We start from the raw sequence: 70,370 nt of genomic DNA, 5'->3' as shown, positions 1-70,370 counted from the left end.
GTGGGACAGACACTGAGGAGCGATGCACTTTCTCCTCCCAAACACTCCACGTGCAGTGGGGAGCATCTGCCAGAAGTGCACTTGTTGCTCAGGTTTGGGAACATCGATGGGAATGCTGCTGGAGGCGGTACTCAGGGTCCCATAGGGTGCTCTGCTGTCATGGGTGTTAGCAGGGAGCAGTGGCTCTGTGCACTCACTGCATCTCCTCCTGACACTTCTCTCCCAGGCAGCACTGCAGGTATGCCGGGAGCTCTCCCAGTTCTCACCTTGCAGAAGTGGCTGCGTACAGAATCTCAGAATCACAGAATGGCCAGGATTGGAAGGGACCTCAAGGATCACGAAGCTCCAACCCCCCACCAACGCAGGGCCACCAACCTCCACATTTCATAGCAGCCCAGGCTGCCCAGGGCCCCATCCAACCTGGCCTTGAACACCTCCGGGGATGGACGGGGCATCACAGCCTCTCTGGGCAGCTGTTCCAGCACCTCACCACTCTCTCCATAAAGAACTTGTGTAGCTGTGTGTGCTCCCACGTGCTGTCACAGCTGCTGCCACTCAGCACACGGCTGGGGCCGAGGTGAGGATGATGAAGGTGAAGGGACTCACTGAAGCATGCAGCTCCCGGTGCTCCAACAGGGCAAGTCTGCGGGGACAGCTCTGCCCAGAGCACAGCACCAGAGCCCCGAGGCAGCTCTTGGCTGAGGACTGCAGGTGCCACGGAGGGATGGGTATCTCCAGCAGCACTGCGCTCAGACGGTTCGTCCCCCAGTCCCACTGCCGGCACGTTTGCATAAGAAGGCAACTGGGTGAGTAATACCTGCTCTGCTGGAAGGATTTTGCGGTAAACCTGTTGCTGGGAGGACGTGCTTTACTCAGAAAACATACGATGAAAGCCTGGGTGGCAACATCTGTCCTTTGAAAGTGACGGAGCCCAATCTCTTGTACAAGCAACTGTGTGATTATCAGAATAACTGATCTCACCGGTGCCTGCACGAAGCGGAGCGGGTGCAGCCTGCAGCCTTACTGCCTTCTGCTTGTGCTGCTCTGACAGCACACTGCTGCTAATTGCGGTGTGTTTCTTACGTGGAGATAACCAGGCCGGTCCTGAAAAGTGCTATTAAAGAGCCGTGCCGCGCTGAAGGTGGTTGTTGTGCAGGCTGAGCAGCATGCAGGGCTGGCGGTGCGTTTGCTGGACTTCCCTGAGGAAGGTGTGTGTCTGCACAAGGGAAAAACAAACTGCAGGAGGATTTTCTCATATGTAAGCTGAGGAAATAAGTCATCTGCAAAACAGCCAACAACTTTCAGTTACTGTGAAGATCGGAATCTCACTCCCAATTTCACATCACGGTAAAATCCAGGCATTTCGTTAACTTAATGCTCCCGAGGTTTAATTACCGCCGCTCTGTAATCAGAATCAAATGCAATCTGCAGCTCTGAGCTTCAAGAAGAAATGCAGGTCTGCACAAAGCAGTCAGTAAAAGAAAGGTGCATGCATGGCACCTGCTCAGGTTTTGTGCTCCCTTCACAGCTGGACTCGCAGCTCTGCTATTGCTGAGCATCCCGCCAGGCCCTGAGGTCACCCCAGCAGTCACTGAGCTCCAGAGCTCCTTGTTACTACATTTTCACTTTGTCTGAAATTTCTATCTATGTGTCTCTTCCTCTGGAGACCTCAGGGCTCCGACACCACACCTCAGCCCAGCCTAGGTCTCACCTGGTGCTGACCTCCCTCTACAAGTTATCTCCTCTTTTCCAGTGCACTTTCTGAGCCCAGAGCTCTGCCTTCATCCTCTGGTGAGAGCTGTGATGCTCTGTGTTTTACTCATCATTTTGCACATTGGGTTTTAGTGAGCAAAGCCGTTATCCCCAGCACACCCTTCCCACAAGAAGCACCTCGCTTTGCAGGCAGCCCCTCCCGGCTCAGGGAAGCAGAAGATGCCCTATTAACAGTCCTCACACAAACACAGTGCTGGCCTGGCCACTGCCAGCACTTTCCATCTAGGAGCAGTATTTGTTTTTCCATCCTCTTAATCTTACAAATTGAATGGAAGCTGATAAAAGGGACTTCCTGAATATTACGAAACGTTTGGTGTCTGTCGGGATGGAAGACAAACAAACCCGACCTTGAACTTGGAAGGTCTCCCCGTGGCAGGTAGCACTTCCAAAAGTCCCTGTGAGCAGCAGCTTCTCTCGGGAGCAGCCTCAGCCCCCCCCCAGCTCCACGCTGCAGCCGGAGCAGCACATCCCTGCTCCAGGGGAGGAATCCTGTCCATATCTGGCATCGTTTAGCCTCCGGGGATTAATTAAAGGCTTTTTCAGTTTTTCTTTCAACCCCCACAACATTCGTCTCTGCCTCACTGAATAGGGAAAAGGGAGAGACATTTTCTCTGGTGAATCACCAGGCTGTTTCAATTTTCGGTTTTACATTGCAGTAATATTTTGTTCCTAGGGGAATCCCACAGGAAGGCCCAGCTCCAGCCTCTCAGCATCACAGTGTTATGTCACTAACCCGAGCTGCAAATCTGCAAAGCAAACATTCCCTGCACTTGGCAGTAGTGGCCCTCCTTTCCTTCCTGCTCCTTTCCCCTCTCCTTGAGGTGGATTTGGGGCTGCCCTGTGGGCTGGGGTCTGGGGCCCTGTGTGCAGTGATGCTGCAGGAGCAGGAGGGTTTCCTGCATCCCAGAGCTGCTGGTACTGAGCCCTGAGAGCAGCAGAGCTCTGGGGCAGCAGGATCCTGCCCAGCTCAGGCTGCTGCTGCTGGATGCGATAGGGAGAGAAGAAGCAACCCAGCCCTGGAGGCTCCCTGGCTTGATGTGTGTTGTCCTCCACCCTGCCTTCTTCCTTTTAGGTCTTTCCAAGAGCAAGGCCCCAGGCAGGACATGTGGAGTCTTCCACGCAGGTTTCCAGTTGCCCAGTGCTGGAGGAGCGGGGTGCTGAGCTCCTGCCTCATGCTGTGCCCTGCCTGGTGCCCCACAGCTCCTCTGGCTGCACCGCTTGTCTTCTGACCCCATTACCTATTCCAATGTGGATTTCAGCTGCTTAGACATGATTATTTTAAACCCCTTCTATCTGATTACCACCAGCCCAGCCAGAGCAGAGATGCTGCTTCCTGGGGGATCCCCAGCAGCACTGCAGGAGGATTTGCCTCAGCTGTGCACCTGTGGTGCTTGGCCAGCGCTGCAGGGACTGTGTGAGCCTCGTGGGGACCCTGCTGTGCTCCTCGTGCTGCATCCTCACAAGGCAGAGGGTTTCCTCCTCGTTGCCATGGATGGCACTGCTTACCACGGTGTGCATCAGCACAGGGCTGCTTCTGGGAGCGGGGTGACGGCCAAGCGGGGCTGCAGTGGGTCAGTGAGGAAGCAATGCAGCCCCGTGCAGCCTTCCCAGCTCTGTGCCTCACTCCTGTTTTTAGGTTCCCTATTGTCATCCTAAAGCTGTCCTCCTCCTCCTCCCCCTTCAGCGGGCTGCGGGAGCCTCCAGCTGGCCCGGGAGCTTATCAGCTCTGTCTGGCTGAGTGTTAACAGCTATTTGCATAAGTACCTGTCCTCATCATATGCTGCTCTGTTTCGTGGCTCGCTGCATTTGTTTATTTTTGCTTGGTAGCGAGGCACTGTGCGCCTGGTGTGCCCAGCAGATGCCAACACCCCAAGGGCACACGCTGTTCCCCTGATCACCCTCTTCGTACGCCATGGGAATCTGCTTGAAAATGAACCATGAAACTTCCTGGGTCCTGTTTTCGCCTGGCTGTCCCCCTCTTTCACACCTTGACAGCTGTCCCTGGCTGGATGCTGCTCCCAGGAAGGTTTATTGCAGGAGAGGCATTGCAACCTGGCAGGTGGCTGCAGGATGGGCTCCTGGTTGCTTTTCTCCCTGAGATCCTTGAAGCCCTTTCCTGTACCCAGCTGCACCCAGCACAGCCATCACTCCAGCCCTGCTCCCAGCACCAGTGGTGACCATGGAGTCACCTCCCAGGTAGGAGCCAAGTGCTCCTGTTTCTGCTCATTAGCTCTGAAAGGTTTTTCCATCCATAATAAGAAAGTCATTAATGTTAAACTTCCATTGCCAGCTCCAACCGATTCAAAGATTATAACCACTGTAAAAGGGGAATGCACTGCAAATGCAATTGTTTGAAGTCCTGGCATGCAGTTGTTGCCTTGATGGTTGTCCGTCATCCCTGGATCTCACCAGAAAAGGGCTCAGCAGCCCAGCAGCGCTGGGTAAAGACTTATTTCCAAAGAGCAAAGGTAAATTTAAATCAATGGCTGCAAAGGGGCTGAAATCCTATCCTACAGGACAGCTGACTTAATGAGTTTTCCTGTCCTTGCTGTGCTATTTTACAGTCTGAAGTCCTCTATGCTTACAGGACAGCAGTGCTCGGGGTGAGATCCTTCCCAGCAGTACTGAGGGAGACATTTTTTCCCCAGCAGCAGTGAGGTGCTGGCACTGCTGCCCATCCCTGGTGTTTTCTGTGGCTGTGGAGAGGCTACGGCCCACGGTTCTGGTGGGGATATCCCTGCCCAAGGATTGGGCCTGGGGGGGCTATCAGGTCCCTTCCAACTCAACCATTCCACGATTCTACTATTCTGAGTGCAGCCATGGAAGCAGTCCTGCCTGTTTGTTCAGCCACCCAGCTGCTCCTTGTAGGTAGAAGTCGTTTATTTTTGACGCCGCACCTGCAGAACCGTGTGTTCCCAATGTGGCTCACATTCGTCATTTAAAAGGCTTTTGGCAAAAGCTCCCTTGAGCAGCACTTGGTGTGCATCGCTGCTCTGACAGCGGCAGCGGACAGAGAGAACTCTGAGGAGAAAAACGAATAATTCAGCTCAGCTCGGCAACATCCAGTGTGAGGTTCTGACGTGCTGCCTGGGATGTGATGTGACAGGGGCAGGCTGCAGTGTGCTTTTCAATGCAGGGAGGTGAGTGGAGGAAATAAACAGCAATTTGCTGTGAATGCGGCTGCTGCAGAGGACCAGCGGGTTAGATTGTCCAAAAGAAAATGCAGTGAGCAGCAGAGGGAGAAAACAGAGAAGGGAAAGAAGTGAGCAGACGATGCACCACAGACCATAGCTAGAACAGGAGCAGAGCCTCGGAAGGACGCGTTTATGAAGCCAGGAGAGCCATGCAGGAATCTCACTCCTTCCTTTGGAAGAGCAATGCCTGACAGCTCTGGGGTGGGCACAAGCTAAGCAGACAGGATCAGCAGCTTCATGCTTCAGAGGAGCCTGAGGTGGAGATCCCGCATCTGAAACCTTATTGACCAGCCCTCTCTGACAGCCCCTTGTGCCCTGTCCTCATAAACAGCACTGCACGTGCACGCCTGGATCCAGGCCCTGCAGAGATCACTGGGCTTCAAGAGCCAGCTGGCAGGAACGGTATGCCAGTACATCTTACCACATCCTGCCTATAGGCAGACCTGATCGGTTTTCTTCAAAATGAATACTGTATGAAGTTGTAAGTCCCAAGAACCATCTCGCTTCTCATCCCTTCCCTTCCTGCCCAGTACTGCCCCAGCACAGTGCTGAGCCATGCATGCACCACGTGCTCGCAGCCAGCCCCATGAGCAGCCCCTCTCCTCCTTATTTATGAACTTGGGATGAGATAATGGTTTTCCACTTTGAAAAGAAAGCTCTCTCCTTCAACATTTATTTTCTATAAGTGCCTTGGCATTTATATTGCAACAGGAGACTCTTTGGTGACATTACCTGATAAATATCACGTTATGCAGCTGCAATTTACAATGCATATATTTTTTACGGCGCTTCTAAGCTAAATTAAATGCTGCTAAAATACAGTACTTATGGAAAACAAATGTCAGTTGGAACGGTTCTGTTTTTCAGGGTACACTATTTTTTTAAGAACCAGATACCATCTTTATCCTGTCAGGCAGTAAATTATGCACTTGCACTTTCATAAACTCCCCCCTTGGGAACTCAGTCAATGAAATGGAAATGTCTTTTTCACACCCTCCAAGTGCAGAGGCACACAGTGAAACAGCTAACTTGGTTACAAGCCGAGCGTCTGGAGGGAATCCGCAGCACGCGTGGATTAATTGTGGCCTCGGTGTGTATTGTTCAGCACGTGCTCACGTGGTGCATTGAGCCGTGAATCAGACCTTTCATCTTTTCTGGTTTGTTGTTGTTTGTTTTTAACTGGGGGGTAACTGTGTGTTCTGCGAGGCGGTGAGACCTGCAGGTAGGGGCTGCCTGTTGCACTCAGAGTGGGATGGGATGGAGGAGGGATAACGTGGGGGGGGCTTTGGGCACTGCTGAGCAGCGTGGAGCAGGGGAAGGAAGGGCCAGGTGACAGGGGGTACAGCCTGGGATGGGAGGGAGAACTGCTGTGCTGTGAGGGCGGCAGAGCCCTGCCACAGCTGCCCATACAGGCAGGGAATCTCCTTCCATGGAGACGCCTCAAACCCACCTGGGTGCCTTCCAGCATAGAGCAGCTGCTTTGGGTACCCTGGGAGATCTTCAGAGGTCCCATCCAACCCAACCATTCTGTGTTGCTGTGCTGTCTCTCCACATACACTCTGCCCTCAAGGGCAATCTGTAAGCCACGCTTCTCTCAGCCTGGGGTCTGTGGGAAGAGCGTGCCATACTTCATGTCCTTCCAGACAGAACAGAACCCACAGAAAGCAGAGAAACCGACCGGAAGGGAATCCTGCTATCGGGCAGAAGAAGTTCAGCACACAAAAACATGAGCATCCTTACACAAAACCACTTACGGAGGCATTCCTTAAAGACAACCCCTCTGGGCAGAAGGAGCCTGCCATTTCCCTGGAAGATATTAAAGCAGCTGTTGCTAGAACATAGCGAATTTTGAGCTATCCATTAAGAGATGGACTTTGTAACGTTGTATCTGAGGCTTTTTGTTTGTTTGTTTGTTTACAGTTTATTTGGATGCCAAATTTCCAGCTAGTGGAGGTAATTGAGACTGCAAACCAAATCTCTCTATCCACTGATCTGCCAAATCAAATTCTCTTCTCCTGTAAGAACAGCATTTTTCCTTAGCTTCAGAGAGGAAAAGAATTACGCAGAATGACTGACAAAGCAAAAGGATTCGTTTGTGTAATGACCATAGCAGCCATCTCGCCCTTGATCTTTCTGTAGCAGTTCGTTCTCGAAGATGGGAGTGATAATTATTATAATTTAGAACAGAGCTTGCTCTTTTTCCTTCTACTGCATCTGCTTGCTGTTCTCCAAATTAACACGTTTTAATCAAAACTAGATATCCCAATTACAGCTGGGGTATTGGAGAGCCCCACTTGGGGTATGGATGCAGTGAGATACATGCACCTCTGTGCTCCCCCTGGAACAGCCACGTGCTGCCCTTACTCCTTGGCAGGAGCTGAAGTGGCCAAGGGGTCACTGCATTCTCCTGGCTACTGGGAGAGGATTTCTAGGGGAGTAAGTGAGCAGCCATGTGCTTCTGAGGGTCTCCGTGAGCTCTCTGTCACCAGAGCCGGTCCTCCAGTGTGCCAGGTGGATGCAGCAGGTGAGGAGCCAGGCTTTCCCAGCACTTTCTGACTAGCTAACATAGGGGTAAAGGGATTGTTAGCAGAGGTCTCCAAAATAACACTGAGTTTTTATTGTATCTGGGAACTTCTCACACTCCCTTGGACCTGGCTGCCATAGCAGATACTGCAGAAACCCAGTGTGGAGGCAGCAAGGCACTCCTCTCCTGACAGCACAGGAGTTTACAGGGCTCTCAGATCCTCCTGACAAGTTTTACCAAACACAAGTGCTCTGAGATGAACTCTAACATGAAATGCCCCATCCCTGGAGGTGCTCAAGACCATGGATGTGACGCTGGGCAGCCTGAGCTTTTTGGGTACCCAGCCCAGGGCAGCACGTTGGGGATCAGTAGGGTCTCTTTGTGCCTAGCCATTTTATGATTCCATTACACGCTCATTCTTCAGAAGTTTGAGCAGCTCTGTAATCACAGCTGTATGGTGAGCCCACTCACCCATGAAATCAATGTATTTCCTGCAGGTTGTGCCACACTCTGCTCTCTCCACATCCCAGCAGCAGCCCCGAGGCGATGGAAGCATCGTGGTGCTTCGGGGGACTCTTGTAGGTACGGCACTGAGCCCTGCGGGTTCCTTCACTTAAACAGCTCATAATTCAACATAGGTGCTCACTGTCGAAAGGCTGTCTGTATTTTTCTCTTAGGTATGCAAAAATAAGCACCGGTGAGTGAAGATGAAAGGAAAAGGTTGCTGGCTCCTTCCCCGGAGATCGTATTTCTTACTTGTTGCATAACTGCTTATTTTAGCATCCATCAGCTGAGCCTTTGTTGTGTAGACAATTCTGTCCTTTTAGAGGATTTGTGCAGTATTATTTCTCCCCAAATGCTTTTTTTGTTGCTTTTATTATTAGATTTATCTCTTCTCTGACAACACCGTGTCAGAGCTCTCTGTAATGCATGCCATACATGCTATGAAACAGAGCATCATATATATCATATGCTTGTGACTCTCCTGTAGTAGAACCACCCACAGGGCATAAGCTCTGTGTATACTCTATGTATGTGTTACATATATAGACTCGTATACAAATTTGGGATCAATGGACATATATGGTAAGCAAAATCTGGTCGGTGATCAAATGCTCAAAAATGAGAAGCGTGAGAGTTCTTGGTGCTGGTGCAGCTCCATGGATGCTCATTCGTTGAAGCAGAGAACTCTTTCACTGCAGGTTTCCTTCTGTGCCACTGGGTCATGTGCAGGATGGGCACTGAGGGGCTCAGCACTTTGGTTGCATTGTGATTGCTCTGCATGCAGTCCTAGGCCTTAGCTCAGCATGTGACAGAGCTCACAGCAGCAGAAAATGCAGTTCCAGCATCTCAGTGGGCAGTTTTAGAGCCAAAACAAGGCACTGTTGGACAGGGAGGTGGCTTAGTGGGCGTGGGGTCAGCAGTTGGACAAGGTGATCTCAGTGGTCTTTTCCAACCTTGATGATTCTGTGCTTCTGTGGTTTGCACTGAGGCTGTGTCTAGGGGCACTCCAGACCCAGGGTTCTCAACCAGTCTGCACCGCTTGGCAGCTCAGCATTTCCACATACTGGGACATCCTTTAGTGGTTTTGCCCCAGAACCCTGCAGAAATGGCCAGCAGGGGGCTATGGGGCTAGAGGTGTGCATGGGGAAGCCAGCAGGCAGCCCTGAAGACAGAATTATTAATTTTCCCATTGCTTCTCCAATGGTGCTTTCCACTACACTGCATCAGTGCTGCATCCTCCCCAGGCACGCACTGTGGAGATGGGTTGGGACAACACGTGGATGGATTAAGGTCAGTTTTGACTAATTCAGGGCACTCCTGAGCAGCAGTGTCTGCATTCCCAGAGCGCTGAGCGTGCTCTGGCACTTCAGACATGCAAGCACAGCACCCACTGCTTCCAGCTGCACCACAGCGGGTGTCAGCAGTTCAGTTTCAAGCTACACAACCCTCAGCACTTCCACGTTTGTTTCAATGACTTTGTTAGCACTGCCCCTGTGGCAAGGGCAAGGAGAGTCCTGTTCTTTGGGACAGTCCCTGTAGCTCTTGTTGCTGGGGCAGCTTTTGGCTCAGCAGATAAAATGGGACCTAGTGGCTGTAGGTCTCCTTCCTGATTTACCTACAGAGCAGGTCCAGCATGTGCAGGCATTGTATGGAAGAGTGCGACAACGTAACTCAGAACTGCATTAGGATTAATGAGAAGTAAATAAAACAACCAAAAAAACTCTGTACAGAATGCCTCCATTCTAATTTGGGCATTCCCAGCCTTCTGGCTGTGTGGCACAGTGAATTCACACTTCCCAAGGGCAGCAGTGGGATGCTGGGGGTGCTGGGAGCCTGCTGAGGTCCCACTGCTCCCTGCTGCTAGGAAAAGCTTTTCCTAACCAGTGCCTGATGGTCCCCATTCTTCTCTGGGGCCGCATCCCAGCAAGCAGGCTCCCCAGAGAAGATGACAACATCTTATTTCCAAACCAGAAATAAGCAGAGTGCTGCTCCATCTATGGGGAACTGGGAAATATCCCTCGTTCCCCCAGTCTCCCCACACCATGCCCCGTGGCCATCCCAGCACCTCCAGGCCCATCTGCTGCTCACTGACCCCCAGCCTCCTCCCAGGCCTCATTCTCCCCCCTTTTGCCATTTGCTCTCTCCTTTCCACCCACCTTCTGCTCCTCATCCCAATCTGGGGTGCCTGGGGCTGCAGGTGCCCCCAGAGCAGCTTTTAGGAGATCCCAGCAGCCAGGATCAGGCATGTTTATACCATGCATTGTGAGCTGCTTTTTTGAGAGACCTCCAACACCACCAGTTTGGGCACCTTTATCTAAAAGCTCATGTAAGGCTGCCTCACGGTCCAATTCAGGGCTGTATTTCCAGAGCTACAATACTTAAAAGCTGATAATTAAATGCAGCAATCCCAGCTGTGACCGAAGCAGTGCTCTTCTCCTCCTCATTCTTCATCCTCAGAAGAGCCACTGGACTTTAAACCATCAGGAAATGCCCAGCACAGGTTCCCGAGAGAAAAAAAACCGCAGCCCAATTCATGGAAGTTTGGGAAATTCGGGCACTCAGTGATGCTCGGCGCGGTGGTCCCAGCGGGCGGCTCGGGGTTGTGCAGCTGCCCGCTAAAGGTGCCCGTGGATGGAGAGCCCAATTTTCACCTCCTTCTGGAGAGCATTGCCGGACCCCTCCCGCACAGCGCAGGACCGTTCCATCCCGACTCCCCGTTTCCATCTCTAAACACCCCCCCCCCCCGCGCTATGGGGGCAGCCTAAACCCCCCGGGCTTCACCGCTCCGCACCTCCGGGGGCACCGCGCAACGCAGCGCTGCTCCCCCCAGGGGGGGCCGTGCCGCAGCTCCGCTGCCCCAGCCGTGCCCCGCTCCGCACCGCTCCGCACCCGCGGAACTCGGCCGCGCATTGCGAAGTGTTGCGTTGTGTTGATGAGGGGGGGGGGAAAACAGCTCCGCGCTGCCGCCCCCGCCCGCTCCGCGCTGGGCAAGAACCGTCTTTTTGACGCAGGAGAAATGGCAAATTTTAAGTACGTCATTAATATGGCGCCAAAAGGTTTTTTTTTTTTTTTTTTTTTTTTAAGTATAAGCCTTTTTTTTTTTTTTTTTTTTTTTTTTTTTTTTTTTTAAGGTTGCAGCAGCAGCCCCGTGTGTACGCCTGTGCGTAACCGGGAGAGGGGGAGTGGAGCGGGGAAGGAAGAGGGAGGGCGGGTGGAGGGGGGGGGGGAGAGGAGGTAAAGAGTGAAGCGGGGGGTGTGTGCGGGGCGGCCGCGAACGGGACGCGGGGCGGTGCGGGGCGGTGCGGGCAGCGCGGGGCTCCGGCCGCAGCCATGGGGCCCCCGCGGCCCGGCGGGGGCTGAGCGGGGAGCGGAGACACCTGGCCCCGCGCGGAGCCCCGGAGGGGGGGGGGGGGAGGGTGAAGAAATTAAGGGGGAAGATTTGGGGCGGGAGGGAGGGGAGGGTGGGGGGTTGGGGGGAGCGGCAGCACCATTATCCGGCCCCGCTCCGAAAGTGGCTTCTCCGCCTCCCTCCTCCCGGAGCCCGAGCGGCGGGGCGAGGAGATCCTGAGGAAGTGCGGGGTGAAAAAAAACCCAACAGAGAGCACCCGCGGCGGGCGGGCAGGGCTCGGCGGGCCGCGCTGCGAGCGGCCATCTCGGCTGGGAGCAGCCATGGAGTTCCCGGGCGGCCGCCCCTGAGCAGGGCCGGGACGGCGGCGATGACAGCGGCGTGAGGGGCTCTGCGCATCCCCATCCCATCCCGTCCCCGTCCCCATCCCACCCGCCCCGCCCCTCCCCGCCGCCCCCCGCTGCCAGGCGCAACTCTCCGCGGACGCTGCTCCGGCAAAGGTGAGGCTGCGCGGGGGGAGGCGGATGGGAAGGGATGGGGAGGGAGGGGGGGGGAGAGGTTGGTGCTGATGGGGGGGGGGGGGGGGGGGGGGGCATTTCGCAGCGCTTCGCTTTTTTTTTTTTTATTATTATTTTAATTATTTATTTTCCTATCTCCTCTATTTATTTATTTATTTACTCGTCTCTCTCTCCTCCCGGCTGGGGGATGTGCGGCATTTCCAGGGGGCGGATTGCGCATGTTGGTCCCTTCCCCGGTTTTAAAGTGCGCGAGGCGAGAAGCGGCGGGGATGTAAACACGAACTTTTCCAGGTTCGCCCCGCAGCTTTTTCTTCCTTTTTTTTTTTTTTTTTTTTTCCTTCCCCCCCCCCCCCGCAACCCCTCCCCTTGTATTCCCCCGAAATTAATGACTGCGGCAACGGTTGTGCGGACGGACCGCTCTCCGCGTTTCCAGGGGGCTCTGCGCGTTACCGGTGGCGGGGGGGTGGGGGGGGGGAAGCTCGGAGGGGGGGGGGGCCGTAGGGGCTGTGCCCGGCGGCGCGAGGATCGGAGGCGTGGCGGCCGCCTCCTGCCCCCCCCCTTCCCCCGTCCGCCCCAGCGCTCCGCCGCCCCCGGGGCCGCCCGGCCCCTTCCCCACCTGCCACCATCGGGGGGGTGGGAATAACCCTCATAGCTGTGAACCCCGAGCGCTTACGGAGCGAGGAAGGGGCTGAAGGCATCTGGAGGAAAAACCCTCAGCTCGTCCCCCCCTCTGCCCCCCGCACCGAGCGGTGTGGAGTTAGGGGCGCTGGGATGGTCGGGAGGGAGGGGGTTTGCTTGGGAAAAATCTGAGAGCTCCGGCTTTCCCCCGGGGGTGAGAGGAGATCGTAGGAACGGGGTTTGACCTTTAAGCGTTTATTGGCTACCGAGGTTAAAATAAGCTCAGATAGGAGCAAAAATAGCTTGCAGAAAGGTTACATCAAAGGTTACGTTTGTTTTCCTTAGGAAAATTGAGGCTGATCTCTAAAAATGAAGCCTTGGAGCACAGAGTGGGAAGGGGACGTGCGAGATTTCAAAGCGGGGAGATGAAATTCATGTGGCTGCTGATGGGGTTTGGGCACCAAGTTCGGAAAGTCGGGCAGGTGGCCCCGCACAGAGGCGGGCACAAGGCCGGCGCGGGGCACTGAGTGCTGGGTTTGGTGCGGGGGCTCCGGTGCGGCTCAGCCCCGTGCGGTGCGGAGAAGCGGGATGGGGATGGCCCCGGGATGGCCCGGCTGATTGCCGGTGCTGTGTCGGGACACGCTGCAGGCAGAATGAGTAATGAGAGGGTAACAAGTCAGGAAAGGAAAGTTAGAAATGTGAGTAATAAAGTTAGAAAAAAAAGAAAATCCCCTGCTAGATTTGGGGCAAAAAAATGGCAAAGCACAGGAAGTAAACGAAGGCTTGTTTTCATTTAAATTTAAATGAGATTAAATGGTGCCCCTAGGAACCGAGACAGCGGCGCAGCTGGAGCGAGAGGCGGCTCCACCTGGGCGCGGGGCTGCGCCGGCAGCCCTTAACCCGCACCCCTCCATCCGCCACTGCTGGCTTCGGGCTGCCCGGGGCTGCGCTGCGCTCCCCGGAGGGTTCGGGACGGAGCAGCGCTGCTCCCCCCGCCCCGGGCGCGGGGCTGCGAGCCCACACGTCCTGCTGGGCTGTGGGCACGCTGCGGGGGCATCCCCGCTCGGAAAGTACGTCGTGTCGTCGGGGAAGTGCGGCCGTCCGGAGCTCCCCGGTCGGTGATGAGAAAAGGCAGCGCCGCCAGGACAGCGGAGCGGGGCTGGAAGCTTCCCACCGCCCCCCCCCTCCCCTCCGTGAGCAGCTTTCTAACAACGTGCCGCTTTCCTAGACAGAGCCGGGAAACGGTTAACGCGGGGGGAGCGCCGGGGGCCGCCCCGTAGCTCCGTGCCCCCCCCCTCAGCCCCCACGCCGGGGCGCACCGGGATGCGCCGGGACGCGGCGGTCCGGAGCCGGGCGGGTGCGCGTGCCGCTGGGGGCACTATTTTCTGTTTGTGTTCCTATTTCTGTGCCGGAGGAACAAACAGGGAAGTGGTTTTCTGCAGTCTCATTGCAGCTCGCAAACACAGCGCATATCTCAGCCGCTGTTGTTGCTCAACTGTCACCGAGCGGAGGTCGCGGTGCGGGGAGCGCGGCGCATCCCCAGCGCTGCCACGAGCCGATGGTCGAGCTCTGCTTTTCCTGCGGATTGTGCGGATTTCTGTGCTGTGTTCCCTGTAGAAGCGAAAACCTGCGCGAATTTCTCTTATCCCAGTTCGGAACCGTTCCCTCGGTGACCCAAAGGGCCGCCGCACGCGGTGCCACCGGGAATCCCCGAACGCACGTGTGATGCACAGGGCGCGGAGCTCGCAGGGAGCTGGGAAACCTCCGCGGTTCCCCTGAGCGAAGGGGCTGAGAAGGGGCTGGCAGAGGGTGAGGAGATGGCCTGAACCCTTTCCTGGTTACTGGTGGGACCTGGGGAACGGCAGGACAGGAGCTCAGGGTTTGGGCAGGTGCTTCTGAGTCTGCCTCCGCTTCTCTGCTCCTCGACTTCTTCCCGTGGGCCGGGCAAAACCGCATCCCCGAGAACTCGCCCTCGTCCCATAGCGGCGATGGGGATGCTTCACACCGGCGCTTCCCTCGGCGGGAATGCTCGATGCAGCGGCACGAGGTATGGCAGCATCCCCATCCGCCGCTCACCCCCGTTCTGTTGCCCATCCCGCGGCTGTTTCGCCCCAGGTCCTGCCGATTTAAATTTGTTTAGGCTGATGGTTGGCCATCGCGTTCCTCGGTTTTGCATTTATTTGCCTTTTTCAGCTGGAACAAAGGCGATGCTGAGCATGTGTTAGTTCGCAATCAGTCCGGTTTTCGGGTTTGCAGGCATTGGCGCAGTCCAGTCGAGTTGCAGACACTTCAGGGGGATGTTCATTTGTTTATAAAAGAAACCCACATCTGTTTCTATTTGAATCTTTTAAGCGAGCATACATAGAAACCTTTCTCCTGGTTTCTGGCTCTGTAAAAGCCAGAGTTTGGGCCAAGTTTGACCTAAGAGCGACCTTTTCAAAGTATTACAAATTTTTTTGGTATTTGTTTATGACTTTAATAATGATGCCATGTGGAGAACGGGTCAGTTAAAGGTGAAATTAGCTCCTAATGTAAACGGAGGATTAATTTTGGAGCAATGCACTGCGTTTTGTGGAGACTTTGAATGGCTCTGTAACACAGAGTTGGAGGCTGGTGGGGGGAGGAACGGGCAGAGAGAGCTTCGGGGTGCGAGGGCTGGGATGCGAGCAGCAGGGGTGGAGGGATGCCAGCAGGGTGCCCAGCCACCATCAGACCTTATAGCCCTGAGCTCCAGGTGGGGAAATTGCCCAATTACCCTTTTTCTACAGTAAATTCCTCTGTTAAGTACGGCAGTTTACTACTGTTTGGTGGGCTCTGGAAGATGAGCTCTTCAGGAAACTGCGTCCTGGAAGTTACTTTCTGAAAGGTCTGCCCGAGCTTTGGGTTTCAGCTTTGGGTTTCGTCCCTTGTTTCCCTTCTTGCAGGCGGTTGGTGCTGCTGTGTGCTGTCCCCTGCCCAGGCTGGAGCTGCCTTTTGGTGCTGCTGTGTTCAGAGATGCCCATACGTGGCTCAGTCAGGGGTTTCGTTCAGTGCAATTGAAATGCAGTTTAGTTCAGAGGATGCTCTCTTGGTTCCTGTCCTATGGGGGCAAAAATGATTTGTTGAAATAGAGCCGCAATTTAACCTGTGGTGTTGAGCCGCTTCTGCATGTGAGTACAAACTCATCCCACAAATACCCCATGGCCACAGGCAGCCTCAGCCCTGACCCCTGTGCTGGGCTCTGAAGATGCAGGGCAGGGCAGTGATGCCAATGGTGCTGTCTTGCTATAAAGCCAAAGATGGGAGAACTGGAAATGTCTTTGGGCCTCAGTAGCATTCCTGTGCTCCAGCTCAGGCGGTTCTTTTACCTGTTGGTGTTGGTTTATAGGCTGTCAGTGTTGGGCAGCTCCATGGATCAGTAAGCACAGCTCCATCGCTGTGCTCCAAGAGCCAGCCAGTGGAGCCAAGCACTCAGGTAGCATTTCCACTGAAAGAAAGCAAGCTACGAATAAATCTGCCTTCAGTATCCTCTTTCCCCAAGTGAAACCTAATGGTTGCTTGGAACTCAGCTGGTTTAGTAACAGCTGCTAACCTGGGAATCACTGGAGGAATGCATCAGTATTGCCATATTCTCAAGGAACGTTTTTAATGGCGTTTTGACAGGGCAATGCCTTGCAACAGCCCCAGTAGTTAAAATGTTTATGGTGGTGCTTTGTGGTATTATCCCTTCTATTGGTGTGGTGAAGCACAGTGTACAGATCGTTGGGTACAGGTGCTGTGAGGGCCTCATGGGAGCAGTGGGGAACTGTGCCCAAGTGGAACTCCTCTGGTGTGTGTGGTGTGCTGCTGCTGAACCACACAGAGCAGTTGTGTCCTTCCCCTGGAGCACAGAATCTCTGTGCCTCATGTTCTTACAGTGTTCTTACAGAAGGCACCAGGGAGGATTCCATGGGGTTGGTGCCTGCAACCTGTGGCTCTCAGCAGGGTGGTCCATGCGTAGCACTCCATCAGAGCCCTGGAGGTGGGACCACGCTGATCACCACCTGCTGAACCCTGAGAAACCAAGCTCTTCACAAGTGAAAACCTATGCTTTCATTTTCTTTTTGTCCTCCGTTTTTGTTTTTTTTTTTTCCTCCTTTTTCCCAAGCACCTGCTAACACAGGTGCTCACACAGGTGCTTCCCCTTCAGCTCTGCCTGCTCAGCTCCCAAGTAGAGGGAGTGCTGCTCTCAGGCATGCCTGCCTTGTTCTGAGCCCCCTGCAGCGCTGCCCTGTGCCCATCTCATCCAGGAGGTGCAGTGGCAGCAGCTGGGAGCTGCCCAGCAGTGCTGGAGGAGGTCTGGGCTGCGGGAAGCATGCTTCAGGCAGTAGATACATCACAGCTCTTAAAAGAAGTCAGTGCAGCCCAAGTGGGAAGATGACTCAGAGGGTAAAACCCCAGGCTCGTTGCACAGGGATCCTCTTGAATTCAGTGCTGCATGGACTTCCCCTGCAGAAATATGAAGAATGCACAGAGTTTCCATTCCTGTAGCTGTGCACTTCCCACAAGCACAGCCTGGTAGTTCTGGGCACAGCCTCCGGGCCCTGCAGCCTCATGGGGCATCACTCAGTGTGGAGCTGCACGGGGCCCTGGGGCTGTGTGTGCTGCAGAGCACTGCTCTGAGCAGCCACTGTGTGTTCGCTGTACTGCCTGAGAGCAGGCAGAGCTGGGGAAGAAGTGCAGCCACGTGCTGATAAATAAAAACCTAGTGGGGATTTTGCATGTCCTTTTTGGAGCTCTGGGTGCCCTGTTGGGGGGTGGCACCCAGGGCAGGCAGGCAGGGGTGCAGAGAGGGGGTCTGGGCGTGGGGTGTAATGTCCTGTTCTTTTTTGTTGCAGATGGAAGAAAAACGACGGAAGTACTCGATCAGCAGTGATAACTCAGACACCACTGACAGTAAGACCTTTGATTTGAGACTTTGGGCGAGACAACTGAAGTGGTTCACCTCCAGGAGGGAAAGCGTTGGAATAATTACTTTGTAAAGAGCTGAGGAAGCTGTGTTTGCTCCATTTGCTGGAGATTTGCTTCACAATGAATTGCACGTGGGGTTGGGTTTGTCAGAAGTGCAGCACTGATGTACAGCAGAAGCTGATAGCAATGGAAATGTTGGGCTGTAGGCTCCTTGTTCTGCTGGAAGTCCCCCACTCATGCAGGGAGCTGTGCCTTGAGCCCGTCAGGCCTCAGCTGAGCTGTGCTGGGAGGCTTCTGTTGGGGTCAAGGTGAAGCCCAAGCCTTCCAGTTCCCTTCCTGTGAGCTGAGGAGGGATGTGGGAAAAGGGACAGGGCTCAAGCCAGCAAAGCTTGCAAGCCCACGCTTGCTGTCAAGCACATACCTCACTTCATCCTCATTCAGCAGAGCGCAGAAGCATGTGCTCAACAATAAACATGTGCAAATGTGCTGAATTTTGGCTATAAATAGAGTGCTTTCCTCTCCTACTTATTGCAGGGCTTTGCCCGCTGCAGCAGCACCGCTGAACCACGTTGGGGGTTGAGGCATCTTTAGCATGGCATAAAACATTGTGCCCTTATCTCTGTTGGACTTTGATACTTGTGCTGCAGGTGATAGTGAAGCTGTTGTCAAATGCACTCCTGCAGGATAACTGTAAACAGAAGGATGACCTCTTTGCTGTGCCTTTGCTCAGGAGGCGTGGTGGTAGTGGTGATCTAAGCCTGTGTAATTGCAGTGCCACGTGGCACTGGTTTGACATTGGCTTATAGGCACGGTGTGGTTTAGGCCTTCAGTGGTAAAAGCAATGGTCAGTAGATCTATTGACAGCCAATTTGGTGTGCTCCCAAAATACTGTTATGCATCTGGAGGGATCCAGTTGTACAAAAGATGCCACCATCAATTAGTTTATCATTTACTGTCACCAAATGAAAACAGCTTTTTTCTTGATGCTGGCAGTAGTAGTAGTAGTAACACAGGTGAGCTGGAAATAGTAATTAATAACAGAGCTCCCATTGCATTTCAGGCTTCAGCAGCCATTGCCTCATGGAGGTGGTAGCAGCAGTGGTAGTGCTGCACGAGTCAGGACAATGAGAGTCCATTCATAATAATCCTGGAGTAAAGCAATCCCAAATCCCACAGCAAATACTCTCCTACTACTGATGTGTGCTGTCGTGTGCAGAGGGGGCTGCTGAGCTGCATGCAGTATGGAAGTTACTGATCCTGCTGCTGGCAAGGAAGTTTTGTACTCGTGGTCACTATCTTTTCTGCCAGAGTCTGAAGTCCTTGAGTGATTCAGGGCCTTCACTTGGAGAATCCGTGCTGGAACAGTTCAATCTCCTCCCTGAGTGGTGATTCCAGGAGATCCCTGGCTTACTCCCTGATGGAAGCCATTTGTTCTTATGGCTTTGGGCAGTTCTGATGTCTTCTCTTGAGAACAGTTTTCTTAAGTTCAAGGGGCTCTGTTTCATCGTCTGTGGCATCAGGAAAGCGATGCTGATCTGTTCTGGTGAAGCACCCTGAGATGTGCACAGCTGTAATGCCACACTGGGGTTTATCACCTCCTAGCATTGTCCAGGTTTGGCTTGGGGCTGTAGGGGCAGCAGTGACACAGGCAGTGATGCAGACAGAACTTGGTCTCTTTGTTGGGTAACATCTCTTCTGCCTTCTTGCAGGTCACACCACATCCGCGTCCAGATGCTCCAAAATCCCCAGCACCAAATCCAGCTGGTCCCGGCAGAAGGAGAAGAAGCCCTCTGAGGTATACAGTGTGAAGTGCTGCCCAGGACCTGATCTCCTGGTTCTCAGAGGGGCCCTGTTCATGCAGATGGGGTTTGGAGGTGGCCCTAGGCTGATATCCCGGGCTTGGTGCCCACCTGGTGCCCTTTGGCTGTGCCTTGCTGCCCTTGCATGGCTCAACTCCGTTTCCAATAGACATAGAAACTATACTGAGCACAAGCTGTTATTGTAGCAACTGCTCTGCTTAGTGGCAGTCATCTTCATTCCCAGAGCGGTGTGAGCAAAGCCAGAGTGACATTGCTCACACGTTTCCATCCAGACCAGTGTCCAAACAGAGCTAAGTTTAGCTGAAGGTGGAGCTGGCAGGGCTGCAGCCTCCCTGAATGCAGGCTGTAAATCCTGCCTCTAGCTGCTGCGCTGTGCTGCTCCTGGGCTGTGGCCCGGTGAGCACAGACCTTTGTAACATCCCCCCTTTGCTTTGAGTTGAGATTTTGAGGTTTTCCTGTGGTCACTGCCTGAGTTACAGCTGCGCTTAGTTTTTATCGCTGTGACAGATTTACACTGATGTATCTAATGTGTTGGCAGTGGACAGGGGTTTAAAAAGCCCAGGTTGCTTGTGCCTTAAGGGCTAAGGAGCTGCTGTGACCGCTGAGGTACTTGGGAACTCTACAGCAAACAAAGAGCCCAGGTACAGGTGTCAGTGCCTGCTGACAGCTGGGAATGTTGCTTTGTGGTTATCAGTGTGTCTCTCAGAATGAGCGATGGGGGGTTCTGTGAGCTGAGGCCCGGGTACAGAGACGATGTCTGGGGTATCTCCCCCTGCTGAGACACCATCACCCCTCCATGAGATGGCACTAAGGATGGGGGTGAGCCAGGTGTGCACCCTGTGGACGTTACTGGGCTGTGTCTGCGGCACCCAGCGGGACATTAGGGCCTGTGAGGACCAGGTTCAGAGCATGCAGCCCTGGAGCAAGCAAACTGGAGCAGAGCTTGGCAGTGCAATGCTGGAGGACTGTTCTGGGTTCATGTAAGTGTTGAGGCAGAGTGATCCACAGCAGCACATTAGCATCGGAACTGCAGGGACCTGGGGAAGGCGACACGCAGTGCCGCACACTGGAGATGGGCCAGGACGCTCAAGCTGACAAACCAACTATAAAAGTTCAGTGGGAACCTGAGCAGATGTGAGCTGTCTGGATCTCAGCTGGAATTCCCCATCTTGCATCTTCCCTGCAGTTGCTGGGTGCAATGCCAGCCGGGTTCAGCTCTGGGTGGAAGCCAAGGGCTTGGCTGGGCATCATCGGCACGGCCCAGGGCACACAGCAGGGGTGTGGAGGTCTCCTCAGTGAGCATTGGTTTGTGGATTTCCGCTACAATAGCATCTTCCAAACCATCCCCAGCTGCCTCGTGTCCTGCTGTGGCCTTGGCACCCTGGGCATGCTGTGCCGGTGCTGAGCTGCAGCAGTGGCCCATTTCTGTCCATTGGACGTGCTGCAGGGCCTTGTGCAGGGAGATTTTTGGGCATAAAGCCAGGTGGGCATCCTGTGCTGGAATGGCAAATATGGAGAAGAGCAAAACCCTCAACACGCCGCTGTCAATCCTGCTTAACGTGAAATAGCCAGGTGCTATTGATCATCATACTGAGGATGGAGAAGTTAACAAGGAAAGCACAGTGAAGCTATTGGACATCACATGCTGCCATACAGCCAGCTTCAGTCATTTTGGGGTGATGCAGTTGTTTCAAACACCAGCCTAGACTCAGATTTGCACATGGCTGCTGGCTTTGCAAGGTTCCAAGCAGCACTCTGTGCACTGCCAGCTCCCCAGCACAGGCAGCTCAGGCACAGCTTGGGATGCAGGGACAGTGGTGTTGGGGGACAGCCTGAGGATCACCCCCGACTTCTGCTGTCCCTCCCAAAGTTGTGTCCCTGTTTCCCTGCAAGAGGGCTAGAGAAGGAACTGCCATCTGCATTCCCCTGGCAGCGTTCACAGGAGATAAAAAAAAAAATCAGAAGCATTAGTGTTACATAGTTATTAGCTGGGTCAGGGGGTGATGTTTATTATGAAAGGCTCTGTGAGAAGGGATTAACTACGCACATTAAAAACCACCCAATACGAGGCATCTGGAAAAACAAGCTTCTTTACATGGAAAAGTACTGAGCTGTTTGTAAACATCCGCGATGGTGGCCATTGCCAGGGAGGGTGATTATATTTATCTGTGCATGTCACAGGGCTCTGCCTGGGCTCTCTCCCGATGTGTCCCAGACTTTGGGCTCTGTGAAAGCTCACAAAGGTGGCAGCCATCCCCGTGCTCACCAGGCTGCTGGCAGGGAAGCCTCAGGGTTGAGGATGGAGTGAGGCAGCTCCTTGCATCAGCAGTGCCTGATTGCATTAATCTCCTGATTGCATTTATCTCATTAGGGCTCATTCATCCCTGGACATGGGCTGGAGAGAGCAGGGTTCCTGCAGTCCCAGGTGCTGCTGCCCCAAGCAGTTCTGTGGGGTGTAGGGATGCTGCTGGTGGCAGCAGGGTAGAGGATGTGCTCTCAGCTCCTCCTGGTTCTTGATGCTGAATCTGGAGCAGGGATGAGATGTGCCTGAAGTATGGATTTTTGCTTCTCGTGCGATCCTGCCCCAGCCATAGGGCTGTGGGGATGCAAGCATAAGCCTCGCTGGGTTTGATGGCAGTCGTCAGCCCTCTATCCTGTTTCTGACAGGGAACAGTTGTCAGTGTCTAAGCAGAGGATATAAGAACAAGGCAAGTGTGTAATGATGCTCGCCGGTTACATCCTGCAGCTCCCAGCCATCAGCGGCCTGGGGACTCTCTTGGATGCTACATCTGAGTCACTGCGTTAGCCAGGATGTTAGTCATTAGCTTCTGAACTATTCGGGATCCAGAGCGCTGCCACGAGCTGCACTGCTGGAATGCTTTGTGGGGGCAGAGGTACCTGCTGCCCTGGCTCGCCCTGCTGCCTGCCACAGCTCTGCTGTCAGCTCTCCCCGTGCAGCTGCTGCTCATCTCACCCAGTGTCAGCACTGCCCCTCTCGCTCAGACCCATCCTGTTGGGGATCTCAGGACTGCAGCTGCATGCTGTCTTCAGGATGAGGGGGAAGCTGTGGATTTATGCAGTTTACATTATTTTCTGCTTTTTTCCTTTAGATATGACTTCCGTGTTGGGAAAGATGTCTTTTTCCATCTCTTTACACGCACTTAACCCTTTTTAAACGCCCTCATTTTTATATCATTTACCTTCTAGGAAGCAATTATTGTTGCACCGCTTCTCTCTGTGTTGAAATCTTTTCCCATTGCAGTAGGTACGTGCTGCTACAGGGCGCTGTGAATTTAGACCCTGGGCTCTCCGTGCTTTAAGAAAGACATTTGTAAGAGGCCATATGGCCAGGCAGGGCTGGATATACTTCTACTGTGCTGAATTAAGAGAAAATATGCCACTGCTGAAAGGTTGGACTGCGGTGCCTTTGTCGCTTTTCCCAAGCCAGCGTGGTTCTAACAGATTAATGCCATTGTCTTTTGAATGCTGAGAAGGGCAGGATGAAAATGCTTCTAGTTCCTATTTTAAATTCTCTTGTTCGTTGGGTCTTTAACATTCAGCATTTCAAGAGGAAACAAGAATAGATTAAGAGATAGCGGCCTGGATCCCAAATGAACACGAGAGTAAGTATTTTTCTCCCCACAGGCAGATAATATCACGGCTTACAGACACGCATCAGGCACTGCCACGTTTTTGAGCCCTGCTACTGCACATTGCTGCTCTGCTCCTTTTGGAACGGGCCAGAAGAGTGTGACAGAATGCCTGGGAAATGAGATGGGGAGGGAGCCGGGTGGGCAGCCAAGGGCTGGACCCGCAGAGGTGCCAGCTCCAGCTGATACGAAGACAGTTTGTCCAACCAAAAGATATTCCCAGGGCTCCCATTGTTCTCATTGTTTTCTCTTTCTCTCAAAATCCTTGTGACTCATGAGCTACAGCAAACAATTTTCTGCTTGAAAGAATGAAGGGCTCATCGCATTGCTGAAGGGAGGAGAGACCTGTGGGATGGGTGAGACCTCGTGGAATGGGTGGTGATGGAGGAGTGGTGTCGAACCAGAACCCGAAGAAAACCTTTCGTCTGAGCTTCCAGAACTGCTTCATGCTGAGAACCATTGCTGCACAACCGCAGAAGAAATGGTGCCTAATGCTCCCAGTGCTGCTCTGGAGCTTACAGGGATGCTGCTGCACATGCTGGGTGTTGGAGGGGGCTGCGCTCTGCAGCGTGGAGCACTTGGGAGAGGTTCATTTTTGCAGAACCTTTTGGGGGTGCAAACACCAGTGTGCACAAACAAGAACCTGTACAAGGATTGCTACCACTGCGCAGAACCCGGCGTGGTCCCCGGGCTCGCTGCACTTCTCATAGCTAATTAAAAGCAGCGCTAGACGAGTGTTTCTTTAGTTTAGATTTAAAGACCAAGACAGATTCAGCTTCTTGGCTCTCGCCCAGCAGCTGATCTCATATAAGTGGAAAGCAGTTAGTAAAGGATGTGAATCTGATGTTCTCGGGTCAGCGTGTGGGGCTGGTGGGGTAAGTGGCAGCTTTGGCCCCGCTGTGTGCCGCCTCTAAAAGCACAGTCCTTGTGTTACGTGGAGCTGAGCAGTGGTGAGCTCGGCTCATTGCTGAATTGAGGAGGTTTGTAGGCGAGTGTAAAGACCTTGACATTGATATGGGGATCTCAGAGAGGCTGTGGAAAGGTACAAAGGCAGGGCTGATGGGCAGAGATGAAATGCAGAACTGGAGGAGGATGCTTTTTGTGCAGTGCAGACCCACATTGGGCTGAGCCCTGGCTACAGCCCCAGGTCACAGGAGGGGACATTTGGGTTGCTGGCGCAGTCACCCAAGAATACCCTTCTGGAGCCAGGCAAAGTGAGAAATTAGGATGTCAGAATCAGAAGTTATGTTGTTTCTCATTAATGTAGTCTTTGGTTTTAGTTGAGAGAGATCAATATGGCTTTCGCTTCACAACAGTGAACTACAGAAATAATAACAAAGATGGATATATCCTTGGGTAATGTGATGGCTCTTGAATTGCATTGATTTCTCATGTTTCTGGTCCTCTGGGATGGGCTGTCAGCCCAGCATTGTGCGTTGAAGGGATGAGGAAGTGGCAGCAGCGGGTGATAAGGGGCCAGTGGGCAGCAAGCGACATGATGGCCCCGTCACCCTTTGGGAAGTCACCACTGCCCTGTGTGCCAGCGGTGTGGGTTGATGCCCTGTAGGTCAGCTGGAACCCAGTGGTGAAGCTGAGGAACACGGCAGAGGACAGATGGAGGTCTCCATGATGGGATTCTTTCCTGGAGAAGCTGTTGTGCTGCTCGGGCGGCTCTTGGCAGCACGTGGAAGGAGGCAGGTGCAGGTGTGGCTTCTTCACATTGTTCAGCGGAGTATCATCCAGAGGTACCTGGTGCTCCCAAAGATCCATGGGACGTGTATGGCAGGACTTGACTTAGCTAACAAGAGCTACAGGAGCCTGTAACCCAACGGTCACGTTGACCGGGTGTTTCTGGATGTAAGAGCTCTGCTGGCCGTTGGAATCACACAGTACCATGAAAGCAAAGGGAAGTAATTCACATCTGTAATTTTTGACTGCTGGTTCCATACGGTGTATGACAGTTGGCTGCTCGGTCCCTCTTGGTGCTGCCATTGGCTCCAGGTGCCACCGAGGTGAGCACCCACGGGTCCCTGCAGCATGGCTGTGGCACAGGGCAGGTGGCAGCCGGGCTGCTGAGACAAATTGTGGCTTCCTACGGGAGGGAAGAAACAGTAAACAGTGCTATTGAGGGAAAATTGCTTGTTTTCTGGTACACAACTTTCTCTTCACCGCCAGGTCCTCAGTTCATCAGTGCCCAATTTGTCCTTTATTTAGTTTTCATAAATAATTCAGAAGAGTTTGAGTAGAATAATTGAGTCTTTTCCCAACTCTAATCCCAGACAATTCAAAACAAAAAGACATTTAGATTACAATTTGTGCGTATTAGCTGTTGGGAGATTTCCAGACAACTGATCTGCTTTCCTTTACAATTTCTCTGGCGTTCTATCATTTCTAAAGTGTTCTGCTTTGATAGTTAATAATTTGAGCGTTTCCAGTTCTTCATGAAGAGACAGAGGCATCGCTGTGATAAAGTGCTGGCGTGCTCACTGCCTTTGGAAGTGCGAGCTTATCTGTTTTCCAAGAAGGACTAAATAAATGAAGTGGTAAGATTGCACATCCAGCCCGCGATGCGCCTTATCATCTTTGGGGAAATAGATACAATCGTGCTTATTTGGCTTAAAATTAAAACTCTGCTTCTTTGGGGATGCGAGCTGAAGAGTCAGAAGGGGTGGATTTGGGGAAGAGCCTGTGCTGTGCGGGGGGCAGGAGCTGCAGGGAGGGCTGTGCAGTGGTGAGGTGTGCATGCAGTGTCCTGGCCGGAGCGTGGCCGCGTGCTGCCGTGTAGCAGGGAGCTGCAGCAGGCTGACCTTGTTTTCTTCTTGCTGCCTGGTACACCAACATGCAGCTCTGCAAGGATTATGACTTCTTGCAGACTCCTCGTGCTTAATTAGTGTTGATCTTAATCTTTTTTTTTTTTTTAAATGCACTGACAGCACAGCAAAGCGTTACTGTGGTGCTTGTAGCAAGGAATTTGTTGCAGTGAGAGGCTTAGAGGAATTTGATCTTTCTGACATGGAGCCCCTGTGTGACTGCAGTATGGAGGCTGTTGGTTGTGTTCACTGAGGGATGTGCTGGGGCTGTGCTTGGGCTGCTCAGATCTGCTTTGCAGGGTTTTGAGCATCAATGGGATGGAGGTACCTGCACAGTTCCAGGAGGTCCCAACATAGAAAAGGTTGTATATTGTGTTTAACTCTAATTGGGTTATCAGCTGAGGCTCTGGGGATTAAACAAACTGACCTAAATCCCAGTCTCAGTGGTCTTAGTTAATGTCTAGTTTCCTGCATCTTAGCTAATTTAGTTTCCAAAACACTCCAAAGAGTGTTATCATTGAATTGAAAATGTAAAACCATCCTCTGGCCTCTACTGTGGCTCTCACAAAGCAGCCCTCGATCTGAGGCTGACACTGGAAACGGGCAAAGCAGCACTGAAGGAAACACCTGGTCTGTCCCAGTTCTGCAGAAGGAGCAGTGCTTGGAGCTCGGTGGTGTCCCAGTCTGGCTGCTGGCATCATTGACATCATTGCAGCTAATAGCAGATGGTAGAAAGGAGAAACCATACATTTTCATTTACAATTTATTTTTACCCTGCAATAGACAGGATTGCTCGCGCCGTTGCTGTCAGGCAGTCCCCAGGAAGGAAAGCCTTATTTACCGCAGTGGGTTATTTTGGAATGCTTTTCTCATCGCAGTGCACTGGGGAAAGGCTCTGCAGGGCCAAATGAGAGATGGGAGAGAGCTCATTCCCTGCCCAGGAGTGGGGGTTGTCACACGGAGGGCTCTGTGTCTCCAAGCGGGTTTAGTGGGTCAGGAGCAACCTCTGCGTGTTTGGCTGTGGGCATGGACACAGGCATCTGTATCACCATTTAGCCAGAGATTTTCCTGTTCACTAAGCAAAGAATTTTTTTCCAAGACTGTAAACTCAGCTTTGCCCTCGGGTATGAGGGAGACAATGAGCAAGTGAAACGGCGTTACAGCTCAGCGATGCCTTTGTGTTTCCACCGACCCATCAGGCGGCGGGGAGCCCATCTTCACATACCAGCTCCAAACTCCTCACCCAACCCCACGCTGGTTTTCCGTAGCCATGGCTCCAACTGTGGCCGAAGCAGCAGAGCTGCTGTGGGGATGTTCTGATGCTGATGCTCCCCACTGCAGCAGTTCTGGAGATGGAGTTGCTGTCAGCTGTTGCCAAATAAATCTCTCCAAATGCCTTCTGTTGATTCCAGTAACATCTGGAGTTACCTGCAGGTGTGCAGTGCCAAAACTGGGGCAGGGTCACCCAGAGAGGTGGGCTGTGCTTGCATGCCTGTGGGTGTGCAAAAGCTGCTCATCTCCTTTCATGTCAAGAGTAAGAGGAGCATCTCTTGCCCCAGTTAAAGTGGTAGAAAGCCCATTGCTGTGAGCACCCGGAAAAATGCAGCCCATCACGGCGTCAGGCCAGCGTGGCACATCTGTCACACTGTTGCCCGTGGCCATGCCCCATTTCCTGCCCTCCACCCACTGTTGGTGTTTTCCCTTCGCAGGTTTTCCGCACGGACCTGATAACGGCCATGAAGATCCCCGACTCTTTCCAGCTCAGCCCTGAGGAGTACTACGTGCTGGCAGACCCCTGGCGCCAGGAGTGGGAGAAGGGCGTGCAGGTCCCAGCCAGTGCCGAGGCCATCCCTCAGCCCGTGGTCAGGTAAGCAGCATCCCTGCGCCTTGCGTGCTCGTGGCTGGGGGTTCTGAGCTGGGAAAACCAGAGGGAAGCTGTGAAGATAATATTAGGTTGGATATTAGGAATGATTTCTTCTCAGGAAGAGCGGTCTGGCATTGGAACTGGTGGGGGTGTTCCAGAAACATGGAGATGTGGCACCTGGGGATGTGGTCAGTGGGCATGGTGGGATGAGCTGTGTTGGATGTGGGGATCTTAGAGGTCTTTCCCAGACATAATGGTTCTGTGATTCAGTGCTCAGAGATGTGGAGATTCTCTCCTATGGAGAAGGGCTGAGGCTGTTTGGCCTAGAGAAGGGAGACCTCACTGCAGCCTTCAGAACTTGAGGGTTGCTTGTGGACAGAAGGAGGGTGACTTCTTGCATGGACAGTTAGCAGTAGGACAAGTGAGGATGGCTTTAAATTAAAAGAGAGGAGATTTAGATTGGATATTAGGAGGACATGCTTTACCCAGTGGTGGACAGTCACTGGCATTACTGTGCAGAGCTCTGGATGCCTCATCCCTGGGCGGTCTGGCCAGCACGTGCAGGGTGGGACTGGGGAGGCTGTGAGGTCCCTTCCAGTCCAGCCCCATTCTATGGCTATGATGGAGCTGTATGTCATGATGTGGGGGTGCAGGAGCTGGCCCCTAAATGAAAAACTTCTGTGAGCTGTTCTTACGTGTTGCGAATGTGATGGGGATGCAGAGATTAGAGGGCTGGGGAGCCCAGCATTAGTCAGGCATTTGCGGGACCTTGCATTGGCCTAGATCGGGACCTTGTTAGCTATTTTAAAATGGGGAAGTTTAAAGGAGGCACTAAAACAGCTGCTGAGGCACAAAAGAAATGTGGGCGAGCCACTGCCCCATCACAGCCACGGCTGAGGATGCCGTGGGGGGAGCATGGGGAGCCATGGCACAGGCACTGTGCTGCTGTGGGGTGGGCTGGGGCTGTGTGCTGCTCACAGTGAGGGGTTTGGGGCAGCACTGGTTCCATGGAAGCTCGATTCGTCCACAGCTGCTCTTGCAGCTGCCGGCCCCAGGTCTGATGCAAACTTTTGTGCATACCCCCCCCAACCCCCCAGCTCTCCCCAAGGGAAAACAGAGAAAGAAATGAAACTTTAATGAGTCTGAACACATCAAAAGGGAAGTTGTAAAGGGGGCTGTTGAGTTGATTTAATCCTTAAGAAAAGAGGAGGAGAAAAAAAAAAAAAAATGGAAAAACAACAAAAAAAAGCAGCAAGTAGAATATCTTTTTAAAGTTGTCTTTGATAGCTAACCGCAGCCTGTGCTCATGAGTGCTCTGCTCCCCAGCTGAGTATCATGCTGGGGCTATTTCCAGCTGAGAAGTGATAGCTTGGCAGTGCCCTGCTGGAGGTGCCCTTCTGCAGCTGACCCCAGCAGCATCTGCCTGGCAGTGCTGTGTCTGCTCCCGGGTAGCTGGCTGTGAGCTCTGTGGGCAGATCACACCTCTGTCTGCTCCCCTCCCCTTGTTTCCAGGGCTCCTGAGCACTGGCAGCTCTGTTCTGCTTCCTGTAGGGTTTCTTTGCAGACCAGAACCAAATCACAGAGGCCTTCTGCTCGTGTTGCTCTGTCTCTGTGTGGGTCTCTGCCCAGAGGACAGCTGCATATTTCCCACCGCAGCAAGATGAGCTCATGGCTGTGCAGGTGCCTTTTCTGATGCATCCGTCCCTTTTCTGGCAGGGCAGCACACATGGTGTGGGGTATTCTGTCCCTCTGATGGCATCACTGCCCTAAGTCCTACATCACTTTAGTGCTGTGGGCTGGTGATGCACTGAGCTTTTTGCAGGCTGGAAGCTCAGAGCCCAATGGCTGCTGCTCCTCCAGGGCAAGAGCTGGCACAGCTTCAGGTGCAGCACTGCCAGGGGCAGCATTTTGCTTTGTGCCACATCTCAAAGTGGTGTCACAGAGCATTGCCCATAGAAGTGGGGGGAAATGCACTGAAAGGTGCGTTGCACAGAGCTGCTGCTCTTCTAATCTCTTGCCTGGGTGCTCAGAAGTGCACTCTTCCTCCTTGCGCCTTGCCTCTAGGTTGTGCAAATCCAAAGCTGAAAATGAGATTTTGAAACGTTTTATTTTGCTGGAGCTCTAAAATGTCAAAGCTGTGGGTGAAGCAGAAGGGGAAAGCGCTTTCTTTTAAGGCGTGCTTTCCTCAGAAAGCAGCTGCCTGGAAATGCCTTCACTGAGAACCACCTTAACACGGGGTCCGTTGCAGACTGATGTGAGCCACAGAGGAAGAGCATCCTTTAGCCCCTGTGTCACTGTGCCCTGGTGCCTGGGGCTGGATGCCACCAGCCATGTGTGTGCTGCCTGCACAGCAGAGCCGCTGGGCAGCGTGGAACATTGCATGCTTCCTCACCACAAACCTGACTCATCAGTGCTTAAAAGGAGGTTCATTTTATGCAGCAGCTTGCTTGGGAATTGCCCACAGCCTCAAGGGCAAAGCTTGGCTCTAAAAGCCATTGAAAGGCAAATGAGAGCAGGGAAAATGAGGAGTTAGTTTCTCCCAAGAGTGGTGTTTCCCATTCGTCTGGGTCCCATAGCCAGGAGGTGCCCTGGGCAGCCCAGTAGCAGGGCTGAGCCATGTAGCCCCAGGATGGGTTCACAGATGGGGGAACCCCAGCACAGACATTACCAGGGTGCTGGATGCAGAGTGGGACCATCACAGCTTGAGGTTAAGGGCAAGCAAGTAAGGTGATAAGTAAGCAAGCACCGAATGCAGTTATCCTGGTGGTCTGGGAGTGTCGAAGTGTGGGGACCATTCAGTCACCAGCTGGGAACAAGAACCTTTGGGGCAACCAAAGTTGTCCCAGGGAAGGTTCAGGTTGGGTATTAGGAAAAATTTCTTCTCTAAGCAGTCAGGCACGGACACAGACTGCCCAGGGAGTGGGGGAGTAACTGTTCCTGGAGGTGTTCCAGAGCTGTGGAGATGGTGGCACTTGGGTACGTGGTCATTGACCATGTGGTGGGGGTGATCTGGGTTTGATTTGGGGATTTGAGAGGTTTATTCTAACCTCAGTGATTCTATGGTTTTATGAGCTCTACCTTTCCACAGTTATGCCATGATGAGCTCTGGAGGAAGATGCTCTTTGCTTTCTGCATGGTTTCTTATATGGGGCCACAGAGCCCTTCCCTCACATTGGGTACAGAGCCTGACTCCAGCTCATCCTGGTGCACCGGGAGCATTGTTCCATGTGGCACTGGCCCCTATCTCTGGTGCTGTGCACCTGTAAGTCTTTAGTTCCTTATTTACTGAATCGTTTAACATCTCCCTTCCCTGAGCTGACAGGGATGTGGGCAGGACCTCGAGGCAGCTCTGGGAGCTCACATTAAGCTCCATCAGTATGTGCTGTATACTCTGCTTCCTGTGAATGTGCGCACAGCGGGAGGACGAGCAGGAAGGCTGCTTCTTGCTGGCAGGGTTCCCAGATATTCTTGGCGTCGCAGATCTCTCCTTGCATCGTTGCTGTGGCCCTGTTTGAACAGAAAACAGAAAGTGCTGTGGCAACAGGAAGGAACAAATGCTGGTGGTGGGTCAGTGGGATAGGATGAACGGCTGCCACGCCATCCGGGCAGTGATGTGACCGTCCCCTTTAGTCTCCTCTATCCCATGTCCTCCAGAAGCACAGCTGCAGGTGGAGCAGAGCTCTGGCTGTGCTGTATGATGCTGCTGTGGGAGCCCTGGGCAAAATGTGGGGCTGCCAGGTGTTGAACCCAGGAAGTGCCCCAGCATCTACCACAGTTCTGTTGGAGTGTGGAGCCAGCACACTGCGTCCCAGCCGGGGCTGCGCTTCCTTCCCTCCTTCCTCCCATCCCTCCCTCCCTCCCTCCCGCAGCCGGCTGCCTGCTGCCTGTTGACTCATCAGCAGCTTCCCTCGGGCTTTGCTGCAGAAGGGGCAGGCAAGATTCTGCAGCACTCTGTGTGTCTCTTGGAGCCGTGCTGTTGTTTTAACATGAGATGCCTGGGTTGTATTTTTTTGTTTGTTTGTTTGTTTTTCCCACCCACTGTGGTGAAATTGTGTGAGCTCAGGGCTCCATCAGGTCCATGTGAGTGGGTTCCTCTCTCAGGAGCTGCCGCCCCAGTGGGGGTGTCAGGTTTTGGGGTCCCCACCGTGGGAGAAAAAGCACAGGAGCATCAGCATGGGCTGGGGCACAGCACTGATTTTGTATCCAGTGCTTGGAGAGGGGATGAGCATGATTGCCTTCCTTTGTTACTTCTAATCATTTCTGCTTTACAGCCTGCTTGACAAATCCTCAGGTACGCTTTCAGTGAATCCTCACCTTTATTAGTTTGTTATGGGAAACATGCTAATCCAGCATGTTCTTGCCTAGTGCTGAGCCACTTGGACGTGTGTTCAAAATGTTTGCTTGTTCTCCCTGTGGATGTCTGTGACTTTTGCTGGATGTGGCACATGGCATATCCCAGCAGTAGATGTATGGAAGGAGAGGGCTGGTTTCCACCAACCTTGGGGAGCTCCGTGGAATCTCCACATCTCATTCCATCACCTCCCGTCTCCATCCTCTACCTCATCCCTTCCCCACCCAGAAGTGGGTCCAAGCTCTGCTGCAGTAATTATAGCCCCATCCCCTCGTTGTGGGTTAGTGCGCCTTGCATCCCTGCTGAGTAAGATGAGAAGCTCTCAAGAGCCCCTTGGAGGTGTGAGAGGGCCGGGATGGTCCAGCAGCAGTGATGATGGGATCAGCTGTTCTGTGTCCAGAGCTGCTGTTGGTGATCCCATGGAACTCAGGTGAGAACTGCACTTCTGTGAGCTGAGCTGAGCCTGCAGGACCGTGTCTGCTGCACTTGGCTGAGCTGAGGGAGGGCTGGTGGTAGATTGGAGTTTCTGCAGTGCATTTGAAGAGGATCTGGAAGATGCACCGAGACACGTGTTGCTTTGCAGCAGTGTGGTGGTGGGAAGGCAGAGGTTTCCTCCAGGCCACCCTCTGCTTCTGGTGACTCGGAGTAGGGACTGTCATCCTGTGTTTCAGGGTTCAGTGTTAAAGCAGTGATTCAAAGTGCATTGCAGAGCCTGGCTGCTGCCCATTCAGATTGCTCGCAGCCTTACTTCCACTTGGGTGGGTTTGTGCACAGAGGAGACCTGTGTGCCTGCACCGTGCTGACTAAGGGAGCACGCATCCCTGCGCCCCAGCTTTCGTATGAGCTTCAGCTGCACTCCTTTGGTGGTCACGTGGGGTAGGTTTAGGATTTGGGATTTAGGACTTGGGATGGGGAAGCTCCTGCTTGCAGAACAGCAGATGTGGGACTGCTGCTGTTGCTCATGCCTCCTGTGCTCCCCATTAGTAGGGGTCTAGAAATAAAAGTTGGGCTATTTGCATTATCGAAATAATTGTGGAAGCATTATCTGCCCAAGACAATTAATTCCAGATGCTTTATTGTTAGTAGCATGGCTGGGTTACATGAAGTTACATGAAGAAGCAGCATTTTTTGTCTTTAGCAAACATATGTATGAGTCTCCCTGCCTTCACTGATAGCAGCCCTGAGCTGTGTTACTTTGCTTCCCACCCAGACTCTGCCATGCTCTGGTCAAGCAGAAAAACATCTGTACTCTGTTGGTGGAATCAGAGCTGAGACCTGAATAATTCATCTGTTGAGCTGAGTCTCGGGGAGATTTGGCTTGGAATATAACTGAGAGAGAGACAGGAACATCAGCACTGTAGTCTTCATCTTGTCTGCTGGGTATCGGGCTTTTATATGGTGATAAACAGCTCCAGAGCGAAACTGGAAGAGCTGTCCGGGCTTAACAAGATGGCTGTTTGGTTCCTCCTGCTTGCTTGTTTTCCTCTTTTTAATACATCAAAGAGAAGTGAATTGCTTTCTCCTTAGAGAACTGCATCACACCAGAGGGCTGGAGGGACCTGCTCTGCTCACAGGCTGCTGCCAGAGGAGATTTGAGATGCAGAGGACAAAAGGGAGCGTTTTCCTGATGGTCCCTGTTAACGGTGGCATGGAGATTCCAGGACAAGTTACAGAACCTGTGTGCAGTGTCTGCATCCTAAGGGCCACCCAACCACCTCCCTGCTGTTTGTAACAAAACGGGGCTCTCAGAAGGGGGGGGATTTGCAAACCTGAGCAGCCCAACCGTGGTCAGAGCCACAGTGCCTAAACAAGGATTTTTGCAGCCAGGACATGCGCTGTGCCAGCAGCTGCAAGAGGAGCTGTGCAGGGTGCACCCGCAGAGCAGCGCGGTGGCAATCGCTGTAAACTTGTAAATGCTTTCAGAGCCTGTAATGCTTATTTATTATAGCAACCTCTGCTTGGGGAGCGCTGGGAAAAACCTGGGCTGGTCCCTGCCTGGCTGGGGACACTGAGGTGCCTGGCTGGCCCCCAGCAGGATGGGATGCAGGATGTGATACCGTGATGCAGGACGGGATGCAGGACACGATGCGCATCCCGCAGCCAGCCGGGCATTACGTCACCTGCAGCCTCGCTCACTGGCTGCTGTACTGGAGGGCAGGCCAATGCTGCAGGCAGTGTTAACCCTTCCTGAGCAGCCTGGGCAGCACAAAGGGACTGTGGCTGTGCTGATAGTTACTGGTGTTTGTGCAGTCATGAAGGGGGGGCTTCTGGGCACAGAGCTGCTGTTCCAGGAGCTTGGTGCATCCACCCAGGGCTAAATCCAACTGCTTTGTTCCCCTGAAACAGCAGCAAGGAGCCAGGCAGGAGCTTCAGTGCTGAGCCATGCATGTAACCGTGCCCAGGTGTTTATAATGAGTGCTTTGCTGAAGGTTTGGGTTATACCAAGCAAGAGGGAGGCAGAAAGGAAAAATACCGCAGTCTTCAGTTGCAGTGCAGATTTCGGTCAGCTGGGGACCGCAGGGATGAAATTGAAGGTACAAAGCCGTGCAGCCCAGCAGCAGCAGTGACAAACGGTGCAGTTACAGGGAGCTGCTCACTGCCATGCAGATGTACCAGGCAGGTCTGGGTGGAAAGGATTTTCTTGCTAGAAATGTGCTTGGTAAGGTGCTGGCAGCAGGCTGGCCTCACAGCAGAGGGAAGCACAGCCGAGGGTTTGCATTCCCCACCTTTGCCCCCCTGAGCTGATCCTGATTCTCTCTGTTACGTGTTTGCAAGGACAGCTGCCAAATCTTGAGTCCTCTGGTGTGGGAGCTGGGTGGGAACACTTCCCACACTGTGCAGCTACTGGGGCAGCATCCTCAGCCACCTGCTGGGACCTGCACCCACATCCCAGAGATGTTCCTCCAGCTGCCTCCCCTCCACCTGTGTGCTGCTTTCAACATCAGGCCAGGTCATGTAGAGCCTGTCTGCTGTAATATCTCCTCGGATTTCCCCTTTTTTTTTTTTTTTTTGGACTATCATTTTTTGGCTTATGGTGTTACAGACTTTCATAGGAGCCACAGAGGTGGCATAACAACCATTAATAAATCAGGGCTTGGGCACATGGAGGGTCACAGAGTGCTGTTTGTGGTGCAGCCCCCAGCCCTGTCACCCATTCACCATTGTGCTCCTTTTCTCACACCTGCTCTGCTATTCGGAAGCAACAATGCTTATACAATCCATGAGCTTAAGTTGGTAAGAAGCTTGGGCATCTGGTCTGACTGCCTTCTGGATACTATTTTAATAAACAGAAAATGAAAATCATCCCTTTAAATTGTAGAATGCCTTTTTAAAGTTGGAGTGTGCTGCAGGAGAATTCCCCCGCGAGCAGAGCTGGCAGCACAGCAGGATCAGCATCCTCTGAAGGTTGCTGGCAGAATTATCTTTCCACTGACTTTCCTAAGCTGATTTATTTATGGACACTGGACAGGACTAATTTAGACTGGAATGTAGGTAGTGAGAAGATGAGTGGCTGAAGCCTTCATTGTCATAAGGCAAAGTATTTTCGGAAGGGAAGTGCTGTGTGGGGTTATTTATTATTTCTATCTGGTGTATTAAAAGGGAGAATATAGGGGAAAAAGAAGCCTTCTCCCTTCAGCCAAACTGAAGCATTCCGTTTGCAGAGATGATTAACCATGGGAATTGGCTGAGTGTGTTTTATTACCACATAATCTTCTCCCAGGATAGATGTGATCCTCGAGAGTGTTGGGGTCCACTTACTTCTTTCCCTCAAGTGCCCTTGAGACCCACTTGCAGACTAATGGCCTCAGGTTTGTTGTGCTTTTCTGGCTGATCCCAATTTTCAGCCCTTCATTTAAATAAGCTCTTGATTGATACAAATACTTTTAAATGCTACCTTGCTAAATCAAGGCATAAACTCCTGCTTGCTTTCATTTTTGTTTCCTGCTTTGCTGTCATGCACCTCCTGCCCATCTTCCCATTTTGGTGCACTCTGCAGCTCTGGCTATGATTCATGGGGCCCCGTGGTACTTCCCATCTCCAGCCCGGGGTCACGCTCCGCGTCTCTTCTCTCAGCATCTTCTGCACATCACAGAGCCTCTGCACCTCTTGCTGTGTCCGTGTGCTCCATGAAAAATCTTACTCTGCTGGGTGCCTCAGTAAGGGCAGTGAGGTGCTGGCACGGGTTGCCCAGAGAGGTGGAGGGACCTGGTTGAGCTGTGGGTGTCCCTGTTCATTGCAGGGGAGCATGAGACAAGGTGACCTTTAAGAGCCCCTTCCAAACCAAGTGATTCTGTGACTCTGAATAACAAGAAGCTCTTTGCCATGTATATTAGTGTATCAGGAGGGAATGTGCTGCTTCTTAGGAGTGCTGTTTCACCTGCTGAAACCGTATGTAAGAGATGTTCCATATCAGTGCTCACTCCTATGGGACCAATGAGTGATGGATGCAGCCTTTGACTACAAGCTCCCCAGGACCTGTTCTTCAGGTTTGGGAGGTGCTTGGCACTGCTGCTCCAGGTATGTTTCAGGTGCTGCTGCTGAGCAAGCGTGTGGGGCACCGTTAGGTTTTTGTGTTTTCATTAACTTGGTCTTGAAGCAGAGAGCAGCCCTGTGAGTTGTATTGCACAGTGAGCAGAAGACCCTTTTCACTTTGCAGTGTGGGGAGCAGCCACACTCCAGGCATACTCGGCAGCAGTGCTGTTAGCATCAATGCCCACGTGAAGCTTTGTGATTGCATCACTGAGCTCTTTGCAAAGCCAGGCAACGCGCCTCGAGTACCTGCTGCAGGGCTGTGCCACAGGCTGCTTGTGTAACGGGGATTAAGGAGGTCAGGAGGCACAGCTCTGAAGGAGTGCCCAGTGCTCCTGGGTGTCTTTTCTCCACTGCTCAGAGCTTTTGACTCCAAGCCTCTGTGCTGAGCCTGCTGCTGCTCAGCCCAGGGCCTGGTGCTCTGCAAACCACCCTGATCGTGGCTCATGGGACAGAGAGTATCAGTTCTGCTGGGAGCACGCGGCTCCAGGGTATTCAATGGGGCTGGGAGCTCCTTGGAGGAGAGTCCTGAAGCTCGTTGGGAGCACACATAGTTTCAGTGTTATTACTGCTGTCTGCATTAAATACATTAAATACAGACTTTGCTGAATCCCCAAGCCCTGTCCTAGATTACAGCGAGCTCATTTTAAAGTCTGGAGCCTCACAGAACTGTGCTTTCATGGCTTCACTTTCCGATCCTCAGCTGAGATTTGGAGGAGCTGCCCTCGGAGTGTTGAGGAGTATCGTTATTTTCAATCCACTGATGGGGAAAGGAAGGCAGAAGAGGCTGGGTGCTTTGCTGAGGATCTCAGCAAGTCATGTAAAGTTGCAGAACCTGATAGTGGTGGTGCAGGAGGGTCGGAGCCCCAGGCCCTGCACAGCCATTGCTCCAGGCAGAGCAGCAGCTGGGAAGGGACGGCGGTGCTGTTCACTGTGTTTCTTTGCAGCATTTCTCTGTGTTGACGTCTGGCTGTTACGTGATATTTTGGGGCAGAAACGTGAGCTGTGCAAATACTGCAGCAAGCTCCAGCTCCCAGCTTTGCGGAGATCTGTCATCTGGCACCGCAGGCTGCTTCTTATTTCCAGCTCGTCCTCTGCTTGCATGTCATTACGTGTGACACTGTTGACGTGTGCATGGCAAGTGTCATCCATGTTGCTGCTGACTTGCCAAGAAGCGCAGGCGAAGTGACAGCGAGTGCTGGGCAGGAAGCCTGCAGTCGGTGCTGCTGCAGTGTGTTTGCTCCGAGCAGCATGGGATGTGGGACATGGAATGTGGGACGTGGGATGTGGGACATCTCCATGAGCAGGCATGGGGCTGCAAGCATCATAAACCAGGGCAGAAACGGGAGCTGGAGGCCTGCACAGAGCAATCAGGGCTGCCCTTGAGCATCTCACCCCTGCAGCCCAGCACTCATTTCATTGTGCTCCAGTCAGTGAGCAGTAATGGGAAAACTATTGCCATGAGGAAAGCTGCTCATCATGGATATGATTTGGAAGGGCAGAGGGAAATGACCTTTCAGGGCACTTCTCCCTTGGCTGGCTGAGTTGTGCTCTCAACTGCTGTTGGTGCTGTATGAGCACCAGGGCTGGCTCCCTGGGCAGGCAGCTGGTTGACATTGGCATTTCCAGCCCAGCCCCAGCTGCCTGCATGGTGCTGAGGAGGGGGCAGAGAGCAAACCCCCAGCTCAGAGGGACGGGCATGCTGGCTCTCTTGGCACTGGAGGACACACGTGGGAGGCTGCTGGCAGCAGGCGTGCAGCAGTGCTCGTGAGGCAGAAGAAGCAAGGATCCCTGCAAAGTGTAAAAGTGGCTTAATTTCTCACAGCGTGAAGGGAAATCGTGTAACTCCTGCAAAGTGAGAGGGTTCCTGCAGAGACCCCGACACAAAGCCTCCCGGCCGCTGATCCTGGCTGTGATCCACAGGGCTGTGCTGAGTGTGGGGGAGTGGGAGAGGTTGGTTCTCATTGAAAAGCATCCAAGAGGCTTTGGGAGGAGTGGGGCATGATGTTAAAGCCTGAATGTGGCAGCGGTGCCAGCGTTATTTCTGTAGTGATCAATGTGATGAGACTGATTGATAGAGGCTGAGGCATATGGAGGCGTGAGCCAGCAGAACGAGCTTCATTCCAGATCAGTAAAAGCCAATCCTCTGTATGAGCTGTGCTTATTTAAGTCTATATAGGGGCACTTTTTGTCTGTGTCTCCCATGGTCATTGCAGCTGGCATGGCTTTGTGTGGGCAGAGCAGGCAGGCGAAGTGCAAACTCCCTGCCCATGGGAACAGACTGTTTATCAAAGTCAAAAGTGGATATTTTTCTGGTTTTACATGTTGGTTTTTTTCCTCCTTGATGACATCAAAACTGTTCATGAAAAAATGAGCCTGAGCCGTTTGTTTTGGTGCTGTGTCCAGTTTACCCTGGCACGCAGCAACCCCTCCTCTTTCTGGTGTGATGGCAGCTGCACAGCCCCATTCCCGGCAGACAGAGCTGTTTTCTTGCTGGTTGAAGCAGCCTCAACCCTTCAGGTCCCCTCCTCCTTCCTCAGGAGCTAGCAATGAACGCTTTAAGTTACTCACTGCTGATTCCTTTCACCTTTTTAGCAGTGCTTCATCTCCCTCCTGCCTCAAGCTGTGCTCTTATTCCTAGAGTCAGACTATCAGTGCCATAAGTGCACCCTCATGGCCAGACACGGCCACTGGGCTCCCAGCGGGATGCTTTGTAACTGTCTCTCAAACTCTTATTCCTCTCTTCCAGAATCATACCCCAGCTGGAGAATCTGCCTTCCCCAGTGTCCCCCAGCAGCCTGCCGGGCTCTGAGATTTCAGAAGCCACGAGGACGTACCTGCAGGGCATGAGCCGTTACGACCTGGATGAGCTGGATGCCTGCTGGTTGGAGCTCGTGAACATGGAGCTGAAGGAGATGGGTGAGTCCTGCAGGGCTGGCCACTGAGCAGGCATTATGTTGTTTAAAGTTCTCATCAGCATGTCTTGGTTGAATGCAAGTAACTGGGCTGGGAATTTGACCGTTGTGCTGTGCATGGTCTGTTGGCATGGGCTTTGGGTGTGTAGTCCTACCTGGGGTTGGAGGGATTTCCCAGTCCTTGTGGTGTGGTTGCTGCCATACAGGTAAGAATAACAAAACAATAAAACATTCACCTTGTGAGTGCAATGAAGGCTGTAATGTGCCTGCCCATTGCTCCCACTTCCAACAGTCTTCAAGGGTGAGACAAGCACATTATCAAGTGCTTGAACAGACCTGATGCACTGCTGAAGAGGACAGACCTGGTGTTGTGGAGCTTGTGTAACTGGCAGGTCGCAATCAGCATTGTCCTCATTAACTGAGCCTCTATTAGCAGCCTTATCTCCGTCACTACACACCTCAGTTTTGGTTCACTGCAGCTCAGGCTGAGCCTTCAGGCAGAGCAGAGCAATCAGTGCTCCCAAAAAAGACAAGTGGTTCTTCTGTGGGTCCCCCTCCCACCGAAACTGGGTGGCTGTCAGGGGCATCTCTGGGCTCCAGGATGGGGCTCTGTATCTATTTCAGTTCCCCTTGCACACACTCCTTTAGTCTCTAGGAAGGCAGCGGGCAGAGAACTGCCTTGTCCAGCTCGGTTGGGTTAAACTTGGCTCGCTTTATTTCTTCAAAGTATTTGGTTACAAACACAATGCCTGAAATGGTTTTCAGATGTGGGGCTCCCTGGCTGATGGATCACTTGAAGGCTGAGCCGGGGCCGGTGCCGCGGAAGCGGGTTGGTGATGCTCCAGCAGAGCCAGATGTGTGCTGGCTGCATCCTTCCCATTTATGCAATGTGGGCTGATGAGTACCAACCCAGAGCAGCTCCCGTGCTGCACCTGGCTCTGTGCAGGCTGCGTGCTGGGCTGGCACTGCGTGTGTATGGACACACAGCACCCAGACAGATGCACCTGGATCTGATGTCAGGATGCAGCCAGTGCGTTGCCAGTAATGCTCTCTGCAGTTCTGAGCTAGCTGCATTTTGTTCCTGCAGCTCTGTCATTCATCAGGAGATGAGCTTTCACAAGAGTGGTCCTGTGGGGGTATCCATACAGAACAGGGACTGCAGAGTCTAGTGAGCCCTCTGTAATAACAACTATGGATGGTAGTACTGAGCCCAGGGGATTGCAGCAGTGGTAATGTGAAGAGACTCACTGCCCATCAGCCGATTCCTCAGTCCATTCCTGTTGCTAAAAGAGCTCTGTAATTACCGTGTGAGCCTGAAATATGCTGGCAGCTTGGGAAAACAGTGTTTGCTGTGTGAAATCTACTGCAAATGTGGCTGCAGCCCAAAGCTGTGTATGATTTCTCCCCATCCCCAGCCCTCCCACGTGCACATCAGGGCTGGCTCTGGCGCAGTTCTTGCAGTGCCCCAAGCACGTGAGGCACAAGTCTGTGGCCCTCCAGGGCTCAGCCTCTGCTTCCTTCAGGGCAGGGGCCATCGGGTGCTCAGCCAGGTGGGAAATGGAGCTTTTGTGCCCTTCATCACCTCACGCAGAGGGCTGCAACGTGCTTAGGGTGGTCTGGAGGTGATCCGTAAATAGCGCTTTCTCCCGGAAGCCCTCGACATTAATGACATGCTGAGATTTCCAAACCAGCTTTGCTAATCTCTGAGATCATTGACATGACTTAACTGGAGAGCTGCAGCCTCTCCCCCAGTTCAGAGAAGTCAGAAGTTATCTCCCAGCCTGAAGAGATATGCAGAAGTTGAAATTCCTCCTGGGTGTTTAGCTGAGCTGTTGTCATTGGGCAGTTCATGGGCACAGTGTGTCATCCACAAAGTATTCAATGACAAAGAAGGAGCGTGATCTCTGACTGGCTCCTGAGCAGCGGTGGGGAGGAGAGCTGGAAAACACCTATTAGCTCATCCCAGTGCAGCGCTGATCGCTGAGCACAGCACATGCCTTTTCCAGTCCTTTTTAGGTCACCTCTGAGATGGAATTTTATCACTGGGATCAGATAAACCTCCAGATAGCTGCAGCTATCTGCCGCTGCTGCTCCACTCTGAGCTAGGTGGGCAGCCTTTCTGAAAAGGGAAAGTCTTTTTTCGCATAAAATGGTTTTAAATACTTCGAAACCATCCCCACCAGTAATGTGGTTCAGTAGCTGGGACTGTACTTGATGGAAATGCACTGTTTAAAGGATTTCTGAGTGCTAGGGGTAAAATCAATATTTAAGCGAGCCTGAATGTTTTATTTGTTGCTGCTGCAATAGGAGACAGTGCAAGAAGTGGATCTTGAGGTTGTGTGAATGAAACCCTGAACCATTTTATGCACACGCCGCTGCTGGCAGCACAGGGCTGCCCTTTCCGGGTGAAACCATGCCATGAGCCTTTGTTTTTTTTTTCATTAAGATTTTATGCTATATGTTATGATCTCTGTTAAATACAAAGCTGTTGTGAGAGTGGGGCTAGAGAGACTTCAAAGACTGGACTGAAAGATCCTTTTGCAGTGATCAGCACTTCATAAAAACATGTGGAAAATCCTAAAGAAATTGCTAAAAACGTTGCCGGAATCAATTTTGCTGAAAGCAGAATAGAAGTTTCTAAGTATTCCCTTGACTTAATCCATATGGTGTATGCTGCTCACATATGCCCACCACAGTTTCTATCTTGGGAGCTGGAGGTGTTCCTGTTATTTTATGGCAGGAACATGCAAAGGTCACATTTATTGCTTTTGAAGCTCCAGGGGGAATTCATCACTGCATACTTGAGATATGTCTGTGTACTAATTAGATCATGCCTCCCTCAGCGGAGGTGAAGTTGGTCAAGTAGATGTGCAATAAACCCGGGCAGGCAGAGGAACCGTGGGGAAGGCAAGCTCACTTGAGCAGAAACTGCTGTTAAGTGTACGACAGGAGAGCAGGGACGCCCTGCCCAAGGCTGTCCCATCAGGATGTGGGACCCGTTTTCCCCAAGGCGTTGTGTTGGATCCCTAGGGCAGGGCTGCAGGTTGGACATCTCCAATAACACCCCAGCACAGCTGTGCCCGGCTGGTGCCACCCGCCTGCAGGTGCCCATCACCGTGCTCCGTGCACAGCCACTCCAGTATCTGTCGTGTGAAGTTGCTTTGGTATTTTTAAGATTTGGGACGCAATTTCCTGCCGTGCTCTGGCTGTAGAGAAGTCACCCAGTGCTATACTGGTGCAGCCAGACAGAGAATACTGCAGTGGAACTACTGCCATGATGGGACCGCTGTGATGGGGCTGCTGTGATGGGGCCTCTGGAGCATCAAGGGGCTGCCTATCCCCGGGAGGCATTTCCCAAGACCATCACACAGGAGGATGTGCACAGCCCTGTCCCTTTTGTAGTGGGTTCCATTTCCTTTACTCAACAGCCCAGCTTTCCCCTTTCAAGTGTCTCCCCACATCCCACAAACAGGAGGGGCAGCTGATGTACAAAGGCTTCACCGAGCCCTCCACCACTCGTGTTGCCTTCACGTTCCTCAGCCCAATCAGTTTCTATGTCAAGCCGTTGTTCTGCTATTTCCATAAATTCATTGCAGTAATTGCAGCAGTTCCCAGCAATCCTCGGCGTGCTGCTGCTGGGTGGAGTGAAGAGGCTTTAATCAGAGTGCTCCAGGACAGCTCTGTCAGTGCGCAGCGTTAGAGGAGAGAGACAGCAGATTATGAAGTGGCTTCTAAAACATTTTGTCATCGTCTTAAATTTGAGCAATAATTGATGTCGGTGGGTGGCATAAAGGGTGATAATTGGTTCCTGTAAATCTCTTAAGTGCATTAGCAGGCTGTGTTTGTGACAAAATATCTCCAAGTTTCACTGCCTGTGTTCAGCTCACGCAGGCTGCGTGGTGCCGTGCGCTTCGGCGGTCCCGCTCCACGTTTTTGGGTCTGTTTGTAAATAAGATCGATACGAGGTGAATGTGAAACGGGCCCATCTTCCAAACGCAGTGTGGGCTGAGGGAGGCTGTTGGGCTGCAGATGTGCAGGGCAGAAAGGCGCAGCGGGGCTGCAGATGGTTCACCAGCAGCAGCTATAGGGCTGGGGAGCACTGAGGAGCGCACACTGGGTTGTGCATCGCCGCCTGACCTTGTGGGGTTCCCTGGGACACAGCCCTGGGGCCGAGCAGGAGCTGCATCCTTTTACCCCTTCTGTTTCAAAGGCATCGTCTCACAAGTGCTTTTTTTGTTTTGTTTCTTGAAAACGGAGCAGTAGTTTTGTTTACTCAGTTTTTATGCTGAAAAAGAGACTCTGAGGTTTATGGCTTGTGGATCGACTAATGGCCCAGCCTGCAGCCCTGATGAGTCTTTGTTCGTGAGCTGTTTCATCTCCAGGTACACTACACAGGCTAAAAGGATTTATTGTTTCGGCAAATTGATTTCAGCAGAGTGCAGTTTAGTCAGAAATAGGTCTCTCTTCTGTGAGAGGTGGCTCTCCAGCTATTTTTCCTCCCTGCGCAGTGAATAGGCTCAAACCAGGATAAGGAGTAGCTGAGAATTCATTTAGCAGAATATTGCTCCTTCATGCCACATAAATTATGGTGTTGCAGAAGTAATGATAGTGGAGGCTGGGAGCATGCAAAGGAAGTGTTGGGATGCTCAGGGTGGCTGCCCACGAACACCCAGCTCTGGGGCAGGAATGGGGGGGGCTTTGTCCCAGTGGGGATCCCATGGTGGCTGCATTGGTACTGGTGTTGCCTACGGGTGTGGGAGCTCCTCCTGGGGCTGATGCTGAGTCCCCAGAAACGTGGGAGGCAGCGGGAGCCAGAAGGGAGCATCGCTTTCTAGGGAAAAGGATAGGAAAGCCTTATATCTGAGTATGTGGGATAATGAGCAAATTCTCATTTCAGTGCCTCATGCCCTATACAGCCTCAGAGCCACATCTTCATATGAAGGGTCTTCCAGGAGCTTCATCTCCTGCTGTAAACCCACCTGAGCTTCATCTCCTGCTGCCACCTGAGCTGGGAGCATTTCAGTGGGGTGTTCTATCCATCTGAGCCACTCATGGCTGGGAGTGAGGGGAGCCAGGAAGACCCGCAGGTTTGGTGAGGTTCACAGCTGAAATGATTGTTGATTTTATGAAATATGTTGGACCACAGTGATGAGCATGAGCATGCTGCAAGTCCACAGTCTTGGCTACAGTTCAAGGCATGGTTGCGAGCTGAGGTTTATTCCTTGCACTTGTTCACCTGAAGGCACCCAGTGTATATCTGAGTGGATCCAAGTCTGGTTCTTGGCACTTCATGCCCTGGAGCAGATAACAGTACTGCATACTGCACAGGGAGTGTTTTGGTGGAGTGCTGTTTTTTTTTTTGGTTTTGCTTTTTGATGGGCCGTGATCAATACAGACGGTGTTTTCTCAGCCAAAAAAATGACAATTTTATGAATGGAGTTTAATAGCGGTGGCTTTATATGATGCAGAAGGAGATAAATGGAGCGCAAATGGAAAAGGAACTTCACCCTCAGGCCCCATTGTTTAGTGTTTCATAAGCGATTAATCGCTTCATCCCCATCAAGTGCAATTGTCAATTCAATAAGCTCTGAGGTATTCTGAATGGCGCTTGGCAAACGGGTTCCTAATGTAATTACATCTAAACGGAGTGTGAGAGTGTGTGTGTGCAGGAGGGAGGGAGAGAGCTGTGTTTTTTGGCGTGACGACGTAACGAATACGTTGATGTAAGCTGGTGAGGAAAGCCCTTCTGTTGCAGGCGATGACTTCTTGTGGCTCTGGGATGCAGCCTTTCCGCTCAGTGGAATGGGAGCTGAGCAGGGGCATGGTGGACACCAACCTCCTTCTCTTGTTTTCTAGTGATACTTGAAACATGGGAAGGAATGGGATTTAGAATAGTAAATGTGATATGTACGTGTGATACAGGCTGTCCAGAGAGCTGTGGGTGCCCCATCCCTGGAGGTACCCAAGGCAGTGGATGGGATACTGGGCAGCCTGAGCTGGTGGGGGGCAGCAGCCCATGGCAGGGTCCCTAGGTGGTCTTTTAGATCCCTTCCAAACCATTCTACGATTCTATGGAAATGACAGCTTGTGTTTCTTCCTACAGCGAAGGCGTTGGGGTGGTGTGTTTATGAGGGCCACTGTTGAGGGAAAAAGTGTGCTGGGCTGGGGGTTCTCAGGCCCCGCAAAGCCCTTTGGTGGGGCTCGTGGCTCCCAGATCCGGCTCAACAGAACAGGCCCAACCGGCTGTGTGTTGCAGCAGGGCTGCTGAGCACTTGGCAAGGAGCGATGGGGAGCAGCTCTGTCTGCGGCGATGGGATCCCTGCCTCCACACAGATGTGTGCAGTGCCAGGCTGGGTGTTTGCAGAGACTTGTCAAGCCAGGGGAAACCGTGCCAAGGCGAAACATTGGGGAAGATCTTGAAAAGGCAGACAATGGTGCGTTTGCTTGCTGGTCTTGCCTGCGGGTCTCCTTTGCCCCTTGACTCAGATTTTTTGGCAGATTGGTGGGGGAAAGGAGCAGCTCAGCAGCCTTGTCTCGCTGCAGAGCTTGTCCCAGCGTATGGACTGAACTCTGCAGCCCAGCAGAAGCCCAGCAAGGTGAATATTTCCTTGAACTCTCCATGAATAACCACACATCAGTACTTCCTCAGTCCCTTTTCTCCTCTGTTTGTAAAGGAGACATTGTCTCCTGTTGCCTTTTAGTAAGAAAGATCCACGTGTCCACTGCTGGTTTCCATTAAAGGTACTGGTATGGCGGGGATAACAGGCAGCACAACCAGTCTGAGCTCCCACCCCAGGTCTGATCCTGTGCCCGTGGACCCAGCCAGTTAAAAACACTTGTTTGTTCTCAATAACAACCTTTGGCTTCCGTTTTACAGTTCCATTTAATTGGCCTTAAAAGGGTCAATTTTCACAGTCTTAGCAATTAAAGCATTGACTTTGTGTTGCCAAAGCTTGTCTGAGCCCTCACTGCAGAAAGCATCTTCGCAGAACTTGTCTTCTTGAACGTTTAAGCTGTCAGACCTAATTATCCGCATTGGTTCAGCTGAATGGATTTCTCTCCTCTCAGCCAGCAGCAATATTTTGTTACTGTCTATGAAACATGAACTGTATCCCGAGTTAGAAGCAGCCGTTTCCTGAATTGCAGACCTTCCCACCGCGGTGGATTTCAAGTTTTTGATTCGAGCTGAAGTCTCAAGTGCCCCCCGCTTTGCGTGATGCTGCGGGCGCTCACAGGGCGCCATGTCCCCATCTCTGCTTTGTGCCTTGCAGAAAAGCCTGAGCTGGATGAGATCACCTTGGAGAGAGTGCTGGAGGAGCTGGAGACGATGTGCTACGAGAACATGAACATCGCCATTGAAACAGAGGAGGGTCTGGGCATCGAGTACGACGAGGACGTGGTGTGTGACGTCTGCCGCTCGCCAGAGGGGGAGGATGGCAACGAGATGGTGTTCTGTGACAAGTGCAACGTCTGCGTGCACCAGGTGAGCAGCAGCCCGAGAGCCGCTTCCCTGAGCGTGCTGCCTCCAGCTCCTCTTTCCTTCAGCCCTGTGATCTTTTGTTCCTCCTCTTCCGTGAATGCGCTCGTTGTTCCTGGTCCTTGCCAAGCTGTGGGATCCTTAGCACCTAGGGACAAGCAGCATGGCTGCTGGCTTCCCTTCAGTCTGCACGTTTTGTTGGACCTTCCTTGGTGGTGGACCTTCCAGCTCCACCAGCTTTGTCACACATCACAGAGCTTCTGTCCCAGCTTCCCTGCTCTGTGAATGTATGACTTCATTTTATTTCACCGCCTGGAGGAAAGCATTTTATGTTTTCAGAATTGAGTGTAAAGGCTGCAAGCCTTTGCTGGTGGGAAGAAGGAAGAGCAGCAGTATCTGTGGGCTCCTGTGCACACATGCTGGGAGCAGGACAGTGCTCAGCTGTGTGCTGCTGCTGAGCATCCATCCCTGCTGTGGGGGCTCCAGGGACGCTTTGCTGGGTGGGCTCCAATGGGAAGTGCAGGAGTGGGGCCTTTAGTTGTCAGCATCCAAAGCAGAGCCCCTTATTACTCTCCTTTCTGAGAAGGGTGTTTTGTTGGCTTTTTTTTTCTCTCCATTTTCTCATCTTTTGGGCAGCTTTTCCATCAGCATTTCCTGGAGGTGGGAGAGTGCTGGAGATATGTATAGTTGAGAGAGGTGGGTGTTTTGAATGGTTTCCATCAGTGAATCAGATTCCACAAAATACCAGGATGATTTGGGGATGGTTTGGAGTTGGTTTCTTTTTTTTTTTTTTCTTTTTTTTTTTTTTTGGTGTTTCTTTTTTAGTGAACTCAAGTGGAAATTTCTGGCCGTGGGCTGACGTGTGCCCATTGTGCAGCAGTGTGGGGGCCAGGCTCCATCAGGACAGACGGACGGACCCAGCAGCAGCCTCAGTGCTGGGAGCAGCATGATGCTGCAGAAGGAGATGCTGCGGGTTGGATTTAAAGGCTGTTGAAACAAATGGCTGATTTTATCTTATTTTTGGGGCACGTATTCAGGTCTGAACCCCAGCACCCACTTGGAAGCTTTTAGAGATCCCATCTCTTTCCCCAGTCACATAGCAACAAAGCCCAGAGCCTCCAAGCAGAAGAGGAGCCGTGGTCAGATATGCATGCTGGGGTTGTTTGTTTGGTTTTGCCTAATACCGAATCAGGTGCTTTATAAAAATCTCTTACAGAAATGATCTGTCTGTCCTATTTGCAGGTGCTTTGAAACACATTTAAGTCTCTGTGAACCATGTAGACCTGCAGCAGTCATATTACCTCCTTTATTTTCCTAATAGTATGTTCAAAAAGTGACTTTTTCTCCATGGAAGTTACTACTGTCAGAGTCCATTTATGGTTTGGGGCAACTTAAAATTGTGCTACAAAGTCTCTCCCCGGCTGTGAGGGCTGAGCATCCCCTTTTCCAATGCTAGTGTACCATACTCATGTAATTACTTGTTATTAATCATCTCTCCTAACATAATGGCACAGGCACAAGCTTCTCCACTGCTCTCAGAAACCCTCAGTGCTGTGAGACTTCCTGCAGCCTCATGTCAGTGGCCAAGGCAGCTGCCTGCTACTCTTTAAAACTCCTTAAGTACAAGTTATAGGGACCTGCTGGTTAAAGACTGTCCGGTTTTAGTGGTATGTGACTTACAATCATAAGTTACTGCTGAAGTGGAAAGTATTTTATCATTATCATTATGTGATACAGCTTATCATTTGGCTCTTCCCCAAGTACGGAAGAGAAATATTTATTGAGCCCCTTGGCTTGTCTGTGCTGTGTGTTATCGCAGCAGGTCTGCTGGCTCTGCAGGCAGCAGAGTCCTTTTGTTCTCTTCTGCTTCCCACTGCCTTGGCCACAGATATGTCCTCGTGTCCTTTGGGTTTATCATTCTTCCTGATTGGGGCTCCTCCCTTCTGATTTATATTCATTACTGTCAGTTTCCCCTTTTTACTTTTACATAGTTATTTTCACTTCCCCCTTTGCTCTGTGCTGGGTGTTTAACCAGTGTGGCCATTTTTCCCAATTGTAGGGTTGTGGCTTCACAGCCCTTATCTACCCTCGAGGTAGATTCACCGCCCCATGCCTCGTGGGATGGGTCAGCTCAAGGTGTGTTTGTGCTCCTCTCATGCTGGTTTTACATTCTCATTGCCCATCCTTTGCACACAGAGAGCTGCTGATGCAAACCCCATGTCCCTGGGTCACTGGACCAGATCACACCCAAGCTGGCAGTTGTGTGAGCCACTGTGATTTTGGAGTTGTTCAGAAATGCATGTGTAATAAGTGGGCAGATGTCCGTATCGTGGAGCTGCTCTCACTGCTTTTGCTCCCGTTTGCAGGATATAAAGCACATTTGTACACTCAGCTTTTAATTAAAACCCAGGACATATTGATACAGCATGAGTATCCATGTGAAAATAAGGAATGTGACAAGGAAGGAAGAACTTAAACTGGCTGCTTTAATTGCAGTTTTGTGTCTGCTGTTCTTTACCAGGACACCCAGATGCTGTGGCGATAAGTGTGCCATGCTGCAGGAGGATGCTCACTGCAGGATGGCCAGGTTAACCAACCTTCCTCCTGTCTCACAGGCATGCTATGGCATCCTGAAGGTCCCCATTGGCAGCTGGCTGTGCCGAACCTGCGCCCTCGGTGTCCAGCCCAAGTGTTTGCTGTGCCCGAAGAGAGGGGGAGCGCTGAAGCCCACTCGGAGCGGGACGAAATGGGTCCACGTTAGCTGTGCCTTATGGATACCTGAAGTAAGTAAGATGCTTTCCAACCTTCTCTTGAAATATGGCACAGACATGATTTTCAGGCATAGCAAAAATGCAAAGTCACAGCTTGAAGCAGTGATGGAGCACCTGCTGGGAAGGCAGGGCTAACCCAGGGGAGCTCAAGTGCATGCAATGCAGCTGAGTGACTGGAAGGGCTGGAGCCAGGATCCACCTCTTCCCAGACTTCATTTAAACGTCGGCAGTGGAGGCAAGGGGATCCTTGCCTGCGTGAGGCCTTCCAAAGTAAGCAGATTTTCATCCTTCATTCCTGTATCCATGACTGCTGCATTTGGGCTTGCCATCGTTTGCTGCAGCCCAGAACTTTTGCTACTCCACTATTGTTGCTGTACTTTCCATCATGTTATAGCATTACCCCAGGTCTGAGCTTAGATATCCATCAACAGCAATTCCAGTTGGACTCATTGAGCCCTGCTGAGGTTGGAGCTGCAGTGCCCATCAGGCACCAAGCTGAGTGTTTAATTAGCAGCCAAGCAGCTCTCCCCATTAAGGAGGACACTGGAGGGTGCAAGCTGCTGCCCTGCTCATGGGAAACACCCACGCTCCCCAAGGAGGGGTGAAGTGTCATATTGTCCTCCCTTGATGTGAAGTGCAAAGAGGAGTGCCAGAGAGACAAGGACATACCAGCATTCAGAACAATAAGGGCAGACACTAGCTCAAATTGGCAGGCAGGTGGATGCAAAAGAAAGTCCAGAGCATCATCTATAGTTGTTTCTGGTTTTTGTGTTGGTTTTTTACCCAAGTTATGAGTGACTTGAAAAATAAGAAACAAAATATCCACCCCTCATTCTGACTGCTTCAGATATCTCTGTAGGAGATTTGGGATAGTAACAGGTATTGACGATGTCTTCTGTTTTGTGACCAGGTTAGCATTGGATGTCCTGAAAAAATGGAACCCATTACAAAGATCTCACATATCCCAGCAAGCAGATGGGCTTTGTCCTGCAGCCTCTGCAAGGAGTGCACTGGGACCTGCATTCAGGTACGTGAATCAGCAGCAAGGAAACTCAGACCCCATGGTCGTGCCTGTAGTAGCCACAAGAGATTCTTGATTCTTGAGTTGGTGGACGAGATCCAGGCTGGGTTCATTCCTGGCTTGAGTCCCAAGATCACACCTAAAAAGGAGCGTGAGCACCAATCAGACATCATCAGCTGTTGTTGTTTGCAGTCTTTTAATGTATTGAGTGCTAGGAATCTAGATGAACTTTCTTTTGGATAATGCAGTGATGTTGCTGTGGTGACACTAATTATCAGGACTGCAGATGACCTTAGTTGGAGATCAGGAACCCCCAGCGGAAGGGCTTGGCGTGGCTGCCAGGAAGTCCATTTCTCATGGGATTTGAAGCCTGAGCATTTCACAAGCTGTAGGGTTGGATGTGAAGCCTTTCTCGAGGGGGACAGCAGGAAGCCTCAGGATCAGGCAGCTCCCCCCTCCTTCCCCCCCCAAAAGCCTGCTGGCTTGCAAAATAGAGTATTTACTGCGTATTACATTCCCAGATGTTCTCCTGTTTTGCTGCACCTAAGCTGAGCACCGCAGACATCCGATTTCCTGCTCTTCCCACAGCAGCAGCACGCTGACGAGGGTGGTGAGGTGTTCAGCTAAAAGCAGAAGCTCAGGACTCTCCTCTCACAGAAGTGGGACAGAGCTTCAGGGCTATGCTCTCAGTGCAGAAGCTTTGCTGGGTCACTTGCATCAAGCTTCACCCTGGCGGTCCCCGGGGATGGGCTGGGATCTGCAGCTGTATGGTGCCGGTGCTCATGCTTTCCTTGGCAGACCAGATGTGGAAGCAGTCTTGGCATGCAGTAGGGAGATGGAATAGCCATTATGTGTTGAAAAATAGGGAGAAAGGTTTGGATGCATCCCAATCCCAGCTAATCAGCTCCTGTACAGCACTGGGAGCTGCGCCGCGGGGGTGGATGCGTGCGACAGTGAGTACTGGAGAGCAGAGCAGCTGGCTGGTGGCAGGAGGGTGATGGAACAGGGCTGCGGGCTGCGCTGCGTTGGTGTGACTGCCTCAGGTTTAATACTCTAAAGGGAGCTATTTAAAAGCAATCCCCTTAGCTTGAAATGAAACCTCACAATACTTCTTTAAATCTCTAGTGTTGACTCACTTCTTTCTTTTTTCTTTTTTCTTTTTTTTGATGGTTCTGGGTGGATCTGCTTATTCACCCTGCCAGATGGAGATACTGTGTCATAGCGGCAACTGCTTTCAAAGAACGGAAGGGCAGGGAGAGGAGGCAAACAGGCTTGGCAGCATCAAAGAAAATTCAGCTCCTCCGGGGCTTCATCCTCTCAGCACCGGCATTACGTGTTAGCAGTGCAGTCCCTGGGACTGCATGGATTTGCATTAAATGTCACTTGAAATGGAACAGGAGCTTTACTGTCCGATGTGACTTCATGAGGCTGTCACTGGAGTGTCTGCTGATGCTACCTGAATGCTTTCAGGGTGATTTTGTTTCAAGGAAAAGGAGGAAAAAGAAGCAAGCAGTGCCTTTGTTTGAGGATTTGTGGGGTAAATCAGCAGGCTCACTCGTAGATAAACAAACATGTTCCATACGCATAAGAGGTGGAGAGCTGTGTTTTGAGAGCTGATGTTTATGGAGCATATTTTTGATTAGTGCCTGTTTATACAGGTGTAATCTAACTACCTTTGTCAGCGTTTTAGGTTTATGACACAGCTCTGAAAGAAGAGGGTTGTTTGCTGTTAAAGCACTCAGCTTTCACTCCTGGCAGCAGGCGCTGATGCTCCAGGTGCCCGCCTGATGGTCCAGGCTGCAGAAGGTCCTTGCTGCTTCCAGGACAGGTTTATCTGAGTGACTGGAACCAGGCTGAGCCAGGACAAGAGGCAATATCCCTGGAAGGGAGCTGGAGAGCAGGAGCCTGTCATCCCCAACAGGCGTGTGGGTGCCTACAGACAGAACTGCAGCTTCAGAAACCTCCACTGTTGTCAGAGACCAATGTGAGGCATCTCTGTGTGTTGAGGTATTTCTTCCCATCTAGATTTGACCACCAAAAGGGAAGCATACCGTCTGCCCTTTCCAATTCTCTGTGCCTCTGATGTTGCTGCTTGCACATCATTACTTCTCTTGTTTTTCTGGTAGAAAGCTGTAAACCTGCTGTAGTTGATCCAGTGCTCCCTTGTGCTGGATATAATAATACAGCCGTGAAAACACGCTTTTCCCATCCCCTCTTAAGGGGAAGTCATGACTTTATGTGGTGGTTCTTGTGGTCAGACATCAGGATGTGCCAAGGAGCATTCAGTATCCAGCAGGAATTTTCTTGTTTGCATTGCTGAACTACAAGAGAGAGTGCCAGGAGCCAGGATGTGTGCAGCCCACGTCCTTGCACACTTGTGGACAGAGAAACCCAATGCCCTCCTTGCTGGAAACAGCAACTGTCTCTTCTAAAAGAACTTGCTTTTCAGGACAGCCCGAAGAGATGCATCTCTGTTAGCTGGTGGTAGTCTTCTGCAATGGACATCATCTTTTGCTGATATCATGCAAAAACTTGAGAACTGTGAGCGGGGGAAGAGCGGTGTGGGTGCTCACCAACATCCTGAGCCCTAGCATGAAGTGGGGCCCTGTTATCCTCCAAGGACACAGCGGGGCTGAAATTGCATGTTCTGTCTGAAAAGTGCCACCAGGAACCAACCCATCTGTGGTCACTAAAAATCACATGGCATTTCTTTGTGAGGATGCAGAAGTGTCGTATCTGATGGCTTGGCTGGGGTTCAGCACTGGTAATTGGTTTTTCCTTCCTAAATTTCCCTTGCAGTTTTGTTGGAGTAGCCACTTCCTTCCACTTCTGCCCCAGAACTGCAGCATAGCACTGCTGTAAGCTGTTAAACATCTGCTGGGTTTCATGGTTAGCAGTATTTGAATTTCATGGGCAGATAAAGTCATCCCTCTACTTCTTCCCACCAAGATTTGTTTGAGGACTAATTAACAGCCCGCATCGATCTCTGGGGCAGCCTTCACCATCTCAGAATTTTGTTTGGGAATGGATTTGCTTCTACCTGGTGCAGCAGATGTTCTGAAATCCTGGAGCTAAAGGAACTGTGGGACAAGGAGCAGGATTGGATGCAGAGCGGGTCAGGGAGTGCCCACTCTGTACGCCCAGGCTGTTCCACGTGGCAGCACCCACACAGATGAGTCCGTCCCAGCACCACTGTGCTCACCAGGGCTGGGATGGATCGATGTGTGCCTACTTGTGGCTCAGACAAGGTCACTGAGAGCTCTGGCTGGGTATGATCCTTTGTTGCCCTGTCATTGGAGCAGCCTCATTGTTTTGTTTGCGTTTTGGGCGCAGTTTCTGACAACTGCTGCTTGCCATCTGCTGGAAGAGGAATCCAGGGTGTACGTCATTCACTTTGCTTTATTCCTGAGGTGTGATCGCCCCTGCTGCTGGTGCCGTCCCAGTGAGCCCTGGATGTGCTGACAATGCCATCACGCTGCTGTGGGTTGTCCCCAGCACAGGCTGCTGTGTCCCTGTCTCTGTAGGTATTTATGTGCACTGCAACACAAAAGGATCTTCCCGATGATTTAATTTGAAGCACCCCCAGCTGTTACACCAAAATAGACACAACAGTATGTCCGTGGCCATATATCTCTGTGCAGTAAGATTACCATCTTGGCTACCAGACAAGAAAACTCAATCAAAGGAACTTACAGCTGGCAAAGGCTTCCAACCTTAATGTGCCATTAAAGTGAGGAAGAGGGACTCCATCAAATGACATTGCGTCTCCTCCTTGTAGTAAATCTCTCTCCGTGACTGCAGGAGCGAGCGTGTGCACTTTAAAAGCCAGCACATGATGTATTAACTCCTCCAAAAGCTGGCAGCCACCTTCACAAGCAGTTCCGGGCTGAAATTAGGAATAAGAGGATGTATTTGAATAGAGTGAGTTGAGCTGTTTGTATTCCATGTCAGCACCTGGAGATGTGAGTATGGATGGATGTGGCAAGTAGGTGGATGCCAAGTCCCAGCCCTGGTGGCAGCCATGTGCCACCACCTGCTCCACCAGCAGCATATCACTGCTGGAGACTGCATATCACTGCCCAGCATCCACCCCTGGGCATACTAATGCTTGGCAATCCAGCTTCTGGTCCTCAGATACTAGCAGCATTTCTTTTCTGTTCATTTGGAACATGAAAGTGCAGCACAGCAGAGCCCTGGTGGAACCCTACAGCATCCTGGTGGTTTGTGTTCCGTGTGCAGGGAGGTTCGTGGCCAGGCTGCTGCTGCACCCCGCTGCCCTGCCAGAGCAGTCCCTGCATAATGCTGAAATGCTGTGCTACAGTAATAGTTCACTTAAAATGCCTCATTATTGCAGTTTAACTGGTCATTAGCAGCTGGAGGAGACTGATTTCTTACGGGTTATGGTTGAAGCAATTACCTGACATTCTGAGCCATTAAAAAACAGTTAATGAACAGAGGGGGAGAATGTGCTGATGTGGAAATTGGTGATGTTCTGGTGGTGGGTTGCTTTTCGTCTGTAGGAAACCAGGTTTGGGGTTCATCTGTTTTGCTGTCTGTGAGATTCAAGTAACGGAAGTGTAAGGTAAGTTAGGGAAATGGTTAAAGCTTTCATCTGGTGCACATCTGGTAAGTCTAGTCACTGAACCAATTCTCAAACCTTATTTTGTGAATATACAGAGCATATTTGCTCTGTATATGGCGAATTTCATTTTTCTTTCCTATTTTTTTTTTTTTAAATGGAGCTAATTAAAGTCTGTATAGCTTCCAGAAGAGTAGGGGATCGTAATCTGGAGCATTGGCTGCTGCTTATGTACTCCGTTCACTCCCAAACCTTAACACCTGTAGGCTGTCATTAACAATGGCATAGGAATGGAGTAGGGTAGGGAACAGGATGAAATAAAGATGGAAATTTCTCAGGATAAATCAGCTTTCAATCTCTGGGCATCCCGCTGGCCGTGTGTTGTTGATGTGTTGCCGGAAGAACTGTCAGAGTCTTGTATTTGTGGTAGGTGAAAGGCATCAGGGCTTGTCACAGAGAGCACAAGCAGGTTAGCTGAGGAGGTGCCTGGTGAGCCCTGGGTTCCTTCTGATGGGGATTTTGGTGCCCACCCTCACTGGTGTGTAGGACTCGGGCAATGTAGCCTGAGCAATGCGTGTTACTGAGCATCCATGGCTTGGGGGCGGTGCTGTCCCCCTGAGGGCATCACTCCTTTAGTGAAGCTGTGTCTTGTGGTCCCGTTGTGCCCTCACCACCAGCCCTGTCCTTCTCCCCACAGTGCTCCATGCCCGCCTGCGTCACCGCATTCCACGTCACCTGCGCCTTTGACCACAACCTCGACATGCGGACTATTTTAGCAGACAATGATGAAGTGAAGTTCAAGTCCTTCTGCCTGGAGCACAGCACCGGTGCCACCAAACTACCTGAGGAGACACGGACAGAGCCTGATCAAGCCCAGCTGGACCTGGAGAAGGTGACGCTGCGGAAGCAAAAGCTCCAGCAGCTGGAGGAGGACTTCTATGAACTCGTGAAGCCTTCCGAGGTGGCAGAGAACCTTGATTTAAGCGAGTCGCTGGTGGATTTTGTCTATCAGTACTGGAAGCTGAAGAGGAAAGCAAACTCCAACAAACCGCTGCTGACACCAAAAACGGATGAAGTGGACAACTTGGCTCAGCAGGAGCAGGATGTTCTCTACCGGCGCTTGAAGCTTTTCACACACCTCAGGCAAGACCTGGAGAGGGTGAGTGTGGCTTTCCCTGTAATGGCAAACCCATGTGCTCCGTCAGGGCTGCTGTTGCTGGAGGGACGTGGTTGGGTATCCCTGTACAGAGCACTGTGCTGAGCTGTCCCAGGAGGCTCTCACCTGGCCAGGGTGGATTTGGGATGATGGCAGCTCCCAGCAGCTTTCCAGGCAATATTTAGAAGTGAACCGAGGGTTGAGGTCTGCAAATGTGCCAGTCCCATTTCCTGGGTATCCTGATGTGGTCCTCCCTACTTTTCCCCCTTTTCTTCTTGGCTCTTTTTGCTTTAAAGCCTTTACCAAGAGCTGGCTGTTTAAATTAGCTGTACAAAAAGCTGTATGGTTCCCAGGCTTTCTTCCCAGCATCTCAGCTTGGCTGGGGGAAGCAGTGCGGGTGGTGTTTTACTGTCTAAGTGTGTGTAAATACCAGCAGTCTCTAAGCAGAGTGCAAGTGATGCTTTCTTCCAGGAGTATAAAATTGCAGAGAGGAGATATTGCCAAACACTTTGATATACTGCTTGCCAGAGGCAGTTGTTTTCCTCATAAAGAAATTTCAGTTTGATGTTTTCTTCCATCCAGAACAAAAAAAGAGAATGTAGTAAAATATGAAAAAGCAAGCTATGTGCTGTATATTTACAGCCAGGAGATGGGGGGAGTGGGGGGAAGAAAAAAGAAAGAACTTTTCTCTCCTGTACACCTGAGTGCTCCCAAACTGTCTCCAGGCAGCAGTGAGGCCCCAGGCTACTTGCTGTATCCACGTGTGGGTTCATAGCTCAGCTAACCCCACTGAAAGCATCCATGCATCCTGGGGGAGCACTGCATGGCTGCAGCCCTGGTAACAGAGCTGAGCTGCTCCCAGTTATGCTGCACACAGTGGCTGTGGCACTGAGTTGGCACTGGAGCTGTCTGCAGCTGCACGCCCATGAGGAACAACTGTGATGCCACTGGTTTGCATGAGAGCTGCAAGCAGTGGGGGATGCATCCTGCCCCCGATGGATGTGCTGGTAGGGGTTTGTCCTGGGGGGGCTGGGGCTGGAGAAGGGAGCATTAAGCGCACTTTGCTAGGGAAAAGCTTATTTCTTTTGCTTGGTTGTTTGCACTTAGAGCTTCCCTCTCGGTTGGTAAAATGTCATGAGCTGTAGTACAAAACAAAGTGGGACTGCAGGTACCTGTGGGGCAAACGTAAATCAGTGTGTGGAGGGGAAGGTGCTGGCCAGCTGTGGGTCAGGACAGCCAACCTGCACGTGGCTACTGGCACAGTCTGATGTCAGCTGGGTGTTCTGCTGTATTTGTACATGATCAGCACCTGCTGTAGGGCAGTGGGCAATCTACATGGCTCATGCAGGCAGCACAGCTATGCTGCTGCCCCACACTGCTGGGCCTGGCTCTGCCCTCCTTGCCAACCTCCATGCTGGATGCAAAAGAAGAATTCATGGATAAAAGTGGAAATAGTTCTCCAATAGCCCCACAACTTCTGGTGCAAGTCCTGGTGTGAGGGAGCCCATGATAGGAGGAGATGCCCTAGACCCCAACTGCATTACAGTGCTGCTCCCGCAGCATCCCAACCTCTGAGACATGGAATCCTTTAGAAACACTAACTGTATCATTAAGCCTGTGAGCAATTGATGGGAGATTACAACAGTTTATGCATCCACACTGTTGCTGCGTGATTTCTGGTAAGGTACCTGGGGATCTCTTGGCTCTATTCCCTTTTGGTGAGTATTGCTCTCTTTATGCACTGACATTCAGCAGCAGCACAGGTTGAACAACGCACTGCAGGTTAATCCTGACTGCTCAGGGCCGGTGCCCTGGCCCTGTTTTCCTGCCTAAGAGCTGTGTTAGAAAGCATGGGTGCAGGAGTGTGAATCCTGCTTGTGAGCTCAGCCTGTGAAGGAGAGGTTACAGACTAACATGGGTGTTTGTGTACAACCTGGGGGAGGCTGGGACAAGGGGATGGACGCTGGGCACAGAGCTGTCCCCAGGCAGCAGAACAGTGATGCAGCTTGGGGATTCATTTCCAGCCCTGCTAAACCAGATGCTGTTTCTTGTGTTTCCGTAGGTTAGAAATCTCTGTTACATGGTGACGAGACGGGAGAAAATGAAACACACCATTTGTAAACTCCAGGAGCAGATCTTCCACCTGCAGATGATTCTCATTGAGAAAGATCTTTACCCAGGTCAGTACTGCTTGCAGGAGCTGTTCAGTGCCCTCCTCTGAAACTCAGTCCTCCAGCAGAGGAAGGCAGAGCCACCCCTGCCCTGCTGGGTGCTTCCAGCACAGTTCCTATGTTGATTCATCAAACGCTTAGAGCTTTGTTCTCAAGCATGCAATAATGCCTTACCGTGGGTGACTGATGTGCCAGCAGTCCTTGCTGTCACACATCCATCCCAACCCTCGCTCAGATGAATGCTGTTAGGTGCTGGTGCTAAAAAACAGAATCCCTGGGTTCACATGAAGGTGCTGCTGCAGGAACACTTGGTTCTGTTCCTTGTTTTGAAAGCACGGAGCTGCTCCTCAGCACTGCCTGGCTCTATGCAACAGCTCTGGGGTCTGTTTGGTTTCCTCTGGTTGTGTCAGAAGTTGAGCTGTGGATGGGATGGCTTTTACCTCCTTCAGCTCTGCGGCCTGTAGTTTTTCCTGCTCCTCATTCTGGTTAGTGGGAATGACACATGTACTTCCTGCAAAGCCTCTGGCACCTCTTCATTAAGAAATACTGAAATAAAGTTGCTTTCCTTCTGTCTTTTTTTTTTTCTTTTCTTTTTTTCCCCTTTTGTGCCCAAACCCACAGCCCTGCATCCCTCCTCCTTTTTTCAGTGGCAGCACAGGACCAGGCTCTGTGGCTGCAGAACAGTTTTTCCAGAAGCAGCATCTGGAGCTTTGGCAAACGCACCCAACTCTTGTTGTGTTTGTGGCTTTGGAGTTGCATTTGAAGCCATCACATGTTTGGGGTTTCTTCAGGAACTGTCTGGGCTGAGCTTTCCTTTACAAAAGTTTCCTTTGACTGAAGTTTTGGAGGCCAAGACGTGTGCGTGTTGAGACGTGTGGGGCTTGGATCCTCTGCAGATTGCCCTGCGTGGCCAGAGCTGGGCAGCACGGGGCCCAGGGTGAGCAATGAGGATGTGGGCTGATGGCAGGGGCAGGTTGCTGCTCCCCTGATTAACAGGTTTCACTGGAAGGGCTGCTTCAGGAGCACAGCCTGCTGTCACGTTGGCTGTTTGGGGAAGGTGGCTGAACCCAGTTCTTCAGCTGGATCCCTTTCCAGGAAGGCTTTTGACAGGGTGGGAATTCGCCTTCCAACACAGGACTGAATGGAGCTGGAGCACCAGAGCATGGGGTGAGAGCTCCCAGTGGCATTAGGGGTGCAGTGGGGGGAACTGGAATACCTGTGAGTGTTTAGCCTGCCCTGAGGACTGTAGTTATGGGGTGATTCTTACAGCAGATGCAGGCTTTGTAATTGTGTTTTGATGCAAGTGGTATTCTCATGTAGCCCCAAACACTTCGCGTTTACCCGTGAGCTTTATGCTGCTGAGCCAAGCTGCTGTTCACCTGCTGCGTGCCTCCCTGGCGCCTCCCTTTCCGTGGGTCAGAGAGCATTTTGGTGTTTTATTTTCTGTTGGCAGCACAGCTCCCCACTGTGGGGTAGCACATCCCACCCCTCAGGCCATCCTTCCTCCAACCCTACACACTGCTCCCATCCTCAGTGCCCACATCCCACCTGTGCCACCCTCATCCTGCACAATGCTCTCAGCACCCACGTTTTGCTGGGCCTCCTCGCTTCAGGTGACTTAGAGCTAAAGATCCTCAGCAGCTCACAGCACCAAACCTATGGATACCATGCTGCTGTGTTCTGCATCGTTAGTGACTGGAGAGTGGTTTGGTGGCTTGAGTGAGTTGCAGTCAATGGGGAATGGTCCCTGTAGCAATCCCTCTGTGCTGCTCCTGACTGGATTGCTCTGCATGCCTGCAGTTTCTCAGAAAAGGAAGAAAATCTGCATTGTTTTGCCCGGACAAAGCTGGTTTTTAACTGCTTTCATTGTAGCTATAACCAAAGTCTTTTGGGCTTATCCCAGAGATGGTTTTAGCTCAGGTTGTTTTTGGAATGGCTCCCATATGAAGCGCCATTCTTGAGGGGTTTATTTTTTCTCACTGATAAATGATGATTTCAGCAGGAGATTTTTAATAAAATCAGTGAGAACTGCCCATGTAAGATGAACCCATCTCTCTCTCCCTTATTTTTATTGCATGAAGCGGATAGAAAATGCTGTCTGGCTTTGAAACATGGTTGCTATTTTGACAGGTCCCTCTTCAAAAAGTAATGTTCACGTTTTTCTTTAGATCCATTGTGCTGTCCAAACAAAGATATGTTTTCATTTTGCAAGCAAAGTGAAAAATGTGTCTGTTCCTCTTGTTATTTGGCAGGAATGCAGCAAATACCCATTTTGCTTTTGCTTTTCTTTCTTGTGGTGAGTGCTGTGCTTGTGAGGGGTTCTGGCAACCCTGGGAGTGTAAATCCCCTGTGCATGCAGGTGCTGTGCAGATGCCCTCCTCTGCTTGCCCCATGCATTTCCAGCCCAGCTGGAAGGAGAGGGGCTGTTCTCTGGGATGCCCCCATCACAGCAAATTGATGCACTTGCATCAGGAACAGTGTCCGGTTCTTAACATCGTTGCTTTGGTAGCTGCTTGGCTTGTGCAGGTCTGAGCTGTTGGCCAGGCTGACAACCTGCATGGCTCACCTCCATCAGCTGCCCAAACGCTGGTGTAAGAGCAGTGTCCTTCCCCCTTCAAAAGTCAATATGGATGTTTTAGCACGGAATTCTCTGGGCCTGAGAGAGTAACTAAAAACCTTTGGAGTATTGCGCTTGGCAATACAAGTTGTACTTTTATAGGGTATGTATTTGTCCTGTTTACCCAAGAGGAATAAATCCAGTAGAAATTCAAAACCATTTAGGAAACATTGATTTTTAGCTGAACGGCTGCATAGCTTGCAGTTACATTCCTGGCTTTCCATAGGCTGTGTTGCTCATCTTTCCTCCTCCGTTTAGCTGTGTTCAATACACCGGTTTTATAGCTTTGTTTTTTTCCACCACTGCCTGGTATGAGTGTAAACAGTTACCACAGCTGAAAGGTAAAATCACACCAAGGTTTGCTATAAAATGCTGCCAATGCTACATGCTTTGCAGCTCAGTCTGTCCTGCAGCTGTGTCCACAGCTAGCCTTGGCCGTGCACAGGCAGTTTCCATGATGTGCCCAGCAGGTACCTGGTCTCCTGGAGGGCTTCAGAACAGTTTGTGTGCATTCCTGCTCTTCTGGATGGTTTCTGAATGGAGTTTGGGGTTATTTCTCATCTCCTGGTGAGTTTCATAGTGAGGTTTGGGCTTGTTCCTGATCTCTGTGAATCTTCCAGAGCAGATGTTTCTCATCTTCTGGAAGGTTTCAGAAGCAAAGTTTGGGGGTGTCCCTCTTGTTTCTCCCTACAGCCCCCAAATCCACTCCAGAAGGGTGCCCTGGTGGCTGCAAAATTTCTGGTCAGTTTGCTGCCTTCAGTGGCACCGCTTCTGCGGCCATGCCAAGCTCACAGCCACAGCCCAAACCTCTTTTATGTAGCCTACAGGATTCACGTTTCCTTAACCTATAGAGATGTGAGCCTACTTTTGGCTAAGAAGTAGCACAGCCTTCGTCCCTACAGTGTGTGCCCTGTGGAGCTGGCTCATCCTGGTGCCTCGTCTCACACGCAGTTTTCCTTTTTCTTTAAAAAATGCCAGAACAAACTGGGAAGAAGACAAAGGGTAAGAAAAGTGATCCGAGAAGGAAAGGAAGAGATGGTAGAAAAAATAGCCCTGAGAAGAAAGAAAAAAGGAAATCAGTCAACGAAACTGTGTTGGGACAACTGGGTAAGTCTGATTTTATGGGCACAGAGCTTCTCGTGGGCTGGCGGCTCTCCAGAGGCTCCTGCTTTTGGAGAGCAGTGTTGAGGAGCGCGGTGCAGCCCCCAGCCCATCCCATGTGGGATCAGCCCCAGCATGCCACGGCCACAGCGCTGCAGCAGAGACCTCACCCTGCTGGGTCCAGGCTGTAAAACAGCCTCGGGGTTGCACAATGTGCAAGAATAGCTGCAATTGCACTCAGTGATAAAATCAGACTTACCCACTTCAAAGCAGGGCAGGTCCTGTACATCTTCTGTGCCATTTTGCTTGCATGAACCTCCAGCACCATCAGTGCCATTCCAGCAGATGCTTCTCCCACCTCCTGCTCTGCTCCATCAGCTGCATCCCCACCAGCAGAGCAGGGGGAGTTTTCTGGGGCAAGCTGTCATATTGAATGGGGGCCTACAGGGTTGTGGAAAGAAACTGCCTTTCAGTCAGTCTGGATAACCAGGCAGCAGAGAAGAGGAATGAGGTCTTGCAGAGCTTCACCAGGGTCTTGCAGTGTGCTGGATTTTACAAATTGCTTGAGGCATCGCTTGGGGCTGCCGTGATGGGGGAGGAACCTTGGGGTGCCCTGAGCTCATCATCCCTGAGCTGATGGGGGTTGTTCTGTAGAAGGACCATAGGGGAACTTCCTTGGGGTGACAGTTCCTAGGCTGGGCTCGCTGCAGCTTCATAGCAGTAGTTAACTCCTGGGGTGCTTACCCATGCAGTCATGCATCATCTGGGGGGATGTGTTCACCGTGCTGTGAGTCAGAGCACCACCGTTCCATCTCTGCATTGCTACTTTGGCAGGCAAGCACTCACAGCAAAAATCAGATCTCATCTTTCCCCCAGCCCTGAAGGAAGCTGTGATGTCAGACCGATGGGTTTCTGTTGCAGGGATTGAAGCTGGTTGTGCCTGTGTGCCTTTGGCATTGCTTCTCGGTCTGCTGATTTGGCACGTCCCAGCCCATCATGCTCACTCTTGCTCTCAGACAGAATTATTAGGATGCTTTTCAGCTTTTTCCATTCCAGCCTGTCATCTCTGCTGCCACTCTTTGATTTTCATGCTTCCAAGTGCTCGGTGAGAGCTCCCAGACCCTCCTCCCATCTCACCCAAGCCGTGCTGCGTTAGGGTTCACTGCCTGTTCAGGAGTGTGCTGGGAACTGGGTTAGCGCAGTGCTGTGGGCAGTGGGGCAGCAGTGGGGGTCAGACAGGATGCATCCCTGGGCAGGACTGTGCAGCAGCTCCTGGGAGGGGATGCTGATCCCTCCTTGTCCTGCTGCCCCTGCACTGCACTGCGGGTCCAGGCTGCTTTTCAGTGCTGCAGGAAGATGCTCTGCTCAGATCTGTATGTGGTGTGACCCTAGGGTCAAATTAACACAGCAGCAAGCCCCCTCCTGGTTCCTCACGAGGCACGCTGAGTCGTTTTGAGTTTATCCAGCATCAGGGAGTTTTGCTGAGCGCTGTGTGTTCTTATTCAAAGGGAAGAGCTGCTTCTGGTTCCTGAGCCAGTTCTCCACCTTTGTTTTCCCAGGCTTGTCGACTTCCTTCCCCATCGACGGGACCTTCTTCAACAGCTGGCTGGCGCAGTCGGTGCAGATCACAGCTGAGAACATGGCCATGAGCGAGTGGTCCCTGAACAACGCGCACCACGAGGACAGCACGCCCGGCCTGTCCGAGGAGCTGCTCCAGGACGAGGAGACGCTGCTCAGCTTCATGATGGACCACTCCCTGAGGTCCCCCTTCAAACAGAGCGAGGCCGCCAAGAAGGTGAAAAGCAAAACGAGAACGAACACTAAGAAAAAACTGCCCCGGAGTGGCCTGACCGCCGTCTTCAGGAGCCAGCAGGAGGGCTCGGAGCGGTGGACTAACCACACCAGCGACCTGTCAGACGATGCTGCCAAGCCCTGCGCCCAGGAATCGCGGCCCGGCAGGTCGGAGAAAGGGGCGGCGAGGCCCGTGGACCGCAGGGGATCAGGAGAGGCAAAAAGGGCAGCGAGGAAGGGGCCCGGCCCCAAAGGCAGCGACCCACCGGCCCCGAGGGGCTGCGCCGGAGAGGAGGAGGCGGTGGTGGCGGCCAACAGCGCTCGGCCCGAGCCCAACCCCACGGCTCAAGTGCCTGACCCCGTAGGTAGCCCGAAAACCGTCGTGCGGTTCAAATTACCAAAGGAGAGCCGAGGGACTCGGCGCTCGCAGCCCCCCAAGACCGATGGCCCCGGAGGGCCCCCCCTGCACCGCTTCGAGGCCGAGACGGACGGCTACTTCTCCGACGCCGAGATGAGCGACTCGGATGGGGAGCCGCGGGGCGGCCGGGCGCAGCGGGGCCAGCTGGAGCCGGGCGGCGAGGAGATCGTACGGATGAGCATCCTGGCTTCCTAACGGCACGCGGCCACCCCGCTCCTCCCGTCACAACTGCCATGGCCAATTTCTGCCTAGTATCACAGCGAGAGGGGGATTTTTAATCTGTATATATAGTTGGAAATTCGGCACCGTTGTCTTTCTCTTCTCTTTTTGCCTGAGATACAGCTTCAGCTTCACCGACGTAGATTGCCGTGACAGTAGTTGTCCCCTCCGGCTGCCCCGCTCCCTGTGGAGGTGGCCACGCGATGGGCATTATTCCAGAGGGGCAGATCTCCCTCCTTGGGCTGTATCGGGGTAAAGGCAGGGGCCGGGAGCTGAGCAGGGAAGCCAGCCATGGGCACGTGCATTGACAAGGGAGGAAAGTACACGATGCTAACATAAATAACGACAAAAGCACAACGAGTTTGGTGGGGGGGGAAGCGCTCGGGGCGGGAGAGAGCCACGTTACGTTTGTGTTTGTAGAAGAACCTCAGTCATTGCTTTTTTTCCCTTCTGACTGGAAACCATCCCAGGTTGTTCCTGTCCCCGAGGCGGCACCTCAGCCACGGCCCCCAGAAGCAGTTTGCTCGGGTTCATGGGTTAGCGCTCAGCAAGCTGGAATGGAGGCGTGGGGAAGGACAGAGAGGGAAAAATCTTTTAGGAGCACTGGGGGGACTGGGCAGCCTGCACCCACCCGAGCCTCCCCTGCACAGCAGCGTGCTCAGCCCCAGGCACTGCAGCCAGGGGGAAGGAGCACGCTCAGCCCTCTGATTTTCCAACAAAACGCTACAATGGAAATGGTGAATTTATTCCTCCCTGTCCTTTATCCTGTTTTTTTTTTTTGTTTTTTTTTGTTTTTTGTTTTTTTATTCCTTAAATCCTGGTTACGAGCTGTTGACTCCTTGTGGGAGGGTGATTCACAGAAGCTGACATTATAAATATGACAATAATTTAATGCATAAAATGTCCCCAATAAGCCTTAAATGTTGTTCAAAGCCCATGTTACCGACGAGTCAGGCGAATTTCCGTGTTTGCACTTAATTGCACCATTACTTCAGTTTTGGCTTCAAAGGTCACAGTGAAGTCGCGCTACGTGTTTTATTGGAGTGACCCCAGTGTGAGCTCAGGGAACAAAAAAAAAAAAACAAGGAATTCACTGAAACTTTTGTTGTTGTTGTTTTTTAAAAATAATAATAAAAAATGTTTAAAAAAGAAAAAAAAAAAAAAAAAGAAACTAACTAACCTGGGACACTTCTGCAACTGGTTAAACCCATCACTTCAAACAGAAAACCTTACTACAGTTGTCCAACAGAACAGTCAAATCTTTTTTGTGGATGCCAAAGAATACGTTGACAGTCGAGCAGCACAGCCAGAAACTGGAAACTTGTCACTAGGAACAATTGGGAGTTATTTAGCAACCAAGGACTAAAGACACACTCATGCACACTGCTGCGGCGTTAGGTTCCAAGCTTGCTGAAGGGGTGCTGAGCCCACGCCCCTCCGTTTTGATTTCCAGTGCTTTTTGCTCATTTCACTGTGAGCTTTCTTCTGATACTCTGAGACTCCTCTAACCGACTGTCCCGGTGTTTTAGAGTAGATGAGCTTTATCAGCCTTCAGAGAGTCCTTACTAGCGGTCAGATCGCAGCCCGGCTGACCCCAGGCAGCACGCAGCCCCGGGTGCCCCCCGAGCTGGGATGGAGCACCCAGAGCACGGCTGCACCGCGGGGAGCAGAACCACGGATCGGCCAAACGGGAACCACCTCCCATAGCAATTCATCCACCGAGGTTGGAGGTGAAAATCTGCTCATTAATTAAGGCTCGGTATGTTCAGATAATGTTAAATACAGTAAATAGGACTTAGTTTATCTTATCAGGCTTGCTAGCTTTAGCTACAGTATCCTAGTATAAGAGTCATACCAATAATCAATATGCTGCCTTTTAATGAATCTTGCTTCCGTGTGCTTCACTCAGTTATGGTTAAACAAAAGCAATCCACAACTTTTCACTGTACACAGCTCCACTCATCGGCTTCTGCACTCCTCGTCTTCTCAGTACAGGAAAGCAAACGGGGGCACCCTGCGGAACAGCCCCGGCACGGCCGCGCGGTTCGGCACTGGGTCGGGAGGAGCCGGGGGGCTGCGTGATGAGAGCGATGCACAAAGGGCCGTATTTTTTTTTTTTTTGATGATGCTGTAAAATGTATTTTGAGATGAAGAGAATCTAAGGGGTTTATTTTGCTAGAGAAAAATATTGTCTTTTCAGATGTATAAACCGCAGTTTGCACTGTAAGAGCGCCCGTCGCCTCGGCAGCGGGGCAGCCCCATCCAGCAGCCCCGGCACCAGCACGGTGCTGGCTCAGCCCCGCTCACAGCCCCGCTCCCCAAACCCAAACCCGTCCATCCTTCGCCCCTCTGGCCGTGCCTGGGGCTGTTGGTTCCTCCGGGTCGCCCCGTTTGCTCCATCCGCACACAGCCCAGACTCACCCCACGTCAGTCACAGGAAACGATATGAATGTCGCAGGAGGAGGAAACCCTTCTGTTTTCTTTGTTTCAAAGAACGTGATGTGCCATTTGTTAATAGAAAAGAGAAATATTGAAAATATATTGAAAAGAGCAATTTTAAATTATTTTTGGCTTATGTTGCAATATTTATTTTCTTGTATTAGAAATTCCTTTGTAGAGAAAAAAAAAATGTATTTTTCATTAATGCAAAAACCTATTTCTCCTTTTTGTACATTTTCCATGTTAGTTAATCCTTAAAGCAATATAATGTTATCAGACTCGTTCTGTGTGAGACTGTATTATGCATGCTCTTTGTGTTGCCTTGGAATAGCTCTGTCTGCCATTATTTTCATCCTGTTTAGGTACAGTGTATGCTTTAATACACATTGGGACCATGGCCCATGGCTTATGAGAGAAAAACAAAACCGAAACAACAAAACGAAACCTTTGCATTCCTCAATGTGTTGGCAAATGCAGTCAATAAAGCAGTGTTTTACGTGTGCGTGCATATCGGCGTGCTCTGTGCCACTGAGTGGTGTGGGTATCTCTGCCCAAGGGGTTTGCACTGAATGTCCATCGCTGGGCATCGGAGGTGCTCCCAAGCCATGGAGACGTGGCACGTGGGGACGTGGTTACGGTGGAGGGATGGGGTTGGATGGGGGATCTGAGAGCTCTTTTCTACCCAAACGCTTCTGTTCTCTGAAACACCAGTGGGATGGAGATGTCCCCGTAAATCCACAGTGATGGATGTGGAAGTGAATGAATTTCCCCTCAGCTTCCCCTGGAAGGATCGCAGTAGGATCTTCTTCATTGTGTTTAATGAAGTGCTGGTGGCACAACGTTGCTTTCTTTCCCCATTACAGCCACTGCTGTGCTGCTGTGTAACCACCTCAGATGTGACAAGAGCGCCTTTGGTATTTATTCTTCCACAGTGAATACGTCGAGGGGAGGCATTTAGTGCTCTAAAAATAGTTCCCTGGCTTTGGATTTCCATGTAGGGCTGTGAAATGATGTGTTTGCCATGATTGCAACAGATGAATAATAAAAAGCTCTAAAAAACAAACAAAAAAAAAAAAAACAAAAAAAAAAAACAAACTTCCAACTTACCACAAAATGAGGGAAACATCCAATGTCAGCCCAAGGATCTGGCTGTGATCTGCTGTCCCAAAGCACCCCCAGGGGCTGCTGATGTCTCACCCACTCAGGAGCTCCAACCGCCTGCCCCATTCCTAAGGCAAAAGCCAGAATACTCACAAGTGGAAGGAGGATGGTTTTAATGCAGCCTCACCAAGCCCATCGCCCACCCACGGGCTTTATTCATGTAGAGAGCAGAGCAAGTGGCAGTGGAGTCCTGGGGGGACTGATTGCATTGCTGGGGGGTCGGGCTGCCCTGGGTCCCAGCGCTCCGCTGAGCATCACATGCGTGGTTCGGTGCAGGAGATGCTGCTGCACCTTCAGCTGCAATTGGGATTAAAATAATGGACCACGTGTGTATTTTAAGTGCCACTTTGTACAAAGCTGACAGTGAATGCTGGGAGAAAACACAGAGGTTAAATCACTGCTGGTGCAGCCCGGTCATTAGCAGCCCTGTGATGGGATTGGAATGGTCTGATCAACGAAACAGGGGGAGAAAGCCAAATAACACATCCACAGCAAAGGGCTGCTGGGCTGTGCCTGGCAGGAGGTGTGCACTGCCCTGGGAGCGGGGCACCCCACTGGGGTGACCTTCATGAAGGAGGTGGCGCTGCCACCATGGGCAGAGCTGAAAATCTCTGTAGCATTCAGCATTTCCCCACCTGTCTGCTTCATTGGGATGAGTTGCCTGCTCACTTTCCCAAGCTTGCCAGTGAAATTCCCTTCATTTGCCCATCTTGGGGCATTCAGTGTTTCTCAGGTGCAGCAGCAATGCAGAGCACACAGGTGCTGTGCCCTGTGTTCTATTCCTGCAGATTTTGCTGTCTTCTAGATAATATCTAATTATTGAGTGATTCCTTATTTAACTGCCCCATCTTATCTGTGTGGCATGAATCTGCAGCTGTGACATTTCAGGGTTATTGCCTTTGCAGCATCTGTACTAACAGAAGGATGAGAAATGTCACCGTGCACATGGGATGCGCACATGGCAAACACACACCGAGCATTTGGGATTGTTTTACACGGAGAAAAAAAGGCAAGGGATCGTTTCCCATGTGAGGAGCCCAGCAGTCACAGGGAAAAAAAGTTACAGGTTGGCTCCAGGTGATGCTATCACTCCATTTCCCATGAGTTTGGCCTCGGGAAGAGGTTTTGCAGTGCAATCACCTGAAGTCTGCCCCGAAAAGGAGGGATGTTGGGATGGCAGCCATGCTGCAGTCCTGCAGATGAGGGCCCCATTTTGGGGTGCGGATGGGGTCCAATGAGCATGAGGTCCCCAGGGGCACAGATCAGGACTGTCCCCATTCCAGGGCACAGCATAATGCTACCATCTCAGTTCTGCTCTGAGTTTTGACTCATCCCTGCCTGACAGTCAGAGTGAAACTGGCCGGGGGACACAAAGCCCCAGGTGGAGGCAGTGCTGGGGCTGCAGGGCTGCAGCAGGGACGTGCACTGCCCCCGTGCTGGGATGAACATAATTGGAGCAATGGCACTGCCAGGAGTTGGCTTTCCACCCTGTGATGCCATTAGATTTAATGCTGAAGGCAAACCCCAGACTTTGGCAGCCCTGACCCAGCACTGTTCTTCACCCTGCTCCTCTAATGACTCTAATGACGACCAGGAGGGTGCTCTGCACCCACACCATCACATGCAGCAATGGCTCCAAATTACCAAACCAACCATTTCCATGGATGGAAATGCAGGCAGCCCAAGCTAGGAGGAACTGGGGGCTTCCAAAGAGACTGAACTGCTTCAGGAAGGACCTGCCAGCACTCCGTGTGCCATGGCAGTGGACACAGATGGAGCTGGAACAGCACAGTGATAGCCTGAGCCTGAGCTCTGTGCTGCAGCAGCAAACAACTGCTGCTCTGTAGTGTCTCCAAGATGGAAATTGCTCCCTGTGAATCTCCCAGTGAGGAAAGGAGCTCCCAGCATGCAGATCTTGGCTGTTCCTCAGCCTCTATCCAGAGGCAGGACCCCCATCTCCATCCCCACCCATCTGTGTTCCCCCACGCTGCCGCCTCCTAATGAATGACCAAAAATCAGCAGCTCATTTTGTGTTAGATACTGAACAGACATAAGATGGTAACATCAGCTTAATTACAAAGTAATTAAGCCCTCATCTTCCTG

At 51.8% G+C, this 70,370-nt stretch overlaps 1 protein-coding gene across 1 annotated transcript; it reads left to right on the top strand.

The window, feature by feature from the left end:
* Positions 1 to 12,077: 12,077 nt before the first annotated feature.
* Positions 12,078 to 64,643, top strand: JADE2 (jade family PHD finger 2; the record flags this gene model as incomplete). Its single annotated transcript, XM_079542155.1, is given in 15 exon segments — positions 12,078 to 12,119; positions 12,121 to 12,150; positions 15,402 to 15,584; positions 15,588 to 15,626; positions 17,334 to 17,391; positions 19,116 to 19,201; positions 27,396 to 27,553; positions 39,181 to 39,350; positions 46,618 to 46,829; positions 49,439 to 49,606; positions 50,505 to 50,621; positions 55,892 to 56,353; positions 58,413 to 58,530; positions 62,117 to 62,245; positions 63,799 to 64,643. Coding segments are annotated over 15 exon segments (2,817 nt in total).
* Between the last annotated feature and the right edge of the window lie 5,727 nt (positions 64,644 to 70,370).

The sequence above is a fragment of the Tetrao urogallus genome, assembly GCF_951394365.1.
Source record: "Tetrao urogallus genome assembly, chromosome: 14".
Classification (NCBI taxonomy): Eukaryota; Metazoa; Chordata; class Aves; order Galliformes; family Phasianidae; genus Tetrao; species Tetrao urogallus.
Note: the sequence above shows the minus strand (reverse complement) of the source record. Positions and strands in the feature narration are given on the sequence as shown.